The sequence below is a fragment of the Thunnus albacares genome, chromosome 13 (genome assembly GCF_914725855.1).
Source record: "Thunnus albacares chromosome 13, fThuAlb1.1, whole genome shotgun sequence".
Classification (NCBI taxonomy): Eukaryota; Metazoa; Chordata; class Actinopteri; order Scombriformes; family Scombridae; genus Thunnus; species Thunnus albacares.
In genome coordinates, this window is record NC_058118.1 from 22,226,469 (window position 1) to 22,298,557 (window position 72,089).

The 72,089-nt window shown below is 39.1% G+C and overlaps 1 long non-coding RNA gene across 3 annotated transcripts; it reads left to right on the forward strand.

Moving 5' to 3' along the window:
- Positions 1-26,544: 26,544 nt before the first annotated feature.
- Positions 26,545-43,543, forward strand: LOC122995914. Of its 3 annotated transcripts, none has more exons than XR_006406881.1 (5): positions 26,545-26,651; positions 27,555-27,637; positions 28,073-28,196; positions 29,604-29,685; positions 43,281-43,543. It is a non-coding gene; the product is annotated as an uncharacterized LOC122995914 (long non-coding RNA). The 3 variants fall into 3 exon arrangements; XR_006406883.1 differs by having other exon boundaries at positions 43,296-43,543; XR_006406882.1 differs by lacking the exon at positions 27,555-27,637.
- Positions 43,544-72,089: the final 28,546 nt, after the last annotated feature.

Consider the following 72,089-nt stretch of genomic DNA (forward strand, 5'->3'; position numbering starts at 1 on the left):
TATGTCTTTTTTCATGTGAAGCACCTAGTGCATGTGATTTTTGTTGTAAAGCACTTTGAGCGTGATTTCCTGTATGAAAGGTGCTACAAATAAACCTTTTTATTCTTATTAATATGATATACTTTGACCAGAATTGGTTATAAGTTTCAAGTTTGCCAGTTACTAACCCTGTGTTCCCATAAATACCCACAGTGGTGAAACTCCACCATTAAATTCATTTCAACCTTAGAAATCTTTTAGGATCACTGTTTTGACTCTGCTGGGCAGTTTTTTATTATGAAGAGAGACAGGAAGTGCTATGGAGATGGAGGGCAATCACAAGCTACAAAGGTCCCTGCCCACATTCAAACACGGTTACATGATACCTGCGTTAGCCAAGTGAGCCACTGGGATGCTTCACACCTCAGAGAAATATTTCACTTAAAGCTCTGTCTGCTAGAGAGCTCTGGCAACTTTAAAATAAAGGCTCCAGATAAATCACTATGGAGGTAAAGAAGCTGCACAGTCCGTTTACTTTTATCTGGGGGTCAAACTCCTCAAGAAGTGGCCACAGCATGAATGTGTTTAGCTGAAATTTATGTGTTGAAATAAATTCCAGATTTGACCTTTAACACTGTGCAGTGCTACTTCGGGTCAGACAGAGCTTTACAGCGAAAGTCAAAGTACACAAATAAACGAGGCAGAGTGGAAGTCATAAAGCAGATAAGAGCTGTGCTAATGCCGTCCGGCGCTATATGATCGACTGCTGGGCCGGCCTTGGTATGTTTGTGTCATTCCTGAGTGTGTGTGTGTGTGTGTGTGTTTTCATGTGTGTGTGTGCGTGCATGTTTTTGTTACCTCATTGGGGACTTTTTCCGGTGTAAACACCAACCTTGTCGGGACCAGTAGTCATCATGGGGACCAAAGCCCGGTCCTAATGAGGCAAAACATCATTTCTGAGGTCCTGGTTAAGATTTAGGGTTATGGTGTGAATTGAGGTTAGGTTAAGGTTAGGGTTAGACATGAATTGGTTATGGTTTGGGTTAGGTTGTCCACACTAATGGAAGTCAATGCAATGTCCAAACAAGGATAGCAGCGTAAACATGTGTGTGTGTGTGTGTGTGTGTGTGTGTTTACACTGATAGATTAATAGATTATTAGATACCTGTGTTTTGGGAGGGGTCAGCAGTGTTAATGTTATTGCAGCTTGTTGTTGTGCTAATGAGTCACAGGTGGAATTGCAGCCGCCTCAGTTGCTTCACACAGACACAGACACAGACACAGACACAGACACAGACTCCTTCTATTTAAAGCCCATTGACACACCCCTACATTAACGAAAGCTTGTGTATTGTAAGTTTAAATATCTCAGGGAGACTTGAGCATTTAAACCAAAGTCACAAAGGTTTTGTGGAGCCATCTTTATAAATTTTACATCAATTTATGATTACAGACACTAAAGTCATCCATGAGGATCCACTGGAGTTATTTCATGCTAACACTTACGCATTGCTAGCACAATCCTGAATAACACACAGTTAATATCATCTCACATAAAAGAAAGATAATTTGTGACACCTCTAAAGATAAAAAGTATATCTACACAAGACTGACAGTAGTATATACACCAGAATGCACTGCAACCACATATCATATACTGCTTTTAGGCGAAAGGTGCAATAATAGAGTTACATAAAGTGGTCAAACTACAAGAGAGAGAGACTATTAAAATGATCACGTGTTAGAAAATGTAGGCACAGTCTTGTTCAATGCGCTGCTGCCTGAGACAGGTCACTGATCTCAGATGCTTTTGACATGTGGCCTTTGAGTTCTTGGTTCACCTATGGGCCTTAAGGTTTTACAGTAGTTTGGTTTCCACTGTGCTTGACATGCCTCAGTGTTTATATGTGATTGTAAAGACAACACTGGGGCAGACATTGTCATTTCTGCATGGAAAGCTTGTAGGTCTTTACCAGAAAAGGCTTGAAAATAATCAAAACATTAATATCAAAGTAAATCAATTTTCTCTCATCTTATTTACACCCAAAAAACAGACAATTGGAGGTAGATAAAGATTTATGTAAGACTTAGTGAAAGGTATATCTGCTATAAAAAAGGGGTTAGACTGACTTACTTTGTCTCTGATTAACACCTTAAAACTGCTAACCATATGATTGTTTTCCAGCTGCAGTGGCCTCTTTGCAAAGAGGCTGTTTGGTAGGCAAGAGCAGCTGTGGAATAAAAAACACAAGGATTCCTCTGTACCTGAAAATGTTACACTTTTCCTAAAGTAATAAACTAGAATTTTTAAATGGTAGTGTTTATCAGTGTTATATGTCATCTGGAGGCAGAAATAAGTTTTTAGGAGGGCCAAGCTAGCGGTGTCCCCCTGACTCCAGTCTTTATGCAAAGCTAAGCTAATCACCTAGCTTCTAGCACCTTACCTTGCACATAAACTCGACAGTAGTAACTTTCTGACTGTCAGCAACACAAGAAAGTAGAGTGGTTCCCTCAAAATGTGGAATTACTCCTTTTATATTTGTGCTGAAGTGCAACTTTGTTGTTAACACCATTTTCTGGAGGATTGTTTGGGAAACTTAGGAAATCAAACTGAATTAGAGATAAATGAGGCAGGTTCAGGCAAAAATGGTTCACTTGTTAAGTAAATTACAACAACTATAACATCACATATCACTTTTATAAATAACATTTGAGTTATTATTTCCTTAATCTGAATCCAAATCCCAAATAGTCTGCATGATAAAATCAAATACCTTGACCAGAGCAAGACCCTCCATCCCACCTCTTTATCTGATGACATCAGTGATTTGGCGGATCCCTCCCGACCCTTCCAGTGCCCCCAGGTCCAGATAGCATTGATAGCCTGCTGCATACTGATGTTAATGCTAATGGGGAATACCAGGGCTGGTTGGTGCTTGACAGCTGATAACAGATTGGAGAGGAGGAGGAGGGGTGATGCCGAGACGAATGATAATCATCGGGGTGAGGTGAGGTTAGGAGGGTGTGTGTGTGTGTGTGTGTGTGGAGGGAAAGTGAGGTGGAATAAAGGTCAGGAGGAATGTGTGAGGTGTGGCCGGTCGCTCATTAGTCTACCTCACAGCAGGGACACATCATGGAAACATCAGGTCCCATTTACATCTAAATTTCTGAGTGTTTAGCTAGTGCTCCTCTCCAAAATTACCAATAATAGTGCATCTCAATTTTAAGGCATGTCTTATTGTTTTGGTCCTGGTTGCAGGCTGAAAATAAACTTTTTAAGAACAATTTGGGCTGACAAATCCCAAAAGCCAAGTTGGACATACTTAGCGTGGCTGGGGGGGTCAGACAATAAACCATGAGAATTGCTCCTTGCAAGGTGGTTTGAGCAGAAACACAGTGATAGTTTGCACTGTGGTGTTTTTCTGTCTCTCTTTATGTCGCTCTTAAGTGATTTACAAAAGACCCAAGACCTAGAAAAGGGAATGCATAGATCAGAGTGACGTAAAGTATATGCTGCAAACACAAATGCTATATTCAGCAGTGATCAGTGACATAAGATGATGATCGAGGGAAATGTGGCGGTCAGAATGTGTGGCATGTTTCTTTACATCTCTGCACATCTGGCCAATCACTGCAAGACATGGGCATGGCTGTCAAATTCTCATTTTTTCTAAGTTAAATGAAAAGAAATTCAACCATCTGCACAATTATCTCAACTGTAAACACCCAGAGTACTGTCTGAGCACTCGGTCAAACAGACTTTCATCAGAGCATCAGGTCTGTTTGACTGAAAGCTCAAATAATAAAACAGAGTGTTTGCAATTGAGATAAATGTACAATTGACTTGCGCAAATCAGAACTGCAAGATCATCTATTGGATACACAGATGGGTGACAAACAACAGTAAAAAAAAAAAACATTAAGTCTCTCTGAGATTGTTCCACGTTGAGCCTTCAGAACAGCTTCAGTGCTCTTTGGAAAAGATTTTCCAAGTTTTGGAGATTTACTGGAGGATAACATATTCTTCCAAAATCTATCCCCTCAGTTGCAGTTTTGATGATGGTGGTATTAAGTTTAGGATGATGTTTCAGGCTACTGAAAACTGATGCCCTCAAAAATGCTTTGAGACACAAGCTGGTGAGCAACACGGTGAAGGTATTTTTTTCATTTCTCCAGACCTATAACTAAAAAGCTAAAATCACACAGTGTTCATGGTTTGTGGTTTCTAAGTGCAGGTCAGTGACGTTGACCGACTGTCTGCTCATTCCGGCTTTAAGGTCATCGACTCCCATGCTGGTTGGGTCCTGAAGCTCCCATTGTTGTATGTTTGTGTTAATCATTACCTGCGATGTTCGCAACACAATGGGACAAGCTGAGAGTACGGGCTTTGTGATGCAGGGGAGCGCTGCTGCCAAAACACAAAGCTGAAAGAGAGACAGAGCAGAGAGGGGGAGGGAGAGGGGAGAGAGAGAGAAAGAAAGGAACAGAGAGATACAGAGAGAGAGAGAGAGAAGGCAGGGAGGAGGGTCCCACAGCAAGAGACCTGCAATTAAAACATGTCATCTGACGTACTGGTGGTCCTGTCAATACAATGCATGCTGTGCAGCCAAACTTTGTTCAAACCCGCAGAACTTGATTTTAAACTCTAATAGAGATCCCAAAGTTTCCAAAGATACTAAATATGCCTGAATTTTGGGTAATTTAGGGTATAAAATGATACACAAGATATCTAGAATATTTCCAATTGATGGAATGGTGCCACCACAAAAACATCATACAGCTTCAACGAAGAGCTGATGATACATAAAATATGATACTGTCATACAGAAACTGTTAAATTGGATAACATTAAAGCTACATAAGAGGGCAACAAAGGGGCAGCTGTTTTTTGTGCACATGCTATTTAGTATTTAAACAGTACCTCTTCTGACTCCTCACATGTTTAAAAACGGAGAATACCAACTTCTGCCCTCTAATAGGCAATTTGGAGTCCCTCAATTTACACACAACAGGCTGATAGAGAGCATGTATGTAAATGTGCATGACCTACTTTGCATATGTGTGTTGCAAATGTTGTTTGATAGAGGTGGGGGTAAGGCCTGTGTGATTCACATTTTGTTAAATTATTAGACAGACAAAAATATTTAGGCTGTCATTATTGTGCTTTTGGCTATTCTGCAAAAGATTAAATTGTCACATATGTTTCTGGTTTGGAAAATGACTTTCTAGTTATCAAGGACTTTCTCTTTCAATGTTTTCTTTTCTTTTTTGATGTCCGACTGGGTAATGAGTATTTCATTGGAGGTTTTTAGCACGGCATTGTCTCTGTGGATGACACATTTTTGCTGGTAAACATGAAACTCTTCCTTAGATCTTTAATCTGGTGATGAAGCATGCCAAGAACATCCAATTTAAGGGATGCCAATGTTGGCTCTGCCTGTCAGTCTCTCCAGTACTTCCAGGCTGAAATATCTCAACAACTATTGCATGGATTGCCATTAAGTTTTGTACAGACATTAATGGCCAACAGAATTCCTGGAAAAGTGTCGCAAGTGAAATCCTTATCAATTTTCAAATTACTCTCATTTGAAGCTCAATAGGGCATGAAGTTACTCAATGCATGTCCCCTCCACACCACCACACATACAAACATACACCCACACACCTACACACACCCAGCTGTTTACATGAAGATGGATATCAATGACAGCCACTGTTTTCCCTCGCCTCTTCTCCCTTTCTTCTTTGGTTCCCTAATCACATCCAGCAGGGGAGTCCCGTTCCCCCCTCACACACACAGAAGGCTGAACCCTGCCTGAACCCTGCTGCTTTAATTAATCTCACTGACTTTGTTAATTATTTGTTTGGCTGGCTGACTGCCTGTGTGTGTGTGTGTGCGTGAACACGTCCCGCTTTGAAGTATTTGGGACGTATGCCACGGCTGAAACAACCCCACTGGCCCGGCGCTGATAACCCCGAGTGAAGGAGGAGGATTCCCTCTTTTGTATCTATCTGTGGAGGGAAATTGGAGAAACTTTTAAGCATTTGTTTTAATATTTGTGTAATTTTAAGATTAGTTTTGGGGCAAAATTAATTTTACAGGATGTTTGTTGGATCTTTAACATCTGAGACACAGAAAAAAAGAGGAGAGATAGTAGGTGGAATTCAGTCCGACCCTTCTTGTTGGACTTTTTCGGTTTGCACATAAAAAATGTGAGTGGAAATGCTGGAAATTCGAGGTGGAAAGGTGGATGTATCGATAAAAGCAAAATGCAACAAAGTGCAATGGGAACAGATTTAGCGAATACATGATGACGTAACAGGAACCATGTGACATAAATGTCCCTGAGCTCTCTTCTTTGTCTCTGAGCAGCCTTCAATACGTGATACCTGACACAGGGCCGTTTTCAAAACACTTCCAAAAGCAAGAAGCTGTTATGTTAGCTGTTCTCTTCATTTCAGCTGTGTATTACACTTTTCATCACCAGGATTTGTATCACATTGTCTACATTATCACGTCTACATTTTGTAGATTACTGCACTGGATAGGAGAATCAGCAGCACCAACTGTTTACTTTGATGTGCTCAACCATAAATATTCACAAAACAGTAGCGGATGGACACGCACATTAATACGCATTTCTTTTTATGGATTTTCTGAAATTTCAGTTAAAATTTGGAAGGAAACCTAACTAGTGATAGAGAGCATGTATGTAAATGGACAGGACCTACTCTGCATATGTGTGTTGCAAATGTTGTTTGATAGGGATGGGGGTCTAAATTATTAGGCTGTCATTATGGTGCTTTTGGCTGTTCCTTCAAAGATTAAATCGTCACACATGTTTCTGGTTTGGAAAATGACTTTATAGTTATCAAGGACTTTCTCTTTCATTGTTTTGTTTTCTTTTTTTGATGTCCATTTGGGCAATGAGTATTTCACTGGGAGTTTCAATTACAGCTTTCTCTCTGTGGATGTCACGTTTTTGCTGGTAAGTAAACATGAAACTCTTCCTCAGGTCTTTAATCTTGTGATGAAGCATGCCAAGAACATCCGATTTAAGGGATGGCAACGTCAGTCTGTCTGTCAGTCTCTCCAGCACTTCTGGGCTGAAATATCTCAACAACTACTGCATGGATAGCCATTAAGTTTTGTACAGACATTCATGGTTCGCAAATGATGAATCGTAGTGACTTCGGTGATCCTCTGACTTTTCCTCTAGTTCTACCATGAGGTTCACATTTGTGGTTTTTAGTGAAATGTTTCAGCAACTGTTGGATAGAGTTAGCTGCTCTGTGATAACTACATATTATGTCCGATTGTATCCAGAGGTCTTTTACATATTTAGGTTGGAGTACAGCAGCAGTGTACACTCTGATCTGGCAGCTGGAAATCTCAAATCTCACCTCGGTGGTCTTGTGATTTCATAGCATGTTGCACTCTCTTGGGTGTCAATTTTAGCACACTGGGTTGCGTTAAAGATCTTGTTACAACATCACTTACCCCAAAATGACACTGTGAACTTTGGAAATAGGACCTGGCTGATGTAGGTACATTTCAAAACACAATGTTTTAATTGTTTGCAAAGTTTTATGGCCACACAGGATTTTCAGGTTGTTTTCCTTTCACAGTGAAATACCAAAACGATATAAAAACACTTACATAAGGCGATATATTTGACATTAACATTGAATCAGATGACAGCTTTAAAGGGCCAGTTCGCCCAAATTACAAAAACATATTTTTCTCACCTACCTCTAGTGGAATCTGTCCATGCAGATAGTTTTATTTTTATTTTTCCAGGTAACATCTCTTTTCAGAAACAGTGTTCTTTCTCATTGCTCTGATGCAAAATTCAAATCATCAGCCAACCCACCTTCATGGCCCTCTTCTCACCCTGGGTTGGTGGACATGTGTCTCTATTAGGGATGCAAACCTGCACTTATTAACATTTTCATATTAACTATGAATCCAATGAATGTATTTAATTAATGATTAACCTACTTTCAATGCTTAAGAAGTTATGGATGCTGTATCTTGCCCTGTTTTAAAGCACTTTTTACTTTCTTTTTAACTGAATCTTGTTTGTTGTCTGTTATGTCAGATGTCTTGGCACACACACCCTATGAGAAACATCTGTGTAAGTGTATGAGATACATATGGCTCAAATGACAAATAAAGCAAATCTGAATCTTAATATTAAAGTTGTCACCTGTAGTGACAAACCAACAGAGGATTATCACCAACTGTGTGGTTCCCCACAGCTACACTTGATAATAACAACAGTTGTTAATGTTATTAGTAACACCTGTGCTTTTCCTACTATAATAAACCAGAATGTCTGCTGTGAGAAAGCCTGATAATATAAACCCATCAACCCCTGCAGCTCCTAGTAAATGAATTCAAGACAGAATGCAACGATTACAAAGTCAATGAAATGACGTGATTAGACGCTCATATCCCGGGGCTTTGTGGATCTGCTTCATAAACATACTATGAGGCTATGGAAAAGGAGAGAGACTGGAAGGAAAACACACGGGAAGAACCAGAGTTTCTGGTGGGTTCTGAGTTCAGTTAGAAGCTGAACACAAACACGTAGACACACGAGACGGACCAGTGGACAAACTCGCACAAATGACGCAAGGCGAAATTCATTCTGTATTACACACTCCCCCTGCTGGTTATGATGTGCGTGTAATTTTGACTCTCACGATGTCTTGTCTCGGGTGCGTCTGGTCCAGTCTGATTGAGGGGGAATGAATGGGAAGGGGGCAGGGACCTTGGCTCCGTCTCTTTTCACCTTCCAGTCTCAGCAGCAGCAGTTAGATTTCTGCTTTTGTTGGTTCTTTATTTTTCAATGGGTCCTGTTTTTGTGGCTTTATTTCCTGTTAAGTTTATTTCTAATGTTGGCTTAGGTTAGAGGGAAGAACCCAGATTCTACGAGCCATTGTGGGTTGGTCTGTGTGCCTTCCCTTCCTTTTTGTTAATTTTAGCTGGCCCATTAGCCTTCTGTTATTTGTTGTCGGGGTTGGTTTATGGTCACATTTACTGTTTATTAATAAATTTAATGTTTTTTTCTACAACTGCTTGACTTTTATGGTTATGTTGGACCTCTTTTGTAAGGAGCCTTTCTGATGGTTGTAACATTCAGTCTGAAAACGCCATAAGACAATAAACAAGCCAACAGCCCAAACTGTTAAAGTAATGGAGCAATACTGGGATCAGTAACTGTCATATAATGGCTGAATTTCAAATTGTCATCCCTTACAGGATCTCATTACTGTAACCCATTACTCAATGTCAAAGTCCAGCACATTCCCTCGCCCATCATCCACGACTTCCATACATATAACTCCTGTGGGATACACTTTCTTGAGTGGAAAAAAAGCTGCCTGTGAACGCAATCCACTCAGCAATTACATTTCCTCCAAAATGTATGAAAAAAAACATTTTTCAGCATACAAGGCTGTTATCAGTGTTTCATGTAAAGTACAAATGCTAACACAGAACATAACTCACACTAGTTCACATGTGTCTGTGAAGTATGTGTCCATGCACTGTATATAAAGGCATGTTTGTATGTAGCTTATACATGTGTGTGTTGTTACAGATAGTTGGCTGGCAACAGAGGGATTACTGCCGTCCAAACACACTTTGTGATATACCCAGGAAGTACGTGTAGAGACATGTTTGGTTAACCTCAACACTGGGGCCTTGAGTGAACGCAGACTCCCGGCCGCAGTATTCTGGAGGAAATCCAGTAACGTGTTACATATGGGGGGTATTATTCATGATTACAGTTCAATAAACAGAGACAGAGGATGGAAACGGATCTGTGGTCTGATTCTTCCTCCTGACCTTGCTTAACTGGGAATCTTCTTCCTCCTCTCTTCTCCTCAATTTCTCTTCTCCTCTCTTCTCTTCTCTTCTCTTCCTCTGGCATCCCCAGAAAATTAACAGTTATGTATTTTCTCCCCTTTTCATGATATCCTTCTGGTATCACTTTCCAAAGCAGTTATACAGTAGCATGTTTTTGGGGGCAACAACTAACAATTATTTTCAACACATTCTCATGATTAAACGACAGTATAGGTCTAAAGTTCATCCAGCAAAAAACAACCTATAGTTACGTTTATGCCATCTGGGGACTCCAGAACGATCCATAGGACCATATTATGCCTCTTTCCAAAACTGTTACAAATCACTGTAAAAGAATAATGATGTTTTATGGCGTGACAGTGCTGCGGTTAAGGTCTGGTTAGGTTTAGGCAAAAAAAAACAAAAAAACTTGGTAGAGTTAGGGAAAGATCATGGCTTGGGTTAAAATGATCACTTGAAACGTGGTTCATACATCCTTCATCGTCACAGCAACAGTAAACGCTGCGATATTACGTTTTTTAAAATAATGTCTCGACTCGCAGTTGGAAACATGACACTCGCGATTAAAAACAGGAAGCGAACAGCGATCTCCTGCAGCAAAGTCATCCACTCAATCCGCCTCCTCCTAACAAAAAACATCTTATCGAGTCACCTTATATTGACGTCATCTGAACCGCGTCACTTCCCCGGGTACTACAGCTGCTAGATGGTGTAAACGTAACTACGGGTCGTTTTTGCCGGCCTGAATTTTAGACCTATATTGTTGTTTTTTCTTGTGAGGACGGGCTTATTATTTTTATTATTGATTAATCTGCCAATTAGCTTCTCAATTTTAATTGTTTAGTCAATGGAAGGTCAAAAAATAATTTAAAAACGTTGTTCACAATTTCTCAGAGTATTAAATTAGCTTGTTTTGTCTGACAAACAGCGCAAAAGCCTATTAAATATACTGTCATTTATGACAAAGAAAAATCGTCACATCTTAGACGCTGAAACTAAAGAAAGTTTTGCATTTTTGCTTGAATAATGACTGAAATGATTAATGATCAAAATAATTGCAGATTCCTTTTTCTTTCAATCAGCTAATCGATTAACTAACTGAAAAAGTCTCTCTCAGCTTTACCAACATGTTACAGTACAAACTTTGGAAAGTTATAAATCAATGGTTATTAAACAAAAAACAAGCCTCTTTATTTTAGTTTTTGAGCAGTTCATTCTGATGATATATCTTGTTTCTCTGTGGGCGTAGACCCCATCTGGACACACCAGGTCTGCTGTTTGAAAGCCCTCAGGTCTTCGTCCCTCCGCCCCTGCAGCCTGCTGCTATGAAGACATCAAAGGTCTCGAGCGCCCGGTGTCACAGTAGCTTTTGCTAATGAAACCGCCCTCTCCATTGGTCCACCCACCACTTTGAGAGGTTTGAGGGGCAGGAAGCGAGCCACCCCCTGCTTCACATGAAGAGCCACACAGCTCAGATCTTCAATGAATGATCCTCACACACCATGTAGTCCTTCAGTGGCTTCCACTGACTTGAAGTCTCAACTAATATCTAGAGCTCATTATCTTTGTCTTCTTCATTAAAAAAAAAAAAAAATCCAGGAATGTATCTGTGTTTATCTACAATATTAAGATTTGCTATTTAACAAAAAAAAAAATAGGTGAGAAAACACAATTTGATTTGATTTTAAAAATAACGTTTACAACAAAACCATTTTATATTGGACCCAATTCTAGATAAATCTAAGTAAAAACAAAACAAATAAACAAACAAAAAAACCCAGTGTAATCCAATCTGCTCCTTTATATCTGGGGCCTTTTATATAGATTATCAGTGTCTGAACTGAAATTTTAAGTTCTCAGAACAACATTTATACATTTTGTCCCATGCTCATGTGTTCAATTAATTGATGCCAATAAAAAAAACAAACAACCTGCTCACTACTGATGCTAATGAATCCATGGACGCTCGTCTGTGTGACATTCACAAAGTTTGTATTTAATGTTTTACAAGAATGCAGTGGGAACCGTGACCAGGTCCAAATTCTACTCATCTCAATCTAATCAGGTCAGGTAGGGTCTAGTTTTACTGCCACAGGTCTGTGTCAATATGTCTTAATACCCCAGTTGATCAGAATGGATCAGAGCGTGCTCCATAGAAAACATTTTCGTCAGAGTCATCTTTTTTGAAAAATGATTTAGGTGGGTCCTGTTCAAGCAGCTGTGTTTCTGGTTGAGTCCAGATATCTATTTCAGATTTAACTGTTCTGTTTTCATTCATATCTGGACCAGCACCTTATTAACTTTTTATCCTGGTTCCAGACAGGCTGAATTGCTGCCCACATCTATGATTTTAGTGAGTCTAATCAGAATGAGTAAAAGCAAAATGACAAATCAGTCTGATTATCAGGCATACACGTTTTTGGTCCAGTTTTTTCAACACAGGAACGCAGGAACATACGTTACCCTGACATTTCTTCTCCTTAGCGTGGTCAGGATGTCATGTGCAACCCAGCTGGTTGAGGACAGTGTATGAATAAATGTAATCATGTGATTGAATCAGCAGAGGGGAGATCTTTGAAGGAGGAGAGGGGGGATGGTAGAAGGGAGATGATGGTGGTGGATAGGAGAGAGGGGGCCTCAGGGTGATGGTTGGGTTAAGAGGTGGCTAAGCAGGGGATGAAGGAAGGGTTTAGGATGGAGAGACTGAGGGGAAGAAAAAAGGGGAGCTGGAGTCCTGCCTGGAAGGAGAGGGGGCCTCTGTAATGCTTACTGCTTCTTCCTGTCCCACCTCACCCAATGAAACCTCAGCCAAACATACATTAGCTCCTTTTATACCTCTCATTTAAGAGTAACATGCACTGAAATCCAATTCACTTCTCAAAAAGCCCCCCCCATCCTGGTATAACTGCAACTTTTTTCAATGGTAGGAAGAAGACAAAGGTATTCAGGCGAGGCAGGCAAACCGCCAGTTTATATTCTTTGACGTAAATGGGTTTATAGGACTTTATTTGTAACAACAAACCAAGCTAGTTTCTTGCCTCAGCAACAATGAGTGAGTCCTGATAACTTACAAGCTACTTTGGTTGTGGACTGCAAGATGACAAACTTTATGAGTTGGAGTTCACTTATGTTTACTTAACACCAGATGCATCCTAACTGTTCTAGGTGCAGACCTATCCAGTTGCCTCTCCATTAGCTTTGCTAAATTTATGCAAATTTATGCTCTTTACATTTATTTTTACAAAATCGGTTGTACTTTTTGTGAATAATATTGGACAATGATAACACAGGACTACAAGTCAATTATAGGGGTAAGGAAATGGTCAACTCACCACTTTGTAAACTCTCCTCCTGTCGACTCTGCTACCTGGCCGGTCCAGGTTTTCAAATGTAAACATCGGAGTGAACATCAAGGAAAAGGTGAAGGGGATAAACAGCAGCTACAATCCCAACCACATAGTCAAGGAAGACCATCTCTGTGTCCATCTCAACATCGGAGGACACACTGTGGTAAACATGGAGGGACTAAACACCGGCTGCGATCCCAGCCACATGGATCGTCTCTGCCAAGCAGCCTGCCAGCCAATGTACAAGCGTTGGATAATAAACTGGGCAATAATAAACTGTTCCCGCATCAGTTTCTAACGGGATATCAGGAACTGTAATGTCCTTTGTTTCACTGAACCTTGGCTAAATCCTGAAATACCGGACAGTGCTATTCAACCAGATGACTCTTTTTCTGTATACCAATCTGACAAAACAGAGGGCAAGAAAAAAGGAGAAAGCGCTTGCTTTATGGTGAATAAGGATCAGTGTGACAGTGGTAATATTAAAATGCTATCCTGTTCCTGTTCACCTGATCTGGAGTTATTGTCAATCAAATGCAGACAGCACTTTCTACCAAGGGAATTTACATCGGTCATTATCACATTTGTCAACATCCCACCACAGGCAAGTTCAGAGGCTGCCCTGTTGGTGCCCTCTTGATGCCGCGCTCATGTTCATGGAGACATGAATCATGCTAACCTTAAGAAGGTTATGCCTGACTTCCATCAACATATTGACTGCACAACAAGGGGAATAAACACTCTGGATCACTGGTACACATCATTCAAAAATGCTTACAGATCCGAATTACTACCCGTATTCGGGAAAAATTACCATGCGTCCATCTCGCTGAGTTCACAGTATGTAAACAAACTACAACGCATACCCCCAGTGATGCGATGGGTCAGGAAATGGTCAGGGCAGTCAGAGGCCGCCCTACAGTCTGCACCACATGATGCAGTCTGAAGCACATTCCAGGACACCACCGTCGTTGTCACCGATTACATCAATGCATTCACTGAGTCTGTGGTGGATTTAATTTGTGAAACAATGGATTACCAGAAACAAACCCTTTCTTCTTCTTCTCTCCTCTTTACCTCCAGTACTTCCACCCTCATGCCCAGCTTAAAGGACCTCCTGGTTTATCTTAGACAGGTGTTCATGTCCCCCATATTCAGTCCTTTATACTCTCTTACCCAATTCTATTCTCCCCTATCCCACCTGCTTCCCCCAGGAGTCTCCTTACACTTCAACAGCAGACTAATGATCTGGGAAAGTTAAGTGTCACAAAACGAGTCTGATAAACATCAGGTTTGGCTGCGGGTCATCTCTGCTTCATGTATGTGAAGAAATGAGAACATGAAAATAAAAGTTATTAGTGTGTCCCTGGTGGATTATCTATTCTACTTTAGTATACACACTGTGGTGAATGATAGTAGGCAACAAATACCACTTCAAAAGTGAGAAACTTTCTCATGTCAAGTAAAGTAAAACTACAAACTCCCAAGAACTGTGTTCTGTCTCCACAGGAGAGAGTGTGCAGCTAATGTCACTGCAAGCTAAGCCTCTTTCTAACATGCACCTTGTTATGTAAATCTAATGGCAAATTTACATGTTGGTCTCATGTCTGAATAAGCGCCCAAGTTACTTTTACATAACACTTCCCACACAGCCCAAATGTGAATTAAGTGCTGTCAGATTAATGCAAAGGCTACAGCAGCAGCACAAGGTTAAATATAAATGCACAAAACCACAAAAAATGTATCACTACATCCCTTTTCAGATATGGAATATGTAGCATTGCAGGCTTCATCTGTCTGGTCAAGTACTGGCATTTTGTCTTTCACATGTAGGTGTCTGTTGTGTAAATGTTTGGCACCTGGTGCACAAGAGGGTGTTACTGCCTGAGAACATTGGTGAGTTAAAAAGTTATTACATGAAGGAAGAAGAGTCCTCTGTTCTCTCACAGGCTGCATCAGTGATGGATTTCTAAACTTATTTTGTAACTGAAGTTTTAATTAATGGCCATCATAAGTGTGAAGGACACGTGCCCCGCTTCTCATAGTGAATCCAGTAATACATTTTCTCATCAGTTTCATTAATTCTGCTGCCTATCTTGTCTAACACTGGAACTCTCATTTAATTTGTTTTTGCTTAAATGCTGTATGAAAAGTGTTTGCTGGATATTCATAATTTCATCCATGCTGTTGGTACAGTCTGGATTCAAGGACAGTGACAGACCGAAAGCAAGTTGAACAGACCAAGCGCTTCAATAGTCTAACTTTTGATGTGGATTCCCAGTTAGTTTAGAACTTTTAGCTTGAGAAAAAAATGTTTTAAATCTCTGTTTGTACATTTTTGTGGTTGTTATTCAGTTTTAAAGTGTTTTTTTCTTAATTACACATGTAGTAATAGGGAGGCTCCGTCATGCATCGTTTCCAGCATGAAGAAATTCTTTAATACTTGTATTATTGCATCTCAAATCACAATTGCTTTATTCAACAAATGAATCACACATTGCCTCTGGCCTTCCTACACCTTTACTCCGTCACTCCTTCCTCTCATCCCTGTGTACCTACAGATTTTATTCCTCCCTCTTCCATGTGCCCCTCCCTCTCTGTCCACTCCCCTCCTCCAACGTAAGGAGGCCCCCTCTCCAGGGTAGATCTCTCCCAGTAATCCCTTGGATCAGGGCACCCGCCCCCCCCCCCCACCCTCATCTCAGCCCTCCTCTGCTTATTAGATCAGACCCTCTGTCAAAAAGCAGGGATCTGGGGCCCCATTGTTTGGCCCCTGATTAAGAGCTTCTCACACCGGAGGATCAGGCCTTTACACAGAGTGAAGGAGAGAGAGTTGGGGGTAAGAAAGAGAGAGGATCTTTCTTTCTTTTTGTCTGGGGGGGTCTTATGGGCCACATTGTTGCAGGACTCAGAGAAGGCTTCTTTTAAAGGTGGGCTGGATTTGGGGGACAATGGGATGTTAGACGATAAGGGATTTAAACCTTAAACTCATACTTTTAAGGCCTGTGGCCGTCCATTTGTCCGCCGCTTGGAGATGTCCCGATTCATGTTTGGATGTGAAGTGAGCTGCTTCGGCAGACACTTGAGGCAACATCTCAATATAAACTGACTGATCACATCAAATCTCTGTCAGGAACGTCGACACTCACCAAGACAACCTTGTCTCCTAGAAATTATGTTCATATACAACTAAATTGTTTGCCCGATTACATTGCATCCCTGAACATAATGGCTGCCTGTATTATGTTCACAGGTAAGTTTTTTCAAATGACTGAAACACTTCATTATTATGGCTATCGCTCCGAAGTCGGAGGGAAAAGGTCAGGGTGGATGAAGGGCGTATAACATACAGGACCAGAGACCCAGGTTTGCATGCTTCTCACATGTGGAAGGTTTAGGCAAGAAAAGTACTCATACATTCAGTATCAACATTTTTGCAACTTGCCAAATACCTAACTTTAGATAATTTATTACGTTTAATTAGTCCCAGTCGGGATGATATATTGGAATTAAACAAAGCAGCTGGAGGATAGCATCTGGTTACCATGGAGACCACTGAAAACTTTTGCTGAAGCATAAATTGATTAATTGATTGCATTGATTAATTTCTGTCAAGACACACCAAAAGTGTCGAGCGACCTGCCATAAATCAGCCTTTACGTTTCTAACAAAACATAACAAAACATAGTTGCAGTTCAGTCATATATCAATTTAATTTCAGGGAGAGTAGTGGAAGGTGCACATTTAAGACTCCTACATGTATTACTAATCCTACAGACAAATCCAGGACATTCTTACTAACTAACCATTAACAGCTGCACTAACATGCTGCTTCAATTTCAACCTAAACTAAGTAAATTATATTCTGTTCAAAAATTATCTCTTTAAAACGAAGTAAATCACCCTTACAAATTAACTGAGAGCACAACAGAAAAACAAACTGAGCTTATTTTTAGAAGACAAACCCGTGACTCTATTCAGGTCTAGGCTCATATTCTAATCAGTTCAGATCGTAAAGAAAGACGTTAGTTCGAAGGGACAGTGATGCAGCATTCCAGAGGGATTGAGAGGCCATGTGGGAAAGGCAAACTGAAGTGTTAATCTCGACAGAGTGACTCCCCTCCCTTCATGTCTCATCATCCTCCAAGAGGATATTCTTAATCCCACAGTCTCTCTGGCATCAGCTAATTCATTCCCATACATGAACCAGGCCCCTCTTCACCATCACCGGATACACAAAGGGTCAATTAAAGCTGCTCAAGCTGGAATGCAAGTGGACAGTTTTTGTTTATCGTACATGCTGATTGGCTGGATATCAAAGAATATGTGTAGGAACGCCCTTCAGCTCCAGCTGGATAGTGAAAGTAGGAATCAATTAAATTTAGGAGAATGTGTTTATTGCTGACATTGATTAGCAGAAAGTTGATTTTGCTGGAATGTCACACAACAGGCCTTATGCAAGAACCACTCACAGATTCATTCTTAAGAGGCAATTGAGTGATTTAAGAACATTTGTGACACTCATTAATTTTCTTGAACTTTGTCGAATTTTCTGCTTTTCTTCACAAGCTGAAACGAGCGAAAACTTCATGCAGTTAAGAGAGTTTGTTGAGTCCAACTAGGAAGTCTTGTATGAGCAAACCTCACAGAAAAAGTAAGTGTGTTTTAAGATAAGAATACGAAAATGTTCTTGTATGAGGAAGTCTGTACAAGCTGGTAATTAAAGGCTGAGAGTAAAGAAGAGGCTGATCAAGTTCATAATGAAAAAATAGTACAGAAGTAGCAGTGGAGGTTTGACCAATATATTAAGTTATTAAGTATCAGATGCCAACCTCTCCTGTTGTCTTTTGATGACTACAGCTACTGTAAACTACTGGAAAGTGTTTTTGCAAGCGAATTCTTCATTTAAAAGGAAATAATTTCTAGAAAGCTGTAATTAGAATCTCTATTATATTTCTGCAAATTATTATGTCTTGTTTCCGAGTGTGTTTTTTTGTCTCCAGACTGGTTGTCAGCAGATTCACATGGCTCAAGATCAAGTGACTGACCTGGGTCCTGTGTCAAGAAGCAAGTTCAACTTAGTCTGGCTTCACTGAGCCTAACTTTAGTGATCCTGGATAACTGGTATTATGAAGTTGGTTATCAGCTGGCTCAGTTAACTGGATTTTCCAATCCAGTGAGCATGTGAGCATGTTCATGTAGCATGACAGACCCACAAGTGAGTTATTTAGGTTTATATGAGATGATACAGTGATACCTGCAGGGAATAATTTGGTCACTGGGAAAGCAAAAAAGTGATTATTCAATGAGGTTAAATGTATGCCACATAATCACACAACTTGAATAGAATAAGAAGCACTAAAAATATATTTTTAAAAAAGGTATTAATTCTAATTAAAGAAATTTACTTCATGGAGGCTTGTTGGATTTTGTTTTCTGCTATCATTTATGCCCTATTAACTAAGTGATAGGTGTCAATTAAAAACTCAAAGTTTTTTGAAAGTTGCACATTTTGCAGACATTTTGGTGACTAGATTAGTTTGTGCTTTGTGCATTTGTGTGTGTGTGTGTGTTTTGTCCGACTTACGTTGTGTTGCTGTTGTCAGCAGGTGTCTTGTGGTAGGCAGCACGGATCAGAGACGCTCAATTGCACAGTATATAAAAGCACAAAAAGCCTGCCAACCACCTGGCTTACACACACACACCCACACACACACACACACACGGACAATGGCCCTATCATTATACCACATGATAATAGTGTGTGTGTGTGTTTGTGCGTGTGTGTGTGTTTGTCGCTACCGTGTAATTCTAATTCTTTGAAAACACACACAGGTAGATTCCTGCTCTCTGACAAACAGACAGACAGACAGACAGAGGGAGTCGGTGACAGAGGCGGAAACACACCTTCCTCTGAGTGTGTGAATGAAAGAGACAAACAGCGTTGGAGTTTCTGTAGATGTTTGGGTTTGCTGCTCAGTCGAGGGTAGAAAAACACAGAGCAAAGAAACACCTGGGAGAGTATCAGAGCCTCCATCAGGTCACCAGGAACTACGCTCAGATTCACCTCATTCGCACCTATTATAAGTATACAACAAAGAAGTCAACCTGGTCAGTTATGATTTGGCTTAGCTTAGCACCTCGAAGCTGTTATACTTGTTATATGTTGTATCTTGTGAATTTTCTACTTGTAGAAATAAAAAGTAGACATTGTGGTTTAACGAGTAGAAGCAGCACAGAAGTTCAGCTTCCTTACTCGGAAAGCTGTGACTACCTTAATAGCTAAGAAAATATAGCTTGATTACAGCTGTCTGACAAAAACTGTGACACTTTTGTGCAAAAAGTGTTGTTTCTCTTTTCAATTTGTCTTTTGTAATATCTAGTCACAACGATATTATACAATTAAGGAGCTTCAGGAAAATGTCTTTTTAGTCATGTTAGCAGTGTTGCTCTAGGGATGGAAATGCCAGTTATTCAGTCAGTCCACTACTGTGGTTCAAGCTGAAATACCATGATCAAATTACATCTTACACCATATTCAAGCACTGACTTCAAGCAGTAAATTATATCTGTTACACTCTGACATCACACTACTGGCATCTGTCAGATATTGAGGTGTGCTTACAACTGAAGAACTCCTATTTTTGACACAATGTGCCTTCAGTTGTGACTGCCAAGTGATTTTAAACTGCTCCTCCTTCAGTATAATTGAAATGAGGTGACAAATGCAGAGTTAAAATAGTAGATTCTCCAGTTTGAGGTTGAATTTCAAATATATTATAAATCTATAAACCTATGTTTCCTGCACAGAGTCCATTATCAACTATATCAGGACACTGCAGTGTATTATTACACATACACCATGTCCATTTACTACAAGCAAAAGGGTTTGTGGTCAGTTTAAATATTTAGCTAATAATTTAGCACAAAGAAGTACTGTTGCTGCTGTTGACCTTAACTACATTTCAGACACCTGCCAGCCAATCAGAAACATATGTTGTTTGTGGCCATGGTTTCTGTCACCTTTTCTTAAATACCTCAAGAAAAACAGCGATATGTCCTCAAGTTGACTTTTCAATCGATCTCAGGTGTTCAGTACAACCACTTTATTCCTCTCACGGCCACAGTGAAGCACAACTTGAGCGGTAGGTGGTAAAATGTTTTGCTCAAGGGTACATTGATGGTGGCTGGTAAGAAAAGGGAGCATCAAGTGTCCTTCTCTCTCCTGATCCATATCTCCAAACTATCGCCAGGGTATCTCTTTCCCATCCCTGAAAAATGAAGCCCGTCTCTTCCCTCCACACCACTGTCATAAATATCTCAGTTCAGAGGTTGACAGCTCAAGCTTGATTCATTTTCACGCATGTACATATTTGGATTGGATCCCTGTCAAAAACAATTATAACGGTCCCCCCAGGATTTCAAACCCCCTCCTCCCTCCTGAGAGGCGTCTGCTGTCAAGACTGCTTGGATGATTTTCCGGAGTCGGGGTGTCCACATCTGTGCCTGATTAGCACAACAATAAAGCCCAGCACCCGCGACTTAATGAGAAGGCATCTTCAGCCTGGGCTCAAGGACCCCACTGACAAAGACGCTATACAACCACTACACAAGTGTTTTCCTCCAGATCCATTAGGCAGAAACCTGCCACTGCTGCTGCAAAAAAATAGATCTGATCAGAAAGAAATCTTAAAAGTAGTGATTCTCACATTCAGCAAATGGCTCTTTGTGCTCCGACCTGCACAAGAATGTAAACTGGAAAATAAAATGAGGCCAGACATGGAACCAAAAGAAAATCAAAACATCACCCACCGCCAAAATTAGAGGGGAAACCTGGCTCTATGATATGCTACCATCGATCTTTTCATTTAAACGGCAGCCTGTTTTTCTAAAGTTCAAATTACCAAAAAACTTTCCCATCTGTGCAGCCTGTTGTTACGGTCACCTCCCTGAGAGTCTGAGTAGTCTTTTGTGTAAATGTGAAATTACACAGGAGATGCAGTCAAATTCACAAATATACAGGAACATACACTTTATGTTTAAATTCCTAATGCTGTCTGTCAGAGCAGCTCACTGAGTAGTGGATACAGAAAACAATGGCTCTGCCATTATACCACTGTGTGTATATGTGTGTGTGTGTGTGTGAGAGAGAATCTCTGCCTGATATAATTCCCGAAGGTATTTGTTTGCTCCGTCAGGAATATTTTCAAGGATAGGATCACATTTTTTGAAGTCTGTCTTGAAACAATAGTGAGGTGTTTATATATGTATTGAAACAGGTTTTCCTCGCTGTAATCATTCCTCCTGTTCATACTAGCAATTAGAAGATCGCCTCCAAAATCATTTACAATGTAAGTGATGGGAGCCAAAACCCACAGTCCCCCTTTTGAGCAAAAATGTATTTAAAAGCTTATCTGAAGGTAATATGAGGCTTCAGCCGTCTGAGTTAGACAAATAAAGTGGATATCTTCCACAGTTGCAGTCTTTTTTGTAAAAATTTTCCCCTGTGTCTCGACAAAGTGTTTTCCTGTTCTATTGCCGTAGACGGATCGTAACAAAACAAGGGAATTTGGCACTTAGAAGACTAACTTTGAAAGATATTAACTTGATTTAACTAATTTGGACGGCTGAAGCCTCATATTGGCTTCAAATAAACTTTTAAATACATTTTGGCTCAATACAAGGACTGTGGATTTTGTCTCCCCTCACTTACATTGTAAGTGCATTATGAAGGGATCTTATAACAGTTAGTATGAACAGAAGGAATGATTACCGCAAGAAAAATGTGTCAGTGCTCATTTGGACTCCTGACTGTTGTTTTAAGACAGACTTGAAAAATTGTGAAGCTATCCTTTAACTAATTTAATCTTTTTCCCATTTCTTTATATTTTAGGCAGATTGTTGTTATGGCTCTGAAGTCAAAATGTTCCCCTAATAGTTGTAATATGTGCTGTATATGAAGCTGTAGACAGTATGCAGTGACCCTCTACTTTTATATTTACAACAATCTACTGACATCCACTGACTTGGCAGAAGCTTTGTTTAGAAGAAAGTGACTGAATTTGTAACTAAACATAGTGCAAATAAAACACTGCAAAGACTGAAACCTACTGACTGCTCCTTTGAAGGAGAACAAATGTGTCATTTAGAGTTACAGAGCTGTTCCATCTGTCTCTGTCTGGTTGACATTTTGTCCATTCATTATGCAGTGCATGCTCTATGTAATTTGGTCATTTTAAATGTGCCACATGACACAAAAACTATTTAAACCCCATAAAAAAACAAAGTTTTTCATGCTAACTGTGATGGAGTGTCTGTTTCTAAAGTTGTTTTTGACAATGACCTTGAATGACCTTCAGCTAATTGCTCTTTCTGAAGGAGAAAGATGAGCTCTGACAACTGTGACTGTGCAGAAAAAAACTACAAGGGATAGAAAGGAGACAAACAACTGATTATAAAATATAAAGGGTGTGTTTATCTCCCTCTCAGATGATGCAAAACATTTCTAGATACACAGCCAACGGTCCAGTATAAAAACAACACATATGTAATTGTAACGGGACAATATGCTCCAATTCAATTCAGTTGCAGTCACAATATTTTTATTTCAAATAGCTACTACTACATCAGTCTTTGGGTCAGTGTCATCCTTCTGAATTTGATATTTTTTTAATAATTTTGTATGTGTGCATGTAAATATGAATTAAAACCCCACGACTTCAGTATAGCTTCAACCAGGAGGAGGTAGGGCCCAGTTGCAAGTAGTATGAGCTGCTAACGTCAGCATTAACTTGAATTGTGTTAATTAATACTACCTTCAGACAGCGCACAAGTCACCTTCGTATAGCGACGTGCATGGTACCCCTCTTATGATTTATGATACAGCTGCAGAGAGAGCGAACTTAGAAAGATCATTTTTTGACAACAGTATCAGTTCTTTTCTGAATTTCATGCAGAATTGGATCTGTGGTTCTCTATTAATGTAGCCGAATCTCTTGTGGCAGCTTTCCTACATGTATTGGTTAATATTTACACTCCTATAAGATGTAAGCATGTTAGTATTATCTCTTAGAAGTTCTCTACTTTTGTAGTTGCCTTTAAACCACTCAAAATCATCCACACTCACATTTAGCATCTTTTGTATTTAACTCATGGAGAAAATGAGATGTTTGTGGTTTAACAAGCAGGCAGGATACAGTTTGGAAGAATTTACTAACCAGCTAGCATTAGCGTAGCCTCAGTGACTGCACAAAGCACTGCAGAGGTCTTGACCTTAGCCTCATGATTCACACACCCCCCAAATCTGAAATAAACAAGCATCAGGTAACTCCTGAACTGAAGTGACTCCTAACGTTACCAAGCCATCTAAGAACACACAACATGTAAATAAGACAACTTTGTAATTACTGCAAGTCACATTTCTTCTGAATGTCAGCTGAACACAGAGACCACATTGATATTGATGCCATGCCATTGGTCGGCTGGCCCATTATTCCGAAATACCAATAGTTTGAAAAATGTCCCATTGGACCCAAAGTCAATAGTCGAACAGCCCATTATCCTGAAAACAAAAGCCCACTGCTCTGAAGGCCCGTCGCTCCGAAATATTATATATATTATAATATACACTTTCCCTTGATGTGCAAGTGATCATTTTAACCCAAACCATGATCTTTCCCTAACCCTAACCAAGTGTTCCTAAACCTGACCAGACCTTAACCACAGCACTGCCACACCATAAAACATTATCCTTTTTTAAAAGCACATCAAAATACACTAAGATACTTCTGTTAGAGGTTTTCCTCCAACAGCAGGAAACAGTTGAAGACTTTATTCACCTCGTTGTCAGTCATTTAAAATGTAAATTAACTTATCAAACAGACTTTTCACAATTCGCTCAGTTCTTCTGATAAATTCAGCGTCATGTTTGACAAAGCAGAACTCATTTTACTTAGTTTATTTAACTTAAATGAAATGAAATGAAAAGTCTCTCTTTAAGAGTCACACAAAGTCACATGTTGTGATTTATATTATGATTTACACATTATCTGTTAAATTGAGCAATATGTTAATGTAGTATGGGAAGTAGTAATAAAGCTGGCAGTCACTGAACTCCAACTGCAGAGTGTGTTTTTTCTGAGCAATGGGCCTTCGGAGCTGTAGGCTTTGTTTGTTGGATAACAAGCCGTTGGAGTATGGGCTTTCAGTCCAATGGGACATTTTTCAAACTATTGGGGTTTTGGAATAATGGACCTTTGGACCAATGGGTAGTCCCCCTGATATCAACCCTCTATTAATCCCGGTAAGATGGTGAGCACACCGAGTCCCTAGTGTAATGGAGCATTACTGGGATTAGTAACTGTAATGTAGTTACTGAATTTCAAATTGTAATCTATACTGGAAAAATAATATTACTGTAACGAGTTACAAAGTAATATGTTACTGCCCGACTGCCTTTATGTTTGTCGACTTAAATACAGAAACAGTTTTAAGTGATATAGTTCTCTTGGCTTTTGACTGTCTTGTCTTACACTATTTCAACATGCACAGTGTATTTTTTGAGGCAAACAGCAGACAGCCCAAATCTAGTAAGCCAAGTTTACCCAGTGTCCCTCCTCCCCTTCCTGTAAATGGTCAATTAATCTAAATCTCTCAGTGTTTATTGGTCTCCGTTAACTAAATGAGTGTAGACTTCTCCTCCCTCTTTGGGCTGTAAAATGAAAAAATGGTGTTAGAAAAAGAGACTTGCTGATTGGCACTGGCGCCCTGTGTGGCCTTGGAGGACTGAAGGGAGGTGGGGGGTGGAGGGGGGGGTCTCTCTGTCAGAGGGGAGCGAGGAAGTTTTACGAGCCCCTGTAATCACTAGGCGTTAAACTCAACAATTAGGAGCTGCTATTTTGTCACTAGTTTATGGCAAGAGGCTCACTAGCTGCTCAGACGACTTTGCCAGGCGAGGGGGGGGGGGATGGTCTGAGGTGGGGTAAAAACAATGTTAAATTTAATTAAAAAAATAAATGAGAAGGTATCTTAGGCTTTGATTTAATAAATACGCTGAATGCACAAATTATGCAATTTGAGATGCTGAGTTGCAAAGTTAAAGATGTAATGTTTTACCCCAGAACTCCCTCATCAGTGAAATTCATGATCGTCACTAATATTAACGATGTGATCTACAGATTATTTTCAGAGCCAGCTGGATGCTTGAGTCATTGGGAAAATATATGAAAAGTTAGGTGGATCAGAAACTGTAAAGGTGACAAATGCTTTCAAATATACTAAGTCAGAATGAGAATGTTCTTCATGATGTTTCATTAACAAAGTCAATAAATAATAATTATTTATTGAGATATTTAGTTAAAATGCTGCTTATTCTACTAACCACAGGGATGTCAATATTTGTTATGGCTGCACTGACCTATATTTTCATTTGCTGGCTCTACAGAGCATTTTAGCATCTTTCAGTTCATTGTTTTGGTTTCATGGTTTCAGTATCGTCACACACATCAACCCTGTTTACAGCTGCAGCAGGCAGCTGTTTTCTGTGGAAGTCCTTAGTAGACAAAGCTAGTGATAAACTGGTGAACATAGTGGTGCATTTAACAGCTAAAGAGCCAGATATTTCTCTCAGTCGGTGGAGATCAAACCAGAGCTAAAGTATTCATGAAGTGGACCAAAACGCATCTCCAAATGAATACTAATGTTGCTCTGTGTCTGCTGGACTTGTAAACTGTTGCCAAAAACATTGTCCTAACACCTAATTAGGTTCCCAAACTGCTAAATATTGGCAGCAGATATGGAAATGTTGTCTCATTTGATGATAAGTGATGAATCAGTTTCTAATTAAAGTATTTCTGTAAGTAAATTAAGTAAGTAAATACGAGTAGCTGGATATTTATTAGTAACCCATTTACAGTCGCAGAGACCTCGGAAAACTGTTTGCCATTCAATCAACATATGTTGTTTGACAAAATATGACATCAAGGGGAACAGGGGAAAGTTGCATGCACCCGACTCTTTCATACGCAGTCAACGCTCAGACTAAAAATAGGGCTGTTAGAAATCTTAAAAGTTGTTGCGTTCGTGTGGGTGTGTTTTTATATTCCAGAAAAAGAAATGTTTGAGTAATATGTTTGATGATTGGCCAAAACAGTGCGTTGCTGGATGACGTTTCAGTTTGACTCTCCTCCCTCTCTCACACACACACACACACACACACACACACACACACACATACACACACACACACAGCATGGTGTCAATGAAAGGAACGGCCCCCCCCCATCTCAACACTGAAATTACAGGTGTAGTTAGCCGAGTCAGCTCGGGCCTTAGAGGCGAGAATGTTGTGTAATTGGGAGACGATTACTTGCAGCTGCTTATCGTCTTCAACTGACCACCTCTAACCTTCCACAGCCTTCCTCTCTTCACCTGACTACACTTTCTTTCAGGTAAGTTCAAATTTGAAATGCTAATGGTCCACAAAACTTTTCTCCAGGGACACAAATTATCGAATATTTCTGGTTTAGGGGAATTTACGAAAGATCTCTCAGGCTCAAGTTTGTGCTCCTCTTAGACTGATCAGGTCCCAATTTATGCAATTCAATAACAACTTACTGTATTTTGAGTTAGATAATCAAGACAAATGTGTCTCTGTGGGTAAAATAACTAGACTGAAAGATTTTTTGTGATTCAAGCTGAGAGTTATTGTCTTGAGCATATCCAGGAGACTCACTGAGGAATGTGTCACTGTTTAGAAGATGAATGACTGAATGGGAAAGTCTAAACCGTGTCAGCTTTTCTTTTTTCCACTAATGTCCATGAAGAGTCAGAAAGCTACTGTATTATATCGTCCATAGATGAGTGAAATTTCTTTATGATATCAAAGTTATAAAACATAGCATGGCTTTGAAAGTATTATGATCTATTTCCTGACATCTGGGCTTGTTTTGAGTTGACATCTAACCTGGCTGCCTCCTGCACATCACCATTCCTCAAATGCCAGGCTCAGTACTGCCTGAACATGTAAACTGCCTCCAAACAAAAGTAGCATCCAGTATTTAAATCATACCCAATAACATGAGTAGAGGTCCTGTATCTTATTTTAAAACTCAGACTTTCTTCATCTTGTATAGTCAATCATATATCCTCATCTCTTTTCTTGTCTTCTTATCCTTTATGGTCAATAGATAATCAAGGTATTTGATGTTAAACATCATTTGAAGACACTGAGTTTCTTGACATATTGGAATTTGTTTGTTATATTGCCAAAGATCTGTGAAAGTTAAAGCTAGCATGTTAGAATACATTTCTAAAAATCAGTTTCATTGTCTGTTGGTATGTTGAAAATGCAGATCTCAGAGCAAAGGTTTCCTCACCTGACCTCTACTTATCTAACCTTACCTCGGGTCTTCCTCACCTGATCTGCCTGCCTCAGGTGACACTGCTCACACACTTGTCACCCATGGGTGCTCTGAGTTTAAATCACCTCCAAGCAAAACACATCCTTCTTCCTTGGCTGCCTTAAAGATAAATCTGGCCTTTCACACCTGTAGGGTTTGTGTGTTTGGTTCTTTTGTGGTTTCTTTTTTCTGTACAGGATTGTACTGAAGAGTTAAGAAACCAAGCAAGATTCATATTTCCCTATAAAGAAATAATAGCTCAGATTTTGGTTAAAGCAGAAAGACATTATGGAAAGACAACATGCAAAGCCAAACCGACTAGTGAAACATGAGCCATTTAGCAGATTTCCTGCCGAAACACAGTATTAACTGATTATTTTTGCTCTCCATGCTGAAATACTAACAAGACAGAAAAATGCTGAAATGTCTACAGTTGAATGTGCATGTGTTTGTTGTTTACATACAAGCAGGAAGAAGAACAAGAAGTCAATATTCTCAAAGATTGTTCAAGAGACATTATGACCAGTCTGCCAGAGGGATCATGGAAACACAGAAACGAGGACACTAGCCCAGAGAAAATACAACTTATTAAAAGTAAAATCAACTAAACTATTTTTAAGTTTTGGTTTTTATAAAGACTAACCCTGACCCCTAGAAATAACATTTATACATGTGTTTTCCCAATTATATTTCATTGGGAAATGTAATAACAGACAATGTTCAAAAGCAATGATTTTCAATTGAAGGATTTGCATACATTTATGCACAAGAGTCATATGTAGGTAGTCGGGGTGGATGTGCAAAGTGCAGGACTCTGCCAAAGTTAGCAAAAGATTGTGGTTTCAGTAAATGTTAAAAAGCATGTTGTGTCTTGTGCTGTAAGTCACTTTTTTCTGTATTAAACCAAAACCATGGTCTTTCCCTAACCTTGACCAAGTGCTTTATGTGCTGAAACATAACCATAAAAAGTTTAATAAAAAGTTAAGTTTCTACAGGAAGATATTTTATTGCAAGAGCAGATATTGTAATGTTGTCAGTGAACATTTCACTCATATGTTCAGCATGAGTATTTTAGTGACTTGCCAGATATGTTAATTGACAACATTTCTTCATTATGTTAATAACAAACATAATGTGGGCGCCATCTGAAACATATTTGCTTTTGTAAATTAGTTAATTGTAGTTTCTAGGAGACACAGTTGAAATGACTTTGTCTCAGCAGGGAGACTATTCCACAGAAAGGGGGACGATAGGAGAAAGTCCTGCAGCCTGTTGTCTACTTTTTAAGTCTGCAGACAGACAGGAGCTGTGCATTCTGGGAACTCGGAGTGCATAATGGTACACAACGTTTGAAAGAGATCAGACAGGTATGAGGAGGAATTCCCACTGAGCACTTTATGTTTTTAGTAGCACATTAAAGTCTGATCTAACATGAATAGGGAGCTTGTGAAGGGAAACCTTGATTGGTGTGACATACATACTGAACCTTAATTTAAGCAGGTGAGATTAAGATCTCTCTTAGGAAGAGACACTTGTGTACAGCAAAGAGAAAGAAAACAAACATAGCTAGACAAACAAAAGCACATACAGCATCAGGAACAAGCACAGACATCACTAGACTTTGAGTTTGAAAGTTTAAAATCAGCCAGTGGGAAGAGACTTTCAAGTTTTAAAATTTAATTTATAAAGTGCAAAGTAGTGGATGGCGGTCTTCCCAAGTTCAGTATTTATCTGAAGTGTAACTAGAGTTAAACAATCCTGAGATTTGGGTTGGTGAGCAATGGTTTTGACCTGGAGAAGAGACGCGATATACTAAGGCAGCTTTTGCAGGAGATGTTTATAAATCATTAATTCTGAATCATTTGGTCCTCTGACACTGAAACGGACATTGCTGCTGCTTTTAGCACAGTGTGCATGTTGTAACAAACGTTTTTCATACAAATGGAATTGCAGTCAGTGAGTAGGTTGTTGGTCAGTGTGTGATTCTGTGTGTGTTTTCAGTGTGGTTGATCGGCCAGTGACGAGGAGCAGGTGGTCAAGATCGTCCAGCTGAGATCTCCTGGGAGGCCCTCAGGTCACGGAGGTCAGTGTGCACGTGTTTGCACATGTGTACAATGCAACATATTCGAGCATATTGAAGCCTATAGGTAGGTCTCTGTGTGTGTGTGTGTGTGTGTGTGCGTGTGTGTGTGTGTGACATGCTGTCATCAGTGTGTACAGACCCACAGCTGCAGTGCGGCTGATTGGTCCTCTGGGAGAGAACAGAGGAGCTTTCTGTCCACACACACAGCTTTTGTATTTGTGGCTTTTTAAAAAACAAACTGACTCACTGCGGAGTTGGGAGATAAGTAGTAGCATCGTTTCAAGGACAGGAAGCAACATGATTTATGGGAAATGTGGTCTTTGCTTGGAAACATCCCAAAAATCCTTTTGAGCCGCTTCATAAATGTACAGAGACGAGAGGGGGGAAAAGGATAGAGACAGGAAGGAAATAATTGAAAGAACCGGTGTTTCTGTTGAGTTTTGAGTTCAGTCAGAAGCTGAATTGAACACAAACACACAGAAACAATCCCACAAACACAGTTGGTGTGTCTGTTGCTAGATTATCAGCTGTTTGGGGCGGATTAACACAAAAAGTCCAGCAGTCAGAAAATTTGCTTCGCCTTCTGTCTGAACACACCATAAGATCATTGGCTTAATTCATCTGTTGTCATTTAGACATAAGTTTCCGTCTCTATACAAAACATTTTGGCATCTGGTGTGCGACACTGAGTGGTGGCTACATCAATGATGCATCTTCACTTCTTTTGCTGTTGAAGCCTTAATTAATTATCATTGTGAATTGCCCTGCTTCTCACAATAAATCTCTTAATTCAATTTCATTTCAGCAATTTCATAATTCATCAGAGAACTCTGCTGCCTATTTTATTATGTCTGCATAGAATGAAAGGACACTAAGTTCATGTAATTGACAAGGAATATAAAGGAGGAAAACAGCTGGCCTCATTATCATTGTAGATGCATAAGATTTTTTTAACTTCTTGAAAAGAAAAAAATAGTTTTAAGACTGATCCAACATGAAAAGACACACCTCAACATCTTAAAATAGGCTCATTAATTGATTTATTAAAGTGATTTTATCTTCTCTGTGCTTAAAAGACGATACCATTTGAGAAGGCAAAACAAAATGTGTGTTAACTCTCTCTGTACATGTTTAACCTTGTGCTGCTGCAGCCTGAATGTTAATCTGACAGTTCAATTCAGTTCAGACTTGTGCCGTGTTGAAAATGTTACAGATATGGTACGAGGTCCTGTGTCGGCGGATTGTTGTCGAGACTTTTAAGTAAAAATGCCTTGAGCGCTTATAAAGAATTTAATGTAAAATTGCTATCACATTTACACAACAAGCTGAAACAAGCCTTTTTGTATTTTTAACTTCATAAATTACTAAAATGATAATTGATTCATTGACAGAAAATGTTTCAAATAGTCACCTGAAAGATTCTTCCACATGTGATTTATAGGTTTGTTTACCCAAAGAAACACATCTTCTTGTGATGTCAGAGAGGTGAAGGGGCAAAATGTTTTTTTTTTAACATAAATAGGTGATCTACGGCCCTGTTCACACCTGGCATTAAAATGTGTCTTGGATGATCTGAAGTGGACAGCTTTAAGTACAGGTGTGAATGCACCCAAGACATATTGAGGACACATTGAGATTTGATTGCTCAGACCACATTCGGAGGCGGTCTGGGCCACTTATGACCACATTCTTTTAGCAGTGTGTACGTGAATGTGTCCTGGGCCACAGTGAAGGTCCATCTACTGACGTACTCTGCGTAAGTGGAAGTACATACTCATTTGTGCGCCAATAGCATCATATTAAAGTGTGAAACAACAAGAAGAAGTCAACCAGAACAGGCAAAATGGATTCTCATGAATGGAGTACACACGAAACAAGCTGTCTGATTTCCATTTGGGCCAAAGAGTTTTGATTTTGTCCGCAAGCCAAGGTCTTTGTAAACTTCTTTTAAGTGCATTGCTCCTTCCTGCCATCTAAAAACAACAACGCACTTAGTCTTTGCAAACGGAAATGATGTACGCGTTTATTTGTATATAGAGCAGGGAAATGGTCACTTGAGACACATGTGGAGACGCTTTCTAATGCCAGGTGTAAATAGGGCCTCTGATTCATCTCGTGTGGTTTTCACTAGCAAGGAAATTGAGATAAAGCACTTTTTGGTGAGTAGTCCACAGACAACACCCACATCTCATATCTGAAGAATTTCAAGGAACAAAAGAAAACACTGACGAGGAACTGTGACATTAAACCTACACAAGTGAAGACAGGTAACTTTAAACTACAAAAAAAGTAATCTGACATCTCACACTGAGCAGTGCAAAGCTTGGGCATAGATTTGGGTATGGACAAAAGGGACATGTCCCTACTAACATCAAGGTGTTGCTGGATTGTCCATACTGTACTTTTACCGATCTCAAACAATCTAGCCCCTACAACTCCAAGTAATGTTAACAGTAAGATCTCTGCAGAGTTGCCAGGTTTGTGTGTTTTCTGAAAAAAAGTGCGCTATAATGATAAAGAGTGAAAGAGCAGGATATGGGGGACACTTGACCTGTTGATACTCGACTGTTCTACACTTCCTAGTCACCCCACCCCTAGTTTCAAACTGAATGTGTGAGATTTAGGTAGGCAGTGAATTTAGGAACCCCGCAACTCATGACTCGTCTCACTGTCATAATTTGATCCATTCGGTCTGATAACATTTCAAAAGTCTAGAAGAGCCGCACGATTGAATTGTTTTATCCGCATTTAAGTTAGCTAGAGGGCTAAACTGGAAGTAGCCAGCTCAGCTGGCAAAAGTCACTAGTGCGCTTGCAGAACAGATGCAGAAGCAATGCGGAAGAAGTTGAACTTTTTTGGCTACATGTGCCACTGAGCAACTTTCATAGGAATGAACAGGGCCTTGCCTCCAATGCTGCAGTTCTCTTTATACATCCATGAATAAAACTGCTGAATGTTCTGACAGAGAACGTTGGATCAGATTGGTTGTTATTACTGTGCAGTTGATTCAATGTATTTGGTGATGTATCAACGTAATTTTAATGTAAGGCTTATAGGTGAAGAAGTTATCAGACACTGACATTTCAGAACAAACCATACTGTTAACTGTCTGTAGTTTCAGGCATTAATTTTATTAGCAAGCTCACAAGCTAGCTAGCTAGCAAACGGCTAACCTTAGATAATCTCTGAGCTAGCTTGCATGTAAATTTGCTAATTTCAGATTTAAAACATGGCAGTGTTTGAATGTCAACTGTGTGGGTACTGTTAAAGTTAGTTGTTTGTATGGGTCATAGAGTTATAGCAAAGTTTATTTAAAACTAAGAAAGTGTCTGGTTATAGTTCCATGGTCTGAAGTGTCAAACTAACTAACTAGTTCTAGCTTGCTCAAAAATTATCGGCTAATGTTAGCTCTCTGAGCTAGTCTGCTTGTACACTTGCTAGCTAATGAGCTAATTGATGCACTTTATTATTTTAGTTAAAGTAGTCACATTGTTTCTTATTTCAATAGAATTGGGCCTTACGGTGTATTTACAGTCATTAATGGACAGTGAATTGAAGCAGAACCTTACACATCTTTCTTTGTTTTGTTATGCTTCAGATTAAATCTGTGATTGTTCGTTCTGAACCATTATTATTTTACACTTCACTAATAAACAACCCAACTAATTAGGTTGCTTCTAAAGGTAACATTGTGTACCTAATTAAATTGAGGTTTGCCAAAGTGAAAGGGGTTGAATGCTTTTGCAAACAGCATATTCCATTTTTCTTTTTCTTAAAAAATATTTTGTGGCGTAAAACTCATGTTACTTAATAGTAATTCATTAAAAGTATTATTGTTGTTCATTAAAATATCATATATAGAAAAATATTAATGTATGAATTGTTATCTAGTGAAAGAGGTCAAAACTCCAGCAACACTTGTAGTATATAGAACAACTTTATTTGAATTGTTATCTAGTGAAATTAGTTATGTAGCAGGGGGTTTGAACACTTTTGCAAGGCACTGTATGCATGTCACATTCTCATTAGGGACTGAGCCCCCCTAAAGGTTTGAACCTAGAATCGCCCCTCCATTTTTCTCTCGTAGATGGCCAAAGTGACTGGTTTTATTACCGGTTAGCAACCTCTATTTCTTCTACTCTGTTTATTACAGCCATGCATAATGTAGCCCATACCACCAACTTCTGATGAAACTACACTTTGCATTGCCTGGTTTATTGTCTCCAAGCCAGCTAATGGAAACGCACCTAATTAATTTTCTTTCTTTTTTTTTTTGTTTTTTGCGACATTTCAAAAGTTCATTTAAAATTTGCTTGACATCAGATTGCAACAAGACTACTATGCTGTCGTGAAACTCTTGAGTTGTGTTGCCCAAATCCACAAACTGAAAGGACAGAATCTCAGGTGAAGTTTGAAAACCTTACAGCAGCTAGTTACATTACTTACAGGTGTCTATACATTTATTTTATTGTAACATTTATTGTGACAGTCTATGATATGTTATTTTTATTTTATTATTATTTTATTATGTTATTAATTTTGGTCTCAGATTAATAGTTAAGTAGTCTATCAATAAAATGTCTAAATCAGGGAAAAAATCGTGATACAAGTCCGGTTTCAGACAAATCAGCAAATGCATATTCAGTAAAGTAAACATTTAGCAGAGCCAGGATCTTTGTGTGTGTATGTGTGTGCGCACATGTGCCTATGAAGAGCGATAGAGATCAAGTACACATACACAAGTATTTTGGCCGTCTGATAAAAAAATGGCCCTAACAGAGTTAAAACCAAACCTACGCCCTTGGTGCAGCGTTCAGTATGGAAGCAGTTTGAGCTCTTGGCCTGAGTGGTGAACCGTGTAGTTTCGTGGTGCCACGCGTCTTTCCTGTGTTGGTTTATGGATGTGTGGCGACATAAGTGATTCCAGGCGTGTGTGGTAATGCCGTGACGCAGATCCAGCCAAAGAAAACCCTTCAGTGTGTGTTTGTGTTTGTGTGTGCTCTTAATCCTCTATCTGTAAAAGAAGTATTTGGTGTTTAAGATTGTGAAAGTGAGAACATTTTGGTTGTGTTTAAAAAAAGGAGACAAGTTTATAAGTGAGCATGTTTTTAAAGGTCAAAACATCCGTTCTTATGGTGTTGTCTTAATGTTTTCACATTTTAAAAGCTGTAAATACTATATTTTGGTTAGATTTACTGAGTGATACTGTGTGGAGGAGGAATAATAAAAAACATTATCCCAGTGTAATCATGTGTAATTGCCTTTGTGCGCGGATCACTATGTTCGTGCATTTATAAGAGCAACCCACGCTCTCCTTTTTTCCCCTAGAATTGCAGTCATTATGTCCACTAATTACCTGTGAAATGGCTCTCAGGCAGAGGCAGGCCTGCTGCATTCAGGCTGCCAGCAGGCGATTTTGGTTGGCACCGAGCCACCAGGGCAGATATCCAGGGCAACACATGCATACACATTTAAATTTTATATTTCAGCCCATTAGCACATAATTGATTTATTGTGACTGCAAGAGGGGAAAACCCTCTTTTGACAGCTCAGAATACACTTCATCTTGTACTCGTAAGTGAGGAGAAAACAGGTGGAAAGACCAAATGTGCTGTTGATTATCCTACTCAAAAGATGATTCTGGATTATTATAATTTGTTTTCGTAGTTTTGTCCATCATTTCTATTAATTATAACACTGTACTCACTGAAATAACAGATCTGGGAATATGGAGACACAACTTTGAAAAACTCCGAGGGAGTAAGAAATGCGACCAGTCAGACGATCAGACAGGTTGTAAACAAACCAACAGTTTATCCAGTTTATCTAAACCACTTGATTGGAGGAAGTGTTGAAATTGCAGCTAATGAAGCTAAAAAAACTACTTCTCAATGAATATAGCTACGTTACAGCAACACTAGGCCTTTGTTGAAAGTAAGCAACAGAAGACAGAAAAAGTAGTTTAGCATAGTGAAGCTATTATAAAACATAAAACACCTACTGTGAAGAAATAATATAAACAAATACACCTATTATTTTATGCATTTATTGACCGCAGAAACAAATAAGTATAGATGTCATGTAAAACATCAGATCTGTGATGACTAATGAGGAGACTGTTATGTTCCTCAAATGAACATAGAAAACAAACATAAATGTCATATTTCCATCTGCTTTTCCATCGTATCAGGTTTATCTGCTGCTCTTTTAATTACATCTTTCTGTTGTACCCTCTTTTTCTGAAATGGTTTGTTTTGACAACTAACTTATTAACCACTAACTACTATTACTACTACTGAGAACCCTATATTTGATACCACTGAGACACCAAAACTGCTTCCACCTCAACATTACTTTATGACCCGGTTTAACCTCTGATAGCTGCTGTAATCTGCAGCCAGTGCTGAGTAATCGGAAACAAAATAATTTTATGACATTTCAGGTAGTGAAGGCTAATAAATGCATCTAAACTTTATTTCCTCAACATTATATTGACTTGATAGACTTTACCTGCTTTGATAATGAGCCTGAATGAATAGAACAAATGAATAAATAAATGAATCACTCCTGTGACAATTAGCTGGAATTAGCTTTATTGTTGTTATTGTTGAGTTTTGATTGATGAAGACATTTATATAGCAGCACCAATAGCACCAGACTACAGAATGAGCACCACCAATTGTTTATCTCAATTAAGCAACTACTAATATTTGTACTAACAGTAGTAGAGGGAAACACACATGAATTGGATTTTCTGGAAATTTAGTGAAAGTTTGCGGTACATTTGGATGGAAACTAGGTACATGATGCAGAATTACACATTTACCAAATAAAGTCAAGTCAAACTTGACTGTCTTTTGAAAACCAGAATGAGAGGGAAGGTACATAATCTGCCTGCATGCTGGAGCATCAAACGGTCATTCCTGAGCTTTTCTTCTTTAAAAGAAAATAACATCTAGCAATTTACCAGTACTTAGTATTTTTTTTACTAAATCTTGCTATATGAGGCATTTACAACAAACAGTTTGGGAAATAATTCTACCGGTAAAGTTTATTGTTTACAATCTGTCAGATCGTCACTTGATAAGTACGTTTCAAAACTGACTGAAAGTAATGGCCAAAAATACAAAAATTTAATTAACGAGGAGCGTTTGTGTTGCAAATGGCACTTTTGAAATCTAGAGTGGCGTGCATTGCTGTCTGCCACAGTGTCTTTTTGATACAATCACTCAAAAGTCAGAAATGGTGAAATTCTCCTTGTAAGGGCTTTAAATAGATGTTGGAAGTTTATATAAAAACTTATTGTATACTTTTAAAACCATCAGTCAATATATAAAGTAGTACAAGATTCATAGTTAATTGGCTAAAATATGTTGTTTTGCCCAGTATGGCGCACAAACACACACACACACACACACATAAAAACTTGTATGTAAAACACAGACACATGTTTGACTCAACCCAATGGTTTGGTTGAAACCACTTTAATTGACTCATTCATGAACAAATAAACACACACTTGACCACAAGCGCTTACTCATTTATACACAGTAGCCGACAGCAAATATGTCTGTGATACTCTGACCACACATGGAGAAACACTGTGGCTGGTGCTGCTTGTGTTTGAAGCAACACACACACACACACACACATAAACAAATATAGTCACACACAAATGAGGAGTTTCATTCCAAAATGCTTCACACATCCTAAACAAACACAAACACACTCAATCCACAACAAAAGTTACTGAATCTTCCAGGTTCCAGGATCATTCTAGATGTAGGTTTTTTGTTTGTTTGTTTGTTTTTGTTTCAGTAAAGTAGATCTTCAGTTTCTCTCATTGTTTACTCAGATTTAAGAACAAAAACTGTTCAAAACGGCTCCACCACACACTCACAAACACAAATCTTTAATTGTCAAATGAGACTATTCCAGTCAGTTAAAAGAAAAGAGGGGAAAGTTCATTCATTTTTTATTTTTCGACATTTGGCTCGACTCCCCAGATGAGCAGTGTTTTCAAACCTGCATTGTTTTCGCTGGTTGACTTGGACTCTGGTTTGTTTTCCCCTTTGATACAATCGTTGGGGCACATCTGAACACAGTAGTCGAAGTCGGGTGCAGACCACAACAACTGCTTCAAGACCCTTCAGAGGAGGTCACAAATTAATTCTGGAGCGGTTTGTGGTGGGAAAGTGATCCGACCTCAAACACAAAACCTACTCTACAAGGTTTAACTAAACGGCTCCCGTGACCAGGTGTGCTTTGCATGCTGGGACGTGGATGAGAAAAATAAACAGTTGCTATCAGCCTGACAGAGAATGAATCGCAAACTGGACTAGCAACAAAGTACATTGCCTTCTTGATATTTGGGCAGAAAGAAGCTTCTTCAGGATCATCTTCCTCTTGCTAATTCCTCAGACACTAATGGAGCATAGCGTTAGTTCAGGCAGAGCAATGAAGTTGCACTTAATTCACCTGATTGGCTTCAGTTGTCTTCAGTATGCTTCACAATCACTGACTCACAGTGCTGGGTGATATACTTTCAAAATCTAATATTTTACATATTACTAGTTACTTTACAATACTGTCTGTGTAGAGTAACACGTTACTTATTAAACTACTTTTGCATTACTTTCACCAAAATAACCACAGACGTACAACTAGGCATTATAAAATGCAAGAGTGTAATGTTGCATAGCATGTAATTAAAGCACAGAAGCTTAAGTTTATTGCAGTTTATTATAAATCCAGTGGTGGGTGATGTGTCGTGTGCCACCAGCCTCCTCACTTCTCGGGATTCAAGTACAGCAGATCAAGAGAAATCCAACTTCTGTTGCTTCTGCTTACTCACGCTTTCATCTTTGGCCTTTCTCTTCTGCTTGCTAGCAATGTTGTTTCTCTCAGTTAGCTTAGTGCTGACGTGAACCCTCTCCAGGTGTTTCTTCAGGTTACTTGTGCTATTTCTTACTGTAGAGAGTTCCCTCAGCTTCCCTAGACATAGATTGCACTTGACTATTTTGTTGTTGTCCTTTTCTTTGATAAACTGAAAGTAATGGGAGTATACCCATTTCGAAAACATGGAGTCTGCAGCCATCTCAGCCGTCGAACTTTGACAACAGGAAATTCTTCCGGGGATATTATATGTTTTTCTGGTGGCAGAACGGCGTGCGATGTGGATTATTTAATTTCAGATGGCAACACATTACTTGACATGTAATAATATTACTAAAACCCTACTAGTATCGTGTTTATATTACTTTGTTCCTGCTAAAAGTAACATATTACTGTATCCAACACTGCTGACTCATCCACAGCTGTGTGGCTGGTAACATCTAATCACATTCATGCAGCTGTACACTGTCGTTTTAACCTGACACTATCACAGTTCAGCCGATTGCACTCTTGCCAAAGAAGTTTGATGCTGCGGCGCCCTCCACCACCCCAACCTCCTTCTTATATGGTATTTCTTATTGTTTATTTTAAGTACAATTTAATGTTCATGTATGTTTATTTGGGGGATTAGCTCACTAAGCAGAATCCTTGTCGCTGTTCAATCAGCAGAGCCAGCAAAAACAACAGAGCCTTTTCCACCAAATCTAACTGTGTAACCATTTGCTATAAATGGTCAATTCCTTTATATAATTGTCTCTGACTGAACTAATCACTAAGTGGAGTGAACATTCTCACATGACCTTTAGTGATACGTCCACTGATTTGGACCAGAATTACAGGTTTGAAAACATCTTTAAACACAAGATAATTTTCTTTTGGAAGATAAACTTCTGGTCTCAGTGTCAAAATATACTATTCTAAAGTTCAGATAAAGTTAAGGTTCTTTTTATTGGACAGTTAACTTTGTACAATAGCACTACCTTTGTGTACTTTTGGCTCTTTTGGGTACATATCATGTCACACTTCAAATTTGTAGGTATATATTCCCAATTATGGCTTAAATGGCTGTCTTCATGTCATTGCTACTGTGTCTTCTGTCTCCGGACAGCAGATATAGTCCTATTTTCCATTTATAATTGTTAATTTTATGTAACATTCTCACCAGTTACCATTGACATGCCAAATCATTTCCCTTAATTAAAAAAACAATACATAGAATTCCTATCTAAGACATGTAGTTACAATGCTTTGAACCTTTAATTAAAGGGAGTGAAAACCAACTGGTTCTAATTATAAAAGGATTAACTTCATCTTCAAAGTAATGTCACTTTCATCATCTGGATTCTCTGCCCTTTGTAGATATGGCATCTTAATTTACATGATGTGATTTCTTCTCCTGAATTTACAGTAAACATAGAGGAGTATACTTTTGTCTCAGTGACTGTCTTTAGAGCAGACAGGCCCCTCCCAGCATGCAGTGCCATGAGGCCCTCAGCAGCATGCATCATCTCAGTGAAAGAGCAGCCAGGTGGAGAGGCCCATTCACTGCAAACTGACCTTGACAGGGTTTGATTGAATCCCGCTTCCTCTTGCTGTTTCCCTCCCTGCCGCCCAGACAGCAGGAGTATCTCCCCCCCCCCTCCTCCTCCTCCATCTTTCATTCACCTCCTCTGACTGACACGTCCGATCAATGTGCTTTTTGTTCCCGTCTTGAGAAGTTTCTGCCTCTCTGTTTCACTTGCTTCTCTGTCCATCTTGTTTGTCTCCTTTCTTAGCCTTTCTCTTTCTCCCGCTCCCTACTTTCCCTCTTTCTCTCCCACAGCAGGATGAAGATATTTGTCACGCTCGACTGATTCCCGGCTGCGTCCTCTTTCGTTCTCTCTACATGTATCCCTCTGTTTCCCGCCTCTCTCCTTCACCCTCACCCTGGAGGATGAAGACGTATGTTGCACGACTGCCTCCTCGCTCACTTTTTAGTCTTAAATCTGATGTCACATGTACTGTTTTATGTTCAAAACAAATGCAAAGCAACTTTCTTAATACTGACAAGAGTTCTTTGAAAAAAAATCAGAATATAGTTATTTTGGTCAAGAACATTTTTATGAAAAAAGAACAAATTGTTATATCTGTGTTTTTCTTGTTAATAGGCAATTTGTTTTTTAAAGTATGTTTTAAAAAATATAAACCATAAGGAATGTGCAATGGTTTAGGAATATTTGCTCATTGGTCAACTATCCTGTTCCGATATCACTCAAGTCATCTCAATTAACTTTGCACAGTTAAAAGTTATTAGTAAATACATGGTTGATCACTGGTGCAAGAGTCTGCTGCCACATGTGAGGCTCTGTAAGGCCAGGGTATGCTTGAAACTAGTTCGTATCAAGTGTCATCCACAGGCTGTCCACAGATTATGTACCTTCCCTCTCTGTATGTTTACATACAGAGTACAGTGGTGTACAAGACAAAAAAAGTTGTCTATCAAGTGTTTACGTGCCTGGAGGGAGAAACTGGATTTATTCCTAAAGAAGACACTTAATTTTAAGATTTTCAATGTGTGATTTGAATGACAAGTTCTGATCAATAATAATAATAATAATAACAATAATAATACCTAAATACTTATATGTTGAGACCATTTGAATTTCAACCCCTTGAGATTAGACGAAATTTGCCATTTGAAAATAGCAGGATTTTGGATTTGTCTGCATTTCACACCAACTCAAAGGTAGAGTCGGTCATTCAGGAGAAAGATTGTTGATATCTGTTCCTTCAGAAGCTCCGCCCCCCCAAATTCATGGACGAGCATTGCCAAGGCAACGACCAAAAGAGAAATATGGAATCCAGAGCGATGCCTCAGCTGTAGAAGTCACTTCTGTTCCTCTCACACATTACCACAAGAAGAAAAAAAACTTCATCTCATGCGAGCACAACAGTCCATCCACACTCTCCGCACCTCTGCAACCTCCCCACTTCTCACTGGACCTGCGTTCAGCGTCTGTCCACAGAAGCAGCTGTCTGCCTTCCTCAACACAGTGATTGGCATACAGCTACACTTAGATGATATATCATTCCATAAGTAAAAACTTTGACCTGCCGGTGGATTAAAAGGTCTGCAAGTTCTTTAGGATTCAACCTCTTGAGAGCTCAAATGTCTGTACCAAATTTCATGGCGATCCTTCAAATAGTCATCAAGATATTTCAGTCAAAACCAAAGATGGTAACTTGCTGGTGGCAGCAGAGGAAAAGTCAGAGAGTTCATCCTCAGTGGGGACCATGAATGTCAAATGTGCAAAGTTTCATGGTAATTCACTGGCAATGTGTGGAGATATTTTATTAGGCCATGACACTCGTAAAACATTTTCATGCGTTCACATTAAATTATTTATTTTGTCATACATGCTCTCTGGGTTCAGTTGAGCGAATGTTCTTGAGACCAATTAAATAATCTACCAGGGACAAGTGGATGACGCTGGGGCCTGTGTTCTGAACAGAGCAAGAGGTCAATCTCCCAAAAACATGTTGCATTTCAGAAGGACAGTGGGAAAGTTTAGGTTCTTTATGTCTCCCTGCAGGCCGCTCAGTTGGCTCTGTGTTATCGTTCTAGAGGAGCCTGAATGTCAGACTTTCACTACGTTTATCTGTGTTTCTCAGTCTCTGCGGTCCTGAAATAGAGATTGATAAACAACACTGTACCTCAGTGCTGCCCGTGGTGGATACAGGTGATGTCATTGCTTAACTTCTCTGCCAAAATAAATTTACTACATAATGATCACACAGCATGAATTGATGGCCATGCTCAGTGTTTGGAAACAAACTTTATGTAGCCATGAAGCTAAACCTCCAAAACAAACATACATATATTGCTTTTGTTTAATAGTCCATACTACATGTCAACTTCATGGGTTCTTGTGGGCTCCCCAGGGTGTATGTGCTTTCATGATTCCCTCCAAGGACTGTATATATCAGACAGATACTGAATCTTCACTCAGATGTTATACTAACCTTTCAGGAAGGCATGTGGTGATGGTGCTGGTGACTGGAGAAAAATAATGGAGTCCAGTAATACCTTGGACATTTAGGATAATCCTAAATTGTGCACGTTTGTCTTTTCCTTGACATTTTTATTTATTTACACTGATTCAAATGGTAACTATGCTTCTGTGAATGATTTGGAAGTAGCTGACTTGAGCCTAAAGGAAAAGTTCAACATGTGCATATTCGCTTTCTTGCTGAGAATAAGATGAGAAAACTGATACAACTCTTATGTCTGTATGTCTATCTTAGCTTAGCACAAAGACTGAAAACAGGTGGAAACAGCTAGCCCGGCTCTGTCCAAAAGTAACAAAATCCACCTACCAGCATCCCTAAAACTCGAAAATTAACATTTTACATCTTGTTTGCTTAATCTGCACAAAAAACTAAGTTTAGAAATGACAAATTGCCATTTTACAGGGGGTTATGTGCCACCATATTTCCTAGTCTGGACCACTGGCCAGCAACAAGTAGACCCCAGAAAGTTACTGGTCTCAACCAAGAAATAGTCCTGCACTTAACCATTTGAAAAGAAACATCCTTTTTGTGTTTCTTCCAACACACAAAGAGAGATAATTCTCTTTTTGTAAAACTGCTAAAGTTGATCAACCTAAAAATAAAAGACCAGAGTGGATTGCAAATGTTAGATTCGTAAATTACATTTTCAGATTTATCTGCCTCAGAGTGGACCTGGCCTGAGTCATCCTCCAGAGGAAGATGGTTAGATGGGTGCAGATGACCCTCAAGTGAAAGTTGGAAGTGTAAGAGGCTGTGAGAAACATCCTGATCCCTGATGACAGATGTCTGTCGACTGGCGCTCTTAACCAGAGGACAGAAACTCGAGCAGATAGTGAAGAGACACAGATAAAAAGACAGAGAGGAAGAGGAAAAGAAAAGACAGAGAGGCTGTGTTTAGATGCAGGAACATCTATTTATTACTCTGAAAAATAAAACAATTTGCTGCATGACCAAGTCAATTCCATTTTTCAATTTTAACACTGTTTTGATTTTGAAATATATTTGTGCTGACAAGGTGATGCAGACGGCAAATTGGATTGTTCAATTTAAGTAAATTGGTGCATTTATTCAGCACAAAGCTCCTCTTTTCATTCAGAAGTGAACACTGACCCATTAGAAAAATCTAATCCAAAGTTTGAAAAGACACAAACACGCTGTACACTTTTGTATCTGTGTGCAAAACATGCTACAGGCTACTCAATAATGGCAGCGCTTCTGTTTTGTTTATCTGTTCTAATTGAACACAAAAGCAGTCTGTCGGTGCTCTGCTTACAGCTCAGTAACAGGTAAAAGGTTTCGGGTTCAATTCCCATTGCAAACATCGCCTAATATTCATTAAAGGTGCAGTGTGTAGTGTGGTATCTAGCAGAACGGACTTGGCAGGAATATATTCATAAGTACGTTTTAATTAGTGTATAATCACCTGAAAATAAGAGTTGTGTTTTTGTTACCTTAGAATGAGCCCTTTATATCTACATAGGGAGCGGGTCCTCTTCCACGGAGCCCACCATGTTTCTACAGTAGCCCAGAACGGACAAACCAAACACTGGCTGTAAATAGGGCCTTTCACGTTTTTCGCGGCCACCGTAGGTTCTCCTACACATTTGGAGGGAGGGGAGGGGGCTGCAACCTCACAATTAGATGCCACTAAATCCTACACACTGGTACTTTAAAGGCTCCGAGCCAGTCACCCTCAAACCAGTAAATACTGTACCACATGTGTACCAACTTACTCCAAACAGGGTAGAACATCAGATAAATATACTATGTGAAAATATTGAGTTTTTAAAAACTAATTAATTAATTAATATGGTCATTTCACAACAACGATCCAGTGTTGAAAAAAATTCTTTCATATCTCCATTGGTTAATGTTATAACTCTTAAGATTTCAAACAACATTTGTAGTCTATATTGTAGTTTCCATTGTTAGCGGTGGAGTCCACCATTCCCTCGCAGTATTCAACTTCCCTTCACACACGCGCTCACCACACACACAAGGGATTCACAAGAAGCGATGCATGTATGTACTTCAGCAATACTGTTTGCAATTTTGTCTGATATCATCAGCCTCACTGTTTATTTTTCACTCTTCTACAGTCCTGTCAAAACTGTATTAAGTAACGATTCCTCCCTCTGCTACTTCATATTAAAAGTATTCAATTTTTGGTGAAATAACTGGTAGGAATGGCTTTTATTGTGAAACAGCCAAAGGAAATGCAATATATTTGTCAGCATGGTCAGTGCTGACTGTCTGACTGCCTTTTTTTTTTTTTTTTGGTGATTTTTGACAGTGGATCATTGTTAAATATTGCATGAAGTAATGGAACAAGTAGGAGCAGCCACAGCGAGCTGCTGATGAAGAGGCAACAGGCTGCACACCTTCAACTTCTCAGCATGGTAACAAACCCTTTTTGCTGTGTGTTGTGTGGAAAACTACCCACACTGTGCACTTAAAATGAGATCAGATTGTGGTTGATCACAGCACGATGAAAAAAGTCTTTAATTAAAAGTCTTTATTGAAACAAAGTGAATCCTCTGAGCCAAACACTGTGACCTGTATTAGAAAAACACCTGCTACTGCCGCCGGTAACCACGGGTGTTTCCAAATAAAACAGCACTGAAATCTCAGGGATTATAACTTAACGCTCACAAGTTCTCTCTGCCTCTCTTCCTCGCCCTCTATTTCAATGTCTGTCACTCTCACCCACTTCTCTTCACTCCATACAAATCTAATAGAGCGTTAAGCCTCCCAGGTGTACGGAGTCTGTAACAGCCTGGAACAGGGCTTCCACCCTGGCTGGAAATCAGAGAACTGCATCATAAAAAAATAAGGATAAATCTGATGATATTCTATATTTTACATATTGTCAATGAATCCAATGAAAAGACCAAAACCATCAATGAATTTTCTATGTATCTAAAGCCTGATATATCTTATTCCTCTGTGCCACAGACCTCCGTTGTTTTTTTTCCCTCAAACTATTAAAAACACATCAATGAACATGTTGCACTGGATGACATGTTCCTCTTTATGACAATAAACACACACTGTAATTTATTTTGAGTCAACATACACCATCTTGCTGCAGTAAATATTCACTAAATGTTTATTAATCGACCGCTGAAAATAGTCCCCAACAAAAGCACTATTTACTCCTGTTTGAGTAATGTTTGCTAAAAACTACAGTTCCCAGCTATTTTAGCAAATTAATTAGCCTTTTTTTTAATGAAACTGTATATTTCAGAACCATTTTTAAAGATTTACATCTTCAGAAGGAAAAAAGATGTAAATCAATGTTGGTAAATCAGAATATGTTGACAGATTAACCTGTTATTGATGTTTGTCTTTCATGGAATTTGTTAGAAATAGGATCCTTATCAATTATATAAAAATTAAAGTTAGGCATAAAGACAAGTGCAATAAACTGATACACTAAAACTACACTTTGATATGGAGCATCAAATCACATGAAAAGTATTAAGTATGGTAGAAATATACATGTATAAATCTGAATAGACTGAATATACTAAAAAAATAAATTTTCAGAATGGAAAAATATACTTTTTTCACATTTCACACATCACATTTCCCCTCAGATATTTTTCCTTGACACATTTCATGATGATTTCATACCTCTCGTCTGTCTTAATGATGTAGATGATGTCCATTGTTGACATGTGTGTTTTGTTGTGTTTCGGCTGTTCTCTGCGTCACTCCTGTTATTTTAAGAGCGTACAGCAGGCTGCTATCAGCCCTGCCTGTGGTCAGTGATCCTCAGCAGCTGCTGGAACAGGCCTGCTTATCAAAGAGGGCCTATGTTCCTGTGATGTGGCCCTTCAGGTCGCTATCAGGGGGGAGGAGAGTCGAGCCCAACCACCAGCCAAGACGCCCTTTAGGTGGGGAGCTTTATCAGGGAGTGTGGAGGCACGGTTGGAGGGGAGTGAGATAGGAGAAGGGAATCAGATTTGGAGATGCTTTCAAGGAGCCTTTGTTCTACTAAAACTTGATTCCTCTATAAAGTATGTCTCCTTTTACAATTGTCTGCCTCACATTCGTGCCAGGGGAGAGGAAAATCAATTACTGAAATTTTGACGATTGGTCAGAGTCTGGAAAGCAGGAGAGCTGTAGGCACATGACGTCCTACCATGTGTGATTTATCAGTTGTTTTTTCCTCTTACAGGCAACGCCAACTGTACTGTGAGAGTTTAGTTGTCTCATTCTCACAAGTTGGGCTTTTTGCAAGGAAATATTTTCTTTTTGATGCAGTGTCTTGCACAGTCCTCACTGTCAGTAACATTACAAATATGTCACAAAAGCTGCCAAAACTTAAATAAATAAATATATATAAATATAGCACTAAAGTAGACATAATCTTCATCTTCATAGAGGAAGAAATTTTCATGAGTGTCCAGAAATGCAGACACGTTGGTGCTAAATTCATTTCAGGATTTACTTACAGTGAATTGATATCATCTTCGGTATATTTAGATTAGATATTTAACCAAGAAAATGGTCACTCAGCTGTGAGTTATGATGTTGCAACAGAATGAGAGTTATTCCATGCAAGGGAAAGTTACAATCATCCCTTATCCAGCTGTGTCGCCTTATGGCTGCCAGAGATGATCTGCTATCTTTACTTTGTTGGAGCAGCTCTCGACTCTGAAGTGTGGAATGAAATTGTGAATGTATTAAATGTCAAATATGTCTACAGACATATTTACATGTCTGTAGTTAGAAAAAGAGAGGAAGAGAAAGAAGAAGAAAGAAGGAAAAAATTGAGAGAAAGACAGAGACTTTCAACCTGTTAAACCTCCTTCCTGTCTTTTAACGCAGCCTAAGTCACAATATAGTTGTTCTGATTTACATATTTTTAAATTCTGTTTTCAGACAACAGGGTATGAAATTTGAAAGGCAGCTCATTAACACTGTTAATAAGTGTTGCACAGGTGTGTGGGGCCTTTAAGGAGAACCAGATTTATGACTGACATGCAAAATTACCAAAAACAGACTGTTAAATTCTGAAACAGTGGTACTAGAAAACCAGACTGACGGGTGTGTGTGATTTCTTTACTGTACACAATCACTCCCCGTGTAATGTAGTGATGATCAGCCTGAAGGAAATATTTGTAGATTTTGCGGTGGGAACTTTTATCCTACCAGAAGGAACAGGAGCTGATATTTTCCCTCGACTCTCTCAACTCATGCCAAACAGTTAACAAGCTCGACAAGAAGAAGTTTGTTTTCCAACACACCTGTTTCATGTGGAGGTGCAGATATTGAGAGCGCAGCTGTGGATTCTCAAAGTGAACAACAGCTTATCTTTGAAAATAAGGTCCATGGACTCAAAACACTGATATATTTCTTAATGTTTAAATTACTAAACATACTAATAACATTAACGTCACTAATACTAAAATTTTTAGGGTTTTTTTGCTCTTAAACTCCACTGGAGCTGTTGTAAATATCTGATCATGAAATAACATCATTTATAATTGGCCACAGGAAAAAGGAAAATACACCACAAGAGGGTGATCCCAATGTGTAGAATAATCAATGATTTAGAGTTTTTCTGACTCCAGAGGGTTTGAACTGTGTTTGCTTAGATGAGTTTTGTTCCACTGTTGTTTCCCATTGATAAATCTCAGCCAGCAGTGTGAGAGATAAACCAGGAAGAGATCTGCTACTCACGGAGATAAACTGTGGTATGTACAGCACACACACACACACACACACTCACACTCCTCCCAGCACTGATAACACTCCGCTCTTTGATGTGGCTCCTGGAGGGAAGAAAGAGTGATTGAGAAGGAAAAGAGAAAAGAGTGACTGAGCGGGAGGGAAATTGGGAGCGATTACAGGAATAGCTTCAGGGATGTTGTTTTGTGCTGCAGTGTTACAGACCCCTCGGCGTCTCACACACACACACACACACGCACGCACACGCACCCAAAAATGTAATCCTTATCAGTCTACCTTCATCTTCTTTCCATTAAGGTGCAAATGGAGTCTGTATAAAAAGCTGCATCAAACAAGTTTTAATATTGACAGCGTTTTGTGGCTATAGGCATCTCCATCAGGCCAGATAATAGTCTATGATAGCATTGTTTCAATTAAAATAATTAAGAATTAGAAATGTTAGTGTCCATTCTCATGTTAGGAATGGACATTTAGGTGTAGACATTTGTCTTATTCTTGGCAAAAATATTGTTTCATACATGTATTTTTTGCATTTTACTCTTTTGGAAGTTTTATCATCGAATCATGCAAGCTGTCAAATTTACTGTTCATCAAGCATCTTCTTCAGTTTGTTTATGTGTTCCAGCGATTCCTTTTGTGAAAAGGGTCGTGTGAATCTGGAAGCTGCTCCCGTTAGTTCAGCTGACCCATTTCGCTTCTCAAATACACCCTCATTTTTTACATATTTCTCAGGTTCATGTTGTGGTGTCATATGTCTCCATGGTAATACTTATACAGTCCGTAGTACATGGATGTGAGGGTTCAAGATCACTCTGTGTCAAACATACACTCCATTTTGTTGTTGAGTGGGCAATTTTTCAATAATCCCAACAGTAAATTCAGTTTAAACAGTTCAAAGTTGGTAAAATATCTATATGTCAAGTCTTTATTTTAACCTTCTATTCCCTCTTTATCTTTTATCAGCAGAGAGCAATAAGCTAAACCTCCAGGTAATGTGTTTTTTTTTTTTTTTAGCCAACTCTCGGTTACTTGCAAAAACAAAATGTAGTAGCTAAATAAAGTGAACCATGTGTATGATTTCTGGTTCCTCCTCTGTTCTCTTTTTTTGTCCTGTGCAAACACCTGAAGTAAAGACGTTATGTTGCCTGTTGAAGCTCTTTAAATGTAAATCTTAACTCGTTTTAGTCATTAATTGTTGTGTTATATATACAGTATGTAATTCAGGTTGATTAAATTAAATATTGTGAAAGCTTAGCTTAAATAAATTTGTTTCATTGTTTCATTTCAGAAGGATTTAAATTTGTTCAAAAGGTTTGATTCTTGAATCAGAGTCAAGAAAATTATACTGAACAAAAACAGACGCTGCTTTATCAATGTATCAACAGGTGTGCATTAAAAATATGAGATGCAACATTTAGAAAATCAATACCAAAAGTTAGATTAGCCACTTGTTTTCATACATTCAAACACAAATCAATATCATTTGATTACATTTATAGTTTTTCCATCTTTGGCTGCTATAATCAAGATGCTGCTTGACCCGTTTTTGTTTTTCTACTTCCACCTCGAAGGAGGCGTCTGTATAAAACATTTCACATGTAAATGGCAGAGTTCAGGTATGAAGAGTTCAGGGTCAGTGTGTTCATTCATCACTTGATTTTCTGAGATTTTTTTTAAAAGAGAAAAGGCTAGTTGAGATGCAGCAGAGAAAGAGGGAGAGAAAACAAATGATAAATGCAAATTGCAGAAGCAAAAGCTCCCTCCATGTTGTCCATAGATTATTATTGTTTAGGCTACTTGTGTTTCTATCTGCTCAGATCACCTAGCAAATAATTTATCATCTTGTTGGCTGAGATATACACTCAAATGTCCTCAAAAATAGTAGCTTATTTTATTATTTTATCATCAATGTGTTATTGAGCGCTGAAGGAATGAAGGAATAAACTTGCATGTTTACATTTGAGTAAAAACATCAATGTCGCCTTTTTCACCACATGTAAATTTTAAATTTCTGAAGACAAGAGCATCATTCCTCTGATTCCTGAAACTTCTTTAAAACTGCGGGATGCTTCATTCCCATACGTTTCTAATAACCCAGCTGATGAACACGTAACTCCTCCATGAATCTGACTAACACACACACACACACACACAGACATACACACCCCTTCCTACAGGATGTTATGCTGTGAAATTTGAGCATGACATGAGAAAGAAGAGAAGGAAGAAAGGGGGAAAAGGTGTGTGTGTTTGTGTGTGTGCACGCTTCCTGCAGGATGTTATGCTGTGACCTCTGAGGATGAACCTGGGGTGAGTGTGGAGGCTCTTCAGTGCATCCTGATGCTAATAAGTTGCCTCCTACATGCGCTGCTGAAGTATCCTGATAAGCAGACGTCCAGTTGAAACTGTGGACAAGTTGCTCTTCGTGCTTGAGCGGAAGGAAGTACTTCAGCAAACTGATAGCTCGTGTGTGTGTGTGTGTGAGTGTATAATATATACTGTGTGTGCAGAAGCAAAGTGTAGATTAAGTTTATATAACCAACATGAGGCAAGTCGTCAGGAAGCACTGTCAAACAACCACGTCTAAAGGCTAAAGTGTTCATACCTGCTCTGAATAAAAGCTGCCATCACAGAGTGTGGCAAGACACGATCATGGAAATGAGGATAACATCACACACCTGTGTGCAGTCTCTCCTTGGAGGCGATCATGTGTTGCATTCATTTGTGCGCATGACAAGTGATGGAAGTCATTGTGTGAGGAATGAAAAAGGAGAAACTCTGCCTACTTCCTCACCTCTGCACACCTGGCCAATACAGTGTAAAGTAGGTGTGATTGTCCCATTACTAGGTTTGGAATAATTGCAACTGCATGGTGCATTGTTAGTTTGGCTTCATTTCCATCACCTCAGTGCACATTTTGAGTTGTGTAATTCTTCTCCATCAGGAATATTATATAAATTAATCTTGTGGAATGTCTTTGTCTATGATGAACTACCTCCATGAGGAACCACCACCATAACAACATCCGGAACGATAAGTTAAGTTAGCGAAGATACAGACAAGGACAAGAGCAAGTTACTCAGTTTGCCAGGTGCTCAGAACACTGCTCCACTTAAATCTGTTGTTTGCTTGATTCTTTTCCTCCTTTCCCTCCATTTATCCCTCTATCTTCTCCCATTCTGTTGGCGTCTCCCTTAGCAGGAAAAATAAACTTGACCCCTGCATCCTGGCGAAATGTGACCTCTCCACCTCAACAACCCCAAACACACACACATACACACAGTCCTCATTCCCTCCATCCTACTTTCTCCTGCTGGTATTCCTCCCTCTTTCTTTTATTCCCTTTAATTTCTCAACTCCTTCATCTGAGCGTTATTGTCACAGCCAATCTCCAAGTCAGAACGGTCAACAATCTCTATCTGTCACCTGAATTTCCTTCTCTCTTCCTGATGTCCCAGATTAAATTCATAATACCAAACCAGCATTTACATGTTTAATCACCTGTCAAGGTCTTACTATACTTCAAAGTGCTTGTAGAGAAGTGCAGTTTTGGAACTTCCCAAAACAGACAATGCAACAAACACTTTACGTGGCGACTGGTCAGGTGTGTTGGAGGTGAGAAACAAGCTGTCTTTTTCTTAGGCTCAAACAACACACAGAGACTGTCTGCAGGTGTGCTCTGTTATCCCCATTTGTACGATTAATTGCATCAAAACTACAAAGACATGCAAAAGAGCCGACGCAGAGGGCTCCGGCAAAACAACGCCAGGTCGTCCGGCAAAAAAGTTGAGCTGGGCTCAACTTTTGCAGCTGCAATGCAATTTGATATCATCCATCAAAGTGGACAATCATATACATGCAAGCACACATTCCTGGTAAAGTGAATGCTGTGTTTCTGCTGTTTATCCTGCAATCGTTGTGGTGAAAGATAACTGCAGCCGTGATAACTTTCCAAAGTTGTAAAATCCTGTCTGTGAGTATTACAAACTTTTGTTCTGTGTTTTGATGCCTGATAAGCCCTTAAATGCATTCATCTGTAGCTCCAACTGGACTTCCTGGATCATGTTTCATTGTCTCACTGGTACCTTACAACAAGCCCTCACCAACGCAGCCCTTTGCATTGTTTTAATGCAGGGTCGTTTCCAGTCTGAATGCAGCCTTTTGCCTTCAGATGTGGTCAGACAGCACTTTGTACCAAGTAGTTCGTTAGAAGTACACTGAGGCCTTAAAGAATCACCGAGGAGGAGGAAGAAGGGTAGAAGAAGACACAGTGCTACTGTATGTGGGAGAGGAAGAGGAGGAGAAGGAGGAGGAAGGGACAGGAAGAGGAAGGCAGAGAAACCTGTTTTTGGCAAAGTGAAGGGGATGGAGGAGAGGAGGAGGAGGAGAGGAGTGCAGCAGCAGCAGCAACACATGGTCCCAATTTCACGGTTGTGGATGGAGGAGTGCCGGCGGATGCGGAGGCAGGAACAGGCCTGCAATCTGGAGACATTAATACCTCAGTAATAGTCACATTCACTTCCACAACCAGGAAACTACTGCTCTGGACTTACTACGTGCCTGCATGTGTGTGTACATGTGAGTATGTGTGTGTGTGTGTGTGTGTGTTCAGAGGATAGCACTCTACTACGCGAATTCTCCACTCTGTCTTCTCCCAGCAAACACAGACACACACTCACTCTGTCGTTTTCTGTACACACACACCCTCTAACCAAATTTCTCACTGCCAGTCTGTTATTCTGGAGCTCATTCACTCTCTTTCACACTTACGCACACACACATTCACACAAACACACACACACACACACACACACACACACACTGAGACAGAGCAGACCATAACAGAGTAGTAAAAGGCATGCAGCAGGGCAGAGCAGGACACCGAGTGCCTGACTTCCTGTGCCTCGTGTTCTTCCTGAGCTCTTAATGAGACCTGTTACAGTAAACCACCACCTCCTCTTCTCCATCCATCCATCCACAAGCCCTCCTCTCACTCTTTTCTTCCTTCTCCTCATGTACTCTCCTACATGTACTTGCACATAATTGGATCTATTACTGTGCATACCTGTATTAAGGTGATACACTGTATAAAGGCAACATTTTTGGAAATACACCTCCAAAGCCCTTTTCAGACATGGAATACATAATATTGTTGTCTTCATCAAGTTGTTAGTAAGTAAGTGATGGCTTTGTGTCATTCACACTGAGGTGTATTTGACATCAATGTTCCTTTATGCAGACATGACAGGACATTTACGGAGAGAGACAATGCTTGCACAATATTTGGCACATTGTGCGCATGAGAGACAGCTGACATTTTGCTGTTGAAGACTTCATCAATGGCCATCATGAATGAACAAATGAATGACTGAATTCACTGATAGCATCAATTTCATCATTCAACATTATCATTGCTCACAGCGAGGCAGGGGCAAGTACTGGGTGACTAGATGCTTATGTTGTTTGTTATCTGACCATGTTATTTGAGTCCCATCTTGTCGAAATCATGAAGTGTATTCACGTCCTTGTGTGAACTTTATAAGCTGTTTGGAGTTATCTCATTGTATTTTTAGTGTTTCTGTTGCATGTTTTTGTGTGTTTATGCTGACTTGCTGCAAAGAGAATTTCCTCTTGTGGGATTAGAGCTGAACTGAATTTAGGGAGCAAATTCTACTACCCGTTTTATAAAGTCTGACGTGCATTGCAAGACCGGACGTTAAGTTGCCACTCTCCTACTGATGTGATATGAGAAAATTACTCCTCTCAACTTTTTCACAGTGTTTCCTAGTTTATTTTGGCTGGATTCACTGCTGATATCATGAAAGTTTTCACTGCACATGCTGATTACAAATTTCCTTTACTGATTTTCTGTTTTACCTCTTCTCTTTTTTTAAAACTTCTCCTATTTCAGCTGTAAACATAAAAAAGACTTGGAGCATTTAAAACAGCAAATGTGAAACATTTATGACCTGGCAAGTAGCAAAACATTTATTGATATGAAAATGTCAGAGCAATCAGACAATCAAACTCTTTTCACAAATACCTTGTCAGACGCACACTGTGTACAAACTATCAAACTGCATTGGTCATGCATGGGGAAATGAGTTTTCTCCAAACATTTGTGGAGATTCAAAGTTTCATACTTCAAATAAGCCTCTGTCTGTTTAGAAAACTACTTACACATTAACACAGAGACACACACATGGACTCATAGTCTCAGTCAACACTCTCACCGCTGTGTGTTTAACTGCAGCTCCTGGACTCGACCGGAGGGGTTTCATCAATGTCAGGGCCGGTTTGAAAATGTCCTCTGTCAGGCCACACTTGCTGGAGACGTAGGCTGCTTGAAAGGAGCCACAGACCTGAACATGCTGAAAGAGGCCCTTGGTATGTCAATAGACCACTCACTGGGAGAAAAAGAGAGAGAGAGGGAAAGATGGAGGGAAGGAAAAAAGGTGCATACTGTGTGTAAACGGGGAGAGAGAAGTCACTAGATCACTTTGATAACACATTTCAGACAGAAAAACAGCAACGTCTACTTCACTTTCCACTGCATAAATACGCACTTCTCTGATTTCTTCATCTGTTTTTTGGGTTGTGATGTCTTGTTGAAAATTTTGTTGTATCTAACCTAACTGGGCCACCTTATTCCCTCAAGTATTTTAGGCCTGAGACAATCTCCAGGAGACATGGCAAAACTAAACCTGCTCAAATTAGAGACAGAAAATTCTCTTTTCACTTGTTAGTCTTCACTTGGCATGTTTTAATTGCTTAGTTTTAGAAGGCTGATTGAACAGAATGATGTAAATATGACATAATGTAAATTTTTAAAATGCTGCTCAACATCAGTTGAAATGTCCATTAATGGTAAAGGTAGTAATGCCGACAATTGTTTCACCAAAACTGGATAGTTATATGGAATACGTTTTCTGCCATCAAAGATCATATTTCTGGATGTGTTATTATTAGTATTCATAAAGATTTTGACAGTGTGGTAAAACATCATGTTCTCCTGTATAAACAGTTCATTACAACTTTTTGCAATTGTTAATATTTCCTCCTTGTTAAACAGGTTTCAAATGTTGCTGGTGTGCCACAAGGTAGTATATTGGGTCCTTTACTTTTTCCACAGTATACCATAAATAAATCCAAAAAACAGTTTCTCAAATAATGGCTTTCTCTCAAATAACAGCTGGAGAAAAGGAAAATTACATGCACTATAAAGGCTTGCATGACAAATTCAGCAAATTTACATACTAATTCCATCACTGCAAAAACATTTTCTAACTTATCATGATATGTTAGTATATGTTTTTAATATAAATCATTGATTAAAAATGCTGATCAATTCTACTCTGAGATGTGTCCTTAATGGTTAACTAATATGAGTTAAACTCCTGTCATAATTGCATATAGGGAGGGAATTATGCACCATGACCTACTGGAAGAGTTTTAAATCGGAATATGCAGTATATAAGGGGAGAGTTTGCTTTGTGTCTGCTCTAGAGCCAGTGTTTGGTTTGTCCATTCTGGGCTACTGTAGAAACATGGTGGTGCATCATGGTAGGCTCTGTGGAAGAGGACCCACTCTCTATGTATATATAAAGGGCTCATTCTAAGGTAATGAAAACACAACAATTCTTATTTTTGTGGGATTATACACTGATTAAAACATACCTATGAATATTATATTCAATTTCTGTCAGTTCCACTAGATGCCACTGAATTCTACACACTTGTCCATTAAGATAGTCTTTCTTCTGATGGATACTGGCAGCAACTTCAAGACTTTATGAACTATAAATGTTGCTTTTGAGATGCTTGAATGTGACTGTAGATCATATGTTTTTGCCATTGGTAAAAGTGAGCAATCACACAGGTCTGACCTCAAAGGTGAGGAAACTGTCAATCACAGCTGTCAATCAATGCCTACATGGAAGACATCAAAGCCTACAGTAAGTCCTCAAATTTTATTAACAGAGCAATAATTTCCAAAATGACCACCAACACCCTTACTAGAGGGCCTGAATTTAGAGATTGAGACCATAATGACTCGATGAAATAAATTAATGACTATATATCTCTAGAGAGGAAGAAAGAAAGGTAGTAAAGCAGGACAGTTTTGATTGACAGGAGAGAAACAACTGAGTGTTTGTTTGTTCTTTGACTTGAAGATCTTTAAAATAAGGACATTTATTGTGAATGGAGGTTAAGGTGGTTAAGCATTAGGGTTAGTTTATGTATCATAACCTGATACTTTATTGCCAGCCACCCACCACGTGCCCATCCCACAACCTCTCCCCCAGCTCAGATCTCGGTGTGGTGCTGCTGCGTCAGCCTGGGCTCGTATGGCGTCCTGCATACCGTTGGTTCAGACCACAAAACACACACTCTTCAATGGCTGTTCTTTAATCGGAGGACCAACACACACCCACAGTGCTCTGAGCCCAGGCCTTTAATGATCGAAATAGCCTCCAAACATCGAGGAGAGAAGAGGCTGGTGGTGGCAGAGGAGCTCTGAAGTTGTGTTTTCGCTGTCCTGTTTGGTCAAACAGTCTAACCAGGAAAAATGTTTGCCTTTCTTTACTTTTACAGGTTTGATCTTGGTGTTTATGACCAAGAAGATCAGTTACCTGTAGATGTCACACTTGTTTGGTATTTTGTAGCCCCTAAAGTTGTGTTTTGGGGTTGTTCTGCCTGTGCATTAACACAGTTTTTTTTTACCTTTTTCAATGCAGCTTGGCTTGTCTCAAGAACTTTCCTGAAAATAAGTGTTAATGTCTTCAAAGCACACAAAATAAGAGAGACAGACACACTAAAAATCCTTGAAACAAACTGATTTGTGCTGGAAACAGGTCAAATTAGGACTAAATACCAGACAAACATGACTTGATAAGATGGATATTTTTGCAGTGCTTTGCTTTAAAGTAATTGTGACACTTCATGGTTCTTTTTTACACAGGCCCAGCTCTAGAGAGATGTTGATATCAACTTAATTCTTTTTTAATTCTAGCTTTTGTCCAACCAGGACTGCTGCAATAAGATTGAAAATATCATTTTTCAAAGAGTCCTGGATATTTACAAGTAACATAGAAAAATTACATTTCACAAATATTCACTTCAATTCAGTTTAATTTCATTAAACATGTTTGGTATGATGTTCAAAGAAAGGTAAGTAATACATGAATACATGAAAACAGAGGTGATACAGAATATGTGGGATGCAACAACAAGCAACTGATAACATTAAAATAAAATGAGAAATATTCAGGATTCATGCAAAACAACATATATCAGGGCAAGCTGCTGAGCCTCCTAAAGCTTTCCAAATAAACATAATTTTAACATGAATAATTCAAACACTTGTTGGGGTCAAACTGAAATTTAATACAGAAAGTAGCTGCCTGGAAAGGCCATCATGGCTAACTGCATAGGATCTACAGTACATCTGGGACAACTTGCCGGCTAAAAATCTTCAGCTTGATGTTTCAGTGTGTACAGGAGAAAACAGCTTTTGCATAATAATAACATAAGCTGTCCAGTGAGGCATTGTCAATATATCCAATCACACAGATGTTGTCATTAAACTGTATTTATCTTGATGTTGTCAGACATCACCATAAAATAATGATTTGGTCAGTCGGGTTGTGTCCGTCTCGCTCCTTACCAGATGTTGGGATGTAGAGCTGCAACAATTAGTCGATTAATCTAATAACTGCAAACCATTAAATTAATCGCCAACTATTCTGGTAATTGAATAATTGTTTTGAGTCATTTTTTAAGAAAAAAACTCTCAAATGTTCTCAAATGTGAACATTTTCTCGTTTTTTCAGTCTTCTATGACAGTAAACTGTATATCATTAGGTTGTAGGCTGTTGGCCGGGACAAAACAAGACATTTGAGGACGTCATCTTGGGCTTTGGGAAACCATGATCATCATTTTTCACCATTTTCTGACATTTTATAGACAAAACAATTGATTAATCGAGAAAATAATCGACAGATTATTTAATAATGAAAAATAATTGTTGGTTGCAGCCTTATTGGGATGTGATTCACAGTTTTTGTTATTTACCAACTGAAATAGGTGGGCAGAGTTCTCTATGAAAATGACATGGAAACTCTAATGTGGATGCAAATCACTTTCACTGAGTTACTTTAACGTTAATAATTAGACTTTGACGTAGTCTAAGACAGCTTTTTTTCCCCTGGATCCTCCAGCTGAAGGAAGATCTCTGTATTTACTGACTGTCCCTGTTTCCTCTTAAAGCAAACTCAGAGGTTTTGGGGGTCATTAGGGACAGACTGGAGTACAGTTGAATCTCTGTGGAGCTGACACATCTACAAACATTAGAGGAAGATTTGTAGGTCAAACCTGAAAGCCTCGCTGTGTGTGTGGCTTTCACCCTGGATAACGCACAACTTTTCTCAGTTGGACAAATGATTGCTGTCAATCGTACACCTTTACCTATCTATCTCCTAAACTTCTTGTTTCCTTTGACTTACAAGTCAAAAAAAGTTATAAAATGCCAGAGAGCATGTCTTAAATAAAAGTAGAGAGTGTTAAGAAGGGAGGGATGTGGGTTTGAAAATAATGGGGATGGAGAGGAGGGAGTGTTGAAGGGGAAAGGGGGCAGAATAGGAGGACGTCTGGGTCTAATTTATGGCCCTAATAAATCCCCACTCTTTACCCTCTAACCCCTGAACCAGCCAGGCAGCTCCCTAAAATCTTAATCACTCCCCTGCCGGCCACCTCTATATCCTCATGGGGCGAGAGAGAAAGGAAAGAGAGCGAACAGTGGCCATATTATTCTGCTGTAAAACCAAATGGCGTCCTTGTAATCACCTGACTGCCCGTCAGCCAGACAGCCAACGAAGCAGTCAACCAATGAGACAGTTAGTTATTCAGTGAGTTGTATGGGGGGCAGCCTGACTGGGTGACTTAGAAGCTCTTCAAACTTCAGCACACACACACACACACACACACAGATTTATCCCAGGTCCATTCCTGCTAATTTTAATGGAATAACTCTGAAAATGCTTACTTTTTTGTCTCCAATGTAGCCTTCTGTCCACACTCAGCTGCCACGTCTTTACCACTAAAATCTGAGCTTTTTATTGTGGAACAGGTTTTACTCGTAAAGTAGACGGACATATTTTTCACATATGCTCTGTAAACTACAATTTGAAAACACTGGAACACTGTGGCAGAAATGGTGTAAACCTGTCAAATGAAAATATTTTAAGCACTTTGCTGTTCATTTAATACATTAGAAAACAATCTGAAAAGTTAGTTAGGATGGACAATAACACTCTCATTTCTCATTTTATTCCACAAACATGTTGCAAGTAAGTAAAAGAGAAGTGTTTCAAGGAAATGTGGCCAGAAATTTGACAAAATTACAGATCTGCAGCAAGAAAAATTATAAAAATGCAGGTTTCTTCATTCATTTCAATGAAATCAGTGTTTTTGCTGCATAAGATTACAAATGATGCGCATATGAAAGGTTAGGGTTCTGGTTTCTGTCATGGTTCTGTCCTAGTCTGGCTCTGTGTGCCTCCACCAGTCCACCAGATGCCCTCAGACTTTTTCCCTGTTTGTTGAACTGGACTGAGTGGCAGTTGGCCCTTGTAGTTGAAACTGAAGTTTGCTTTCACACTAATTGAAGTTGGCTTTCACACAATGTTCTGAGGAGTTTGACACACCTAGTTAGACGTCTTATTCCACATCCACTGTGTTTACATTCAGGGCGTTCAGCAGACGTTCTTCTCCAGAGACTGACAGGTGTTTGTTTGGACTCTCTGTAACTTATCCTCAACACATTATGAAATTGTTTGGCATTTGTTTCTGTAGATTTGAGTGAATTGCATTTGCCACCACTGTGTGCCATGTTTGAGGAGCTGCATCATCATGAGATTGTAGATAAGAGTTTGCAGGTTGTGGTGTACCTGTGTGTTTAACTTGTATTCATGTGTGTTCTTGGACTGGTTTATGTGTGTCGGTTGATTATGATGAGCATTGTGTTTTCTGGTTTCTTGGTTTTCTGCTGCGCTGGGTTTTCTTTCTGTGTCTCTGTCCTGCTCTTCCATCCACACCTGCCCTGCATTATCCTTGTTAGTCCTGCCCTGCTCCTTGTGTCTTCTCCAGCCAATCAGCTCCCAGCCCACCCTTGTGTCTTGCCACCTGTTCCTTGTTGTTTCATTAGTTCAGTTTGTATTTAAGTCCTGGTTTTCAGTTCAGTCTTGTTGGCTCTTTTGTTCTGTATTGTTCTGCTCTGTGTTGTTTAGTTTTGTTTTGTTTGGTACAGTTTTGCTGTGCCTGTATGTCCTGAATAAAAAAATTATTCCTCAGGTCTTGTGTTTGTGCCCATCTCCTGCCACTTCTTGACAGTTTCTATGTTTTAATGAGAAAAACTGTACAAAAAAGTGATTCACTGTTACGTTATGATAATATTACTATGAAAAGCATGTACAAGAAGGTGCATCACTGTTCACAAATTACAAAAATAGAAATATGGAGAGTGGTTTGTTTTTTATATGGGTTCCCATTAGTTGTTACATAGGCCAATACAAGTATAATACAAGTAAAACCAAACAACAATAACAATGTCAGTTCATCTAAATGTGCATATTGTAAAGAAAATTAATAAATGGAAAAAGTGTGCACTGTATTAAGAGATGCATCACGCTTTGAGTTTCAGATATGATGAAAGTATCAGAAATAAGTGTCCCAGCATGTAAACCAGGTAAAATACCTTGTAGCATGTATACTGAAACTGTACTGATGTTCCCTACAGGAGATTTTCATTTATTTTATTCATGTATTTTTTTCATTCTGCTGCAGTACAATGGATTAATCTTTTTTATAAGTCTAAAAGTTGCAACTTCAAAGTGTCCTTATGTTTTTCAGTCATTTGTGGCCTGTAGTATTAGTAGTTTTATATTTAGAGGAGAGCTCAAAACATGTAAGTTGAGTCACTTTGCCTTTTCATTGATGCATGTTCATAATTATTTTTAATCTTTAAAATAAAATCAACTATTATTTAATCAGGATAGTCTAGTCTCTTGGCTAAATTCAAACATAAAGCAGCAGGGAAGAAGTACAAAGACATAAATCTCCATTCGGTCTCACCAGCCTTCAAACTGGACTTATTGGTACTTATTTTATCTTCTCTAGCTGTAGCAGTACATTAACATAGCCATTTTGTTGCGTCGTGGTGCTGTTGAAAGTGACTGACTGACTGACTGACTGACTGGTTTACATCACTGCCTCATATACAGGCTTGCTGGCTTTTTACTTGACTGACTGCAGCATTAACTGACCGGCCGGCGTCCTGAATCCTGCTGGCTGCTGGGCCGGCCAACCTTTCTGGTTTGCTGTCAGCTTGGCTGACTCATTGGACTCACTGACTGACTGACTTGTTTCCTGGCTGGCAGAGTAGTTGTGTCAGAGTAGATTTATGTTGCCTGGCCCTGGTGATAACTCATGTCAGACACACTGAGCTCCCCACGGAGGAGCAATAAAACCACTCACTGTGTTAACCTTTTTTCCCCTGAATTCACTGAAACACTCGACTGCAGGGTCTTTGTTGATGCTTGCATATAAAGTTTTTGGCCAGTGGTTGATGGTTTGTTCACAAAGATCGAGCATGACACTACAATAAGCTTTAAATTCCTAATCCTTGAAATTGCAGCAGTCAGAATTAAACCAATCATACCACAGATAACACATTTACTTGCTTATGATGCTGTTTTGAAGGTATAATTCAGTGTATTACGGTATTATTCTTGAGTTTGAAATGTTAACACCTATCTTGTGCCATGAGAAATCACATTTATGGCTTTCTGGATCCCAAATCATTAATTACGAAAGCACAAACAGAAACAAACTGAATATTTGACACACAACTTTGCATATACTCATATTAAGTCCATCCCCATCTCCATTAATAGTGCTTCTATCTTATGATCATAACACTAAAAAAAAAATTCAAATCAACTAGAAGAATATAATATATTTTCTTTCACACGAAATTATCTAGTTCTTCTAATTTTATAGAGGGTATTACATCTCATTAATATCATCCTAAAAAGGTACAAAATCCCCTTTCTGCAGATAAAATGATGAATAAATTTAATTCTTGTGGTTTTATTTTACTGTGGATTGCTTGCTAACTGTTGACAGTCCAAGCATTTGAGTTTGTTGCACTAAATATCTTAAAGACATTTAAAATAGTTCAAGTGAAGACGTGCAGTATGAGGAGTTACAGGTGGTCAGATGTGCTCAGTGTATCTCCGTGCTACTTAGTCCTGGGTCAGCAGGTTCGAGTCCTCGACATTCAAGGACAGAAACACAAAGGACATTTAAGAGTGTGGTGTCTGAGAGACGCTCAGTCGTGAGGAAACTGCAGCTGTAAAGACAAAAGGGGAACTCAGAGGTCTCATAAATCACTTTTTTTTTTTTTTTAAATGCAGCATTCACACCCACTTTCAACAACAACGACAACCACTTCCTTCAAGGCAACCACATGCGCCAATAACAAGCTTGGAGGAGGATTCTTAAAAAACAGTCGGATGTTTGTCTCATCTGCCAGATCGTCCACAGAGGGTACAGCAAGGCAGTAACACTTGCAGAGTCAGAGGCTGATAGATCTGGGTAAAAAAAAAAGACAGATGTTCATGTTTACAAGAAGATTTGATTCCCTGAACTGTCTCTTGCTGTTGCCTTTAATTTGTGTGCTAACATACCAGTGGTTTGGTTTTGCATGGCCTACCCCATTAATTACAAACTCTATTGGAGGGACGAACACCATTCTTCCAAAAGATATTCCCTCATTTGGTGTTTTGGTGATGGTGGTGGAGAGCGCTGTCTAACACGTCAGTCCAAAATCTCCCATAGTTATTCAATTAGGTTGAGATCCGGTGACTGCGAAGGCCATAGCATATGATTCACATCGTTTTCATACTTATCAAACCATTCACCTTCACTTTGTGCCCTGTGGATGGAGACATTGTCATCCTGGAAGAGACTGGTTCCATCAGGATAGAAATGCTTCATCATTGGATAAAGATGATCACTCAGAAAAACTCTGTATTGATTTGTAGTGACCCTTCCCTCTAAAGGGACAAATGGACCCAAACCATGCCAGCAAAATGTCCCCCAAAGCATGACAAAGCCCCCAGATCCCCTCACTGTAGGGGTCAAGCACTCGGGCCTGTACCGGTTTTTCCTTTAATTTGTCACCCGTCTGTATATTACATTACTGTGAGCTACAGTATTTTCTAAAGCATACCAGAAATACTATACTTAGATTGATGTCCTGTCTGGGGAACAGTCATGTGTTTCAGTATTTTTTTACTATGGAATGGAAATCAACTTGCATAGGATAAAACGTTCTTGAGAAATAATCAACATTTTTGGCGGGGGGCGCGGGAGGGGGGGATATTATCGTGGTGTAATTTTGCAGTCACAAGCAGAGACTATTTACGTCAAAAATTTTAGATCTGGCTGCAGAAAGCTTTTGCATTCACAAACATTGCTGGTAGATCAAAACCACATCTCGTAGAAAATGAGATTCCCACTTGCATTTAAAAAATGTATGGAAACTTTTACAGCTAACCTTGTGATAGACAAGAACAACACCTGTAAACCACAGTAACTATACATATCAAAGATGGCGACAGCTATAGCATCAGAATGCGTAAAAGACATAAATATATAAAATGCACAACAAAAATTTTACTGATGAAAACCAGACTGAGAGCATTTTCAAACCTATAGTTCATTTGTTCTGGTCTGAATCGGTGGATGACTTGATAAACTTTTCCCATTTGTTTGTTTTCTTTTCAAACAGAAAAAAATCCAAGCGAACCAAAATGCATCACTAGTCACATGAGAATATTCACTCCCCTCATTGGTTAATTGTGTCTGGGGCGAGACTGAGAATGTAAACACAGGAAAAGGGTCCTGAAGAAGCTCCTATCTGCCCAAATATTGAGAAGACAACATACTTTCTTGTACATTCTACAGCTAACTGCTCGAAACTGATGATTTTACTCATCCGTATCCCAGAATGCAAAGCGCACCAGGCTACGGGAGCTGTTTAAAGCTCAAACTTGCAGAGTACACCTAGTAGTTGGGTCAAATGAAGGTCAGATCACTTTCCCACTACAAACAAACCAGTCCGAGTCAAACCGACTGAGGTTTGAAAAAGCCCTAAAAATCATCATTCAAAATGTAACCAAAACATATTTACATTTCCGTCAAAATTAAATCAAAGTCAGGTGCCAAAATTAACACTGAACACAATGTTGTTGTTTTTGTAACTGAAATTGGTGGTTTCTTGTTTTTAAAAATACCTTTTCTCAGCAACGGACACGCAGGTGTCAGATGTCCGAGTGTCCTTGAACACATCGAGGAAAAGTTTCTAAATCAAGTCACAATTTCAACACCAGACAACAGTAATGTCACAGAAAGGAAACTAAATGCTCAATGCAATGAATAACTAAACTCAGGACAAGTTTTATGCAGGTTGATTTTCATGTCATCATGAAATTAATTGAAATGTTCAGAAAAAAATTAAAGGTGGAGTACGGGACTTTTGTCTCCCCCTTCTGGCAGTGGGAGTAAAGAGGGACGATTGGCTGTGATTGGGACAAAGGCATGCATCATGCTTTCATGCGCACCCTGAATGACAGACACACAGAGAGGGACGGTAAAAACGGATATGTTTTGACAGTCCACCAGCCCAACAAGATTTGTCCCAGTATGCCCAAAACGGTGGATAAACTGTTTTGAGCATCACACAACCCCCCACGAAATGACTCTTTTCACTATCAGAATTTGATCCATTCAGTCTGATAACATTTGGAAATACTAGAGGAGCCGCATGATTAACGGCCAAACAACCAGTGCAGGAATGTGACCCCCCGGCATGAGATTTAAAATCTCCCCATACTGTGAAAAACAGATTTATCTGGCGGTGATCAGGTATAATCAGCATTGTGTGAACTTGTTTTGCAATGCAGGTTTAAGATAAAACTGTAAAAACTGAGTCTGTTTCTGAAGGTAGCATGAGGTTGGACAACCTCTTTAAAAACAGCCACTTCCTTTTAATATTATGCAAAAGTGTCATTAGAAAACAGCAGGTTGTCTGGGCCTTTAAGGAGTCATTATTCAGCTGATGTGAACGATTACCGGCAGTCAAGCAGGCCTGTAATTGTTCGTGTATGGAGGCCTTAGAATGTGACTGATTGGATGTCATTAAGTCCAATGTGCGTCAACGGGCATGTAGTGAGCGTATTATAGTCAAACTCTGTCTCTCTCAACCCTAGACTTTCTCCTCACAGGGCGGTTAATGGCTCAGGAGGTCCAGGTGGCAATTTAGGCCTCTGAAGTTTTAAATGCTTCCTACTGTAAAATAAAAGTACACACACACACACACACACATAGTACTAGGAGGTTCTGATGCTTTCTCTACATTAATGTGGCGAGTTTTTGATTCAAATATAAAAAACAAGGACACCTGACCAAATAACATGATCATTGGTCCAATTTCTTGCTTTCTTTTTGCCCATAAACCCTTGTGATTTTGGAGAAACTTCCAGTGCTAGCAATGTTACCTAACAAACACTTACTTGTCTATTAAAAAAATACATGTATTTTGGCATTTTCCCGCACTTTTTGTTAGGAAGACAGACGTTTGAAACATTGCATGGACTAAGACGTAGACTTGATTGTTTATCCTTGTAAACTCTTCAGGTTTGAGAGCAAAACAACGGGAAATTGAAGATGTCGCTTCATTCCTAAGTGTCTGAGATTTCATTTGCCTTGTAAAAATGGATTAAAGGATAAGTTCACAATTTTTCAAGCCCGTCTTAAAACGATAGTCAGCTGCCCAAATGAACATTGAAACATGTTTTCCTTGCTGTGATCATTCCTCCTGTTCATACTGACCATTAGGAGATCCCTTCCAATGCAATTTCAATGTAAGTTATGGAGGACAAAATCCACAGCCCTCATTTTTAGCAAAAATGTATTTATAAGTTTATCTGAAGATAATATGAGTCTTCAACCGTCTGAGTTAGTCATATAAAGTTTCCTTCTTTGTGTCTCGATGGACAGTGTTTTACTGTTGAGCTGTGGTGGAAGTATATTAACAGAGAGAGACTTTGGCACTAAAAAGACTAACGTTGAAAGATGTCTGCTTGATTTGACTAATTTAGACTATTTAGACTATTGTTTTAGGACAAATTTTAAAAACTGTGAACCTATACTTTAAGTTTCAGGATAAAAGTATTTTAGAAATTATAAAAAAATCATTGTTTCCAACAAACAGCATGTTGGAAACAATCATTTTATCTTGATAACTGGTGAAAATTATACTGCAATTTCCTTAAATAACCTGCGTTAACCTGCTCTTTGTGTCTCCCGGTGTTCAAACATGTCAGATAAAATGCCAGTGCAGCTATTCAGTCCAAGTCATTGCATCATTTGCCTCAGTGAGTATCAGAGTAGTTACATGATTTTCAGGCAGATTGTGATAGCAGATTTAGTAAAAATGCTGCGTTCAGGTGCTACGGTGCGTGACGAGTTCTCACAGTTTGACCTGAAACCTTCCACTTTCAACATAAACTCCAGTAGACCATAAAACCGACTACAAGGCACCAAACACAGATGATCCAGATAACCCACTAATGCTCTGTTTCACACAAACACACAATCTTTCAAAGAAATCAACTTGTTTTCAGACTTTTAGGGATATTTTTGATCCATCTGGGGTTAGATTAACTGAACTGAGAAGTAATAATTGCATGTCTGTTATGGCAAATAAACTCTTGAAATCTACTAAAATTACTTGTTAATCATAAATCAGAATACCCTAATCATCACATACTCTTTCCCCATGTCTACAAACTGGCAACATGTTTTCTCCTCTCTGTTCAAGGCAAGAGCATCTCTCACTCCTCACTTATGGGTTTTGTGGAAATTGTTTGGAAAACTCAGCAACTGTTGGACTGCGTCTCAAAGTTTTGTGATTTGCGGGTGTGGTCGTGTTTGCGGGTTATCTCTCGTGTGTTCGTGCTTCTCTGAGAGGGACTTAAAAACATGTTCAAAGACAACTGACTTCTGCAGAGTTTTACAACACTGTGATTGCATGAGACGGTTTTATGGGTGAACTTTACAGCATTAACAGAACACGACAACGTGCTAAGGGTGTTGCTCTATATGAAACAACCAAATGCAACAAATCCTTTGAGTCTGTAAGTCGTATCGCGGTCTGTATATGTTCCATATGGACAACAGGATTATCTAGCTGTTATCTTTGCAACAAGACAACAAGAAGCTGTATAGACGCAGCAGTGCTTCATGCTAGTGTCAACATGCTAACATGCTTACGGTGACAATGCTAAAATGTTGATGTTTTGCACCGGTCAAGGCAGAGGGGAGATTTTCCTTACCGCTGTCACCAAGTGCTTGCTCATGGGGGAATTGTTGAGTCTCTGTAAATTAAAGAGTACTGTCTAGACCTGCTCTATGTGAAAAGTGCCCTAAGATGACTTTTGTTGTGATTGGGCACTATATAAATAAAAATTGATTGATTGATTGATTGGTATAACGTTTACACGGTTCACTATCTAAGTTTAGTGTGTCAGCATGATAACATTTAGCACTAAACATGAGGTGAATTAAAATGATCTTTGCAAGTATTTACTCATAAACCAAAGTATTGGACACATTTTAAACCTGATGATAAAACGTTATTCAGGGTGTCTGCACCAAATTTCATGACAGAGCCATCCCACCAGCATGACTCTTGCGATAGTTAGGAACTCATTGTAGAAACTTTCATAATCCATATTTACAGATATTATATTCTAGACCAGACAAACTGTAATTTACCATTTACATATAGGCTACAGATTACCACTTTAGTAATCTGTAATGCATCGGTTAGCAAGATCTTTCTTGACAGCACAACACAACAATTAACTAAATTTATATCATGGACTGCTGTCTCATAACTGTAAATAAAGTGGATGGTGCATCACAGCAAATAAGCCATGATCGCTGCCACCATTTTGAACTCTCCAGCTCTCCGTTCCCTCAGAGGTCAACTTTGTCAAGACAGCTTGCTGTTGGTCAATGGTGAGAATTTGCAAATCAAAGTTCTCCAAAGTTGAACTCAACGTGAAAAATACAGTCAGTCAGTGCTTCAAAATATCAACAATAGTGTCCTTAAAATATCATTACTTTGAAAGGAGTTTATATGATTTGCAACTACTAGTTAAATGCAAAATCTGTCAGCAATTTTCTTGTGCTTCAAATGGTAAATATGTGATTATGAACTGACATTTAGGTTCAATTTTAAGAAAAAAACAACAAAGGAAATTTAATTTAAGTGACAAAACATAATATGTGATTATAGTCTGAAGTAATTAAACACTCAGTACAGACAAGAGTGTTTCTCATGGCTGGAAGTTAAACAAATCATACTGTAACAAAAGTGTCTAATTAACTAAAGACTGTAGCAAATGTTTTGTATTAGTTGCGCTGACAGTTAGTAGAGTTATGAGTGAAATGCCCCTATAAGCCCCCTGAGAGTCTTTGTGGGAATGTGGAGCACATGGAAAAAATGTGGAAGAATGTAAATGAAAAACAAAGAAGAAGAAGGCTGTCATCGCCCACAATTCATCCTTCATCAGTGAAATATGTAATTATCAGTCCGGAAGAGCAGCCATCCTCCTCCTGTTTATATTCTCCTCTTTCCTCTGTGAATGTGTGTGTGTTTGTTTTCTCAGCCGCCTTAAAATCTCTCTCACACACACACACACAAATACACACACACACACACACATACACACACACTGTAAGTTCATAAACAGACACCTCTGATCCGCTGAGCTGCTTCAATGCATTGTCTTTTGTGGTGCATGTAAAATAACAGCAGTGTCAAGAAATCTCACAACCATGACTGCCTCAATCTGTCTGTCTCCCACAATAATCAAAATCCACTTTTTATTTCTCACATTTTACAATCTGCTGTAATGGTTGAGACAGACATAGAACTGTGGGAGACCTCACACATAACCAGTTAGCAGATCTAGGGATGGCAATGCTGGTCTGTTCACCACTTATATATCAACAACTATAGAAAGCCAAAGTGAAAAACTACTGAGTCCTGTTCCAGAGGTAAGAAAACCTCATTTAAAATTCATTCAAAATTAAAAACAGAACAGAACAGAGCCTTTCTCAACAGTATGTTGCATGGCTCGCCTCATTTGTCTACTTAAGGATGAACTAAAACCGTTGTTTAGTCAATATTTATGTTTTTAGCTGCCTTTAACAAACACCGTTTCCCATAAGCCCTAGACATTTGTGGGGTAAACATCACGGCTCAACAGAAAAGGCGAGTTCATGAGCGAGTCTGTCTGTAATAACAGCAGGACAGAGAGGAGCAAACACTGTAGACGACAGCAGAGATTACAACTAGAGAGTGGGGAAAAAAACTTAAGTAGAAAATGCTGAGTCTTAATGATATGGACAAAACCAAGTCATGATGACAATTTCTTAAAGCAACAACAATAGTTGCCTGCACATGACGTCATGACTCCAGCTCTCTATTGAATGCATTGGTTCAGCCATTCTAGGGCCACCAGAAGGTTCACATACTTGTTTTTTAGTGAAATATCCCAACAACTATTGGATTAATTGCCATTCAATTTGGTAAAGACATTCATGTTCCCATCAAGATGAATTGAACTGATGAACATTCCCAGCCTCAGCTGTATTTTATGTTTATGCAACTGTTAGCATGCTAACATGCTAAACTAAGATTTGGTGAACATGGTAAACATTATACCTACCAAACATCAGCCTGTTAGCATTGTGGCTGTAGACTCTTGTTACAAGTTTTGCCACTTTTGGTTGTTGAAACTTTTGCACAAAATTGTGGCTCCATGTCTGAATTAAACCATAATGAACAAGCACCTATCTCTGAATGAAAAAAAGCAATCACTTAAATAGATAGATGAAGCCAACAACTAACAGCGACCAATCCAATTCTACCATCCTGATAGGAAACTCTTTGGCAAACAGACATGTTTAACATTCTTGAATGTAAATACTTCAATCAACACTTTGTTTACATGCCCTCAGTCAGTCAAACATGTTGTAGCGGAGTCGTGTGTGTCCAGGAGATAAGGATGTCCGTGGGAGTCCCATCCTGCCGTGAACCAGTGGGGAAAGATGACTGTGACTGATCCCTGAAGAGGAACATTTGCCTTTTGTTTAGATTTTTGCTCTCCAAACAACTTTTTTTTTTCTAAGACACATTCACATATAAAATCATGTTTTTTTTTCGTATGAAGAACGGTGGCGTGTCTGGACTAACGTTGTGGTTTTATGTACGTCTTTGTTTATGAGGGAACGAGTACAGATCATTGTTTCCCCATTGATACTGAGGAGATACTGACTGGGAATGTCCCCTCCCTCCTCTTGAGGAGAAGTGGGCAGCAGCTTCTACATTCGAGACCAGAGAGGATCCCAGTAGGAGGTTAATTAAAACAAACTGGCAGCGCTGTCGTACACGCAGATGTAGGCGAAACAACTGGAGCCTCCAAGTCTCTCTCAAACGAAAACAACTGCTGCCACTAATAAGGCCATGCCCAGACTAATGTGAATAAATTTACAAATACTGGTTATGAGGGTCATATGTGTTTATTAAAGGAATAGTTTGACATTTTGGAAATATAGTCATCTGCTCTCTTGCAGAAAAGACTAAAGTTTGTCAATTAACACATACCTTGTTTAATTCGTACATGAATAGAAATATAAAAACAACAATTACAACAACAACAATTTGTGGTTGCTGGAAATTGTTTTTTGGCAAACAACAATGTTCTTGTACAATTTCTTTTGATTTAAACATCACACAACATGTTAACTAGTCCGCTTTAGAGCTGCTGGTAGGCACATTTCTTAACATTGGACAGAGCCAGTCTTTATGCTGAGCTAAGCTAATCACTTCCTGGCTCTAGATTTACGCTTAACATTTGAGAGTAGTATCAATCTTTTCATCTAATTCTAAGCAGGAAAACATATTAGAGTATTACTCAAAATGTTGAACAGTTCTTCACATCCTCAAATGTCTTTTCAGCATTTTCAAAGCATAATGTTTATTTCCAGAGAGAGGATGAAGAAGAATGGAGCACAGACAAGTTTATCAAAGGACAATGATATACCATCATCTGACAAGCTCTGTATACAAAGTTTCACACAAAAAAGTTCAAACATCCACTTTGTAAGCTGAAAACACCGCCTAAGTGAGGAAAAAAGTACGAAGTAGATAGAAAGGAATGTGACTTTAAATTGATCAATATTACTGAAGACATCTGATTACATCAGATAAATGTTTGTGACTCTGAGCTCTCCAGTAGGTCAAAGATTGTTGTGTTTGTACCAGTGATGACAAATCTGCGTCCATCCCTCTGTTTGTTTGGCTTTGTTTTGCTTTCATCTACAAACCTCCAAGACAAGACAAGGACCAGCTGCTCTGATCAGAGGAGGAGGAGGAGGAGGAGGAGGAGGAGGCCAGGGAAAGTAACCCTCTACTCTCACCCAGAGGTCAGAGGTCAGCCACGAGGTTGAGTTTGTTCCAAAGTTTTGAAGGTAAACAACAACAAAAAAGCTTTAAAAGTGTAAATTCAAACCAAATTATTTTCAAAAGATTTTTTAATTAAACACCAGTCAGAACAGC